Source organism: Scardinius erythrophthalmus (assembly GCF_964197995.2).
Source record: "Scardinius erythrophthalmus genome assembly, chromosome: 17".
Taxonomy (NCBI): domain Eukaryota; kingdom Metazoa; phylum Chordata; class Actinopteri; order Cypriniformes; family Leuciscidae; genus Scardinius; species Scardinius erythrophthalmus.
The window spans coordinates 16,903,925-16,975,755 of NC_138237.1; the positions used below are offsets into that span (position 1 = coordinate 16,903,925).

Below are 71,831 nucleotides of genomic sequence, written 5' to 3' on the forward strand. Positions count from 1 at the left end.
CTTCCTAAAGCGACCTTGGGTTTGAGAAAGGAGCTATATAAAATAAACTTATATATATATATATATATATATAGCATATACATATATATATATATATATATATATAGCATATATATATATATATATATATATATATATATATATATATATATATATATATATATATATATATATATATGTATATATATATATATATATATATATATAGGCCTATATGATCCGAAGTAACTAGTTACTCACTACTTGAGTAGTTTTTTCATTGGATACTTTTTTACTCTTACTCAAGTAACTATTAAGATTATTACTTTTACTTTTACTTTGAGTAAATATTTCTATAAGTACTTGTACTTTTACTTGAGTACAGTTTTTGGGTACTCTACCCACCTCTGTATAATAACACAATGTATTATTACACTGTCATAAAGGTATAATACCACAATGTATTATTACACTGTAATAAAGGTATGATTTCACAATGTATTATGGCCCTGTAAAAAGGTAGAATCACACAATGTATTATGGGACTCTAATAAATGTATAATAAGAATGTATTATTACATTGTAATAAATGTATAATAACACAATGTATTATTACATTGTAATAAATGTATAATAACACAATGTATTATTACACTGTAATAATGGTGTAATTACACAATGTATACTGTATACTGTGATAAATGTATAATTTCACAATGTATTATTACATTGTAATAAATGTATAATAGCACAATGTATTATTACACTGTAATAAATTTATAATTACACACTGTATTATTACATTGTAATAAATGTATAATACAATGTATTATTACGCTGTAATAAAGGTATTATAAGACAATGTACTATTACACTGTAATAAAGGTATAATACCACAATGTGTTATTACACTGTAATAAAGGTATAATTACACAATGTATTATTACACTGTGATAAATGTATAATAGCAAAATGTATTTCATTGTCATAAAGGTATAATAGCACAATGTATTCTTATATTGTAATAAATGTATAATTTCACAATGTATTATTATACTGTAACAAAGGTATTATAAGGCAATGTATTATTACACTGTAATAAAGGTATTATAAGACAATGTATTATTACACTGTAATAAAGGTATAATAACACAGTGTATTATTACACTGTAATAAAGGTATAATAAGACAATGTATCATTACACTGTAATAATGGTATAATACCACAATGTGTTATTACACTGTAGTAAAGGTATAATAGCACAGTGTATTATTACACTGTAATAAAGGTATAATTTCTCAATGTATTATTACACTGTAATAAAGGTATAATAACACAATGTATTATTATACTGTAATAAAGGTATAATTACACAATGTATTATACTGTAATAAAGGTATAATAACACAATGTATTATTACACTGTAATAAAGGTATTATAAGACAATGTATTATTACACTGTCATAAAGGTATAATACCACAATGTGTTATTACACTGTAATAAAGGTATAATAGCACAGTCTATTATTACATTGTAATAAATGTATAATAACACAAGGTAATATTACGTTGTAATAAATGTATAATAACACAATGTATTATTACACTGTCATAAAGGTATAATACCACAATGTATTATTACACTGTAATAAAGGTATAATACCACAATGTGTTATTACACTGTAATAAAGGTATAATTACACAATGTATTATTACACTGTGATAAATGTATAATAGCACAATGTATTTCATTGTCATAAAGGTATAATAGCACAATGTATTATTACATTGTAACAAATGTATAATAACACAATGTATTATTACACTGTAATAAAGGTATTATAAGACAATGTATTATTACACTGTAATAAAGGTATAATAACACAGTGTATTATTACACTGTAATAAAGGTATAATAAGACAATGTATCATTACACTGTAATAATGGTATAATACCACAATGTGTTATTACACTGTAATAAAGGTGTAATTTCACAATGTATTATTACACTGTAATAAAGGTATGATAAGACAATGTATCATTACACTGTAATAATGGTATAATACCACAATGTGTTATTACACTGTAATAAAGGTATAATTTCTCAATGTATTATGGCACTGTAAAAAGGTAGAATTACACAATGTATTATGGGACTGTAATAAATGTATAATAAGAATGTATTATTACACTGTAATAAAGGTATAATAACACAATGTATTATTACATTGTAATAAATGTATAATAACAATGTATTATTACACTGTAATAAATGTATAATAACAATGTATTATTACACTGTAATAAAGCTATAATTACACAATGTATTATTATACTGTAATAAAGGTATAATTACACAATGTATTATACTGTAATAAAGGTATAATAACACAATGTATTATTACATTGTAATAAATGTATAATAACACAATGTATTATTACACTGTAATAAAGGTGTAATTTCACAATGTATTATGGCACTGCAAAAAGGTAGAATTACACAATGTATTATGGGACTGTGATAAATGTATAATAAGAATGTATTATTACACTGTAATAAAGGTATAATAACACAATGTATTATTACACTGTGATAAATGTATAATTTCACAATGTATAACATTGACATAAAGGTATAATAGCACAATGTATTATTACATTGTCATAAAGGTATAATATCACAAAGTATTATTACATTGTAAAAAGGTATAATAGCACAATGTATTATTATACTGTAATAAAGGTATAATAGCACAATGTATTATTATACTGTAATAAAGGTAAAATAACACAATGTATTATTACACTGTAATAAAGGTATAATAAGACAATGTATCATTACACTGTAATAAAGGTATAATACCACAATGTGTTATTACACTGTAATAAAGGTATAATTACACAATGTATTATGGCACTGTAATGAAGGTATAATTACACAATGTATTATTACACTGTGATAAATGTATAATAGCACAATGTATTTCATTTTCATAAAGGTATAATACCACAATGTATTATTACATTGTAATAAAGGTATAATTTCACAATGTATTATTACATTGTAATAAATGTATAATAAGACAATGTATTATTACACTGTAATAAAGGTATAATACCACAATGTATTATTACACTGTAATAAAGGTATTATAAGACAATGTATCATTACACTGTAATAAAGGTATAATAACACAATGTATTATTACATTGTAATAAATGTATAATAACACAATGTATTATTACACTGTAATAAAGGTATAATACCACAATGTATTATTACACTGTAATAAAGGTATAATAAGCCCAACAGGAAGTCGGCTATTATGGGTTGTTTGGAAAACGCTTGCTGTGGAATGTGATTTACTCCTCCTTGAGAATTCATTCAATCACCTCCAAACTCAGTCAGCATGAAGTCAAGACATTGAGGATGCTAAATTGCGGACGGATTTTTGATATTTCGAACGGTTTGGCCGTGGCGAGGAAACAAATATGGCGAAAAAAGAGAGGAGACGAAGTGTAATAACTTCTGCATACATTAACTGATCTTGATGAAACTTTAGCAGTGTGTTCGTGGTAAGAGGCCGATCAGATGGATGTAACTATTGTGAGTCAAAGTTATAGCGCCACCAACTGGCAGCAGGAAGTGTGTCACTTTCAACATGCGTTTGACAAAAGTGGGGGGGTTAGTTTTACCAACAGTTACAAAAATCAGTATATATATTGGTCTCACCGAGCCGGACAACTTTCTAATTTACAGTTATTAGCTCAGAGCAAAAGGAAGTCAGATATTTTGGTTTGAATGTGGATTTTTTGGATATTTCAGACTCTGAGTTTTTAGCTACTATTCCTAACTGGTTTATTTTATTCACACCAAACTTTTTCAAAATGATAAAGATACATTAAAGATGCTAAATTGTGAACGGATATTAAACATCTCAAACGGTTTTGCTATAGTGAGGGACTAAAGTAAAGTAACAATTAAAGCCTCATCTTCTAAAAATGTAATTAAACACCATTTATTTCTATATAAAAGTATAAAAATATCACAACTAAACCCATTTTATTCTTTTTTTTTTCAATTTAATAAATATTTTTAAGTTTAAAAATAGTAATTGTACTATTTAGTCCCATAAAAGTCAAGTCATACACAGGGCTATACTGCCCTCTTGTGTTCAAAATCAGGTAGGCCTATTGTATCTACATAAAAATATACTAGGTATGTGACGGTGAGAATATTTTACCACCGGATAATCGACGTGTGACACCGCTGGGGGCTTTTGAATCGCCAACTTAAAAACGAAAGTAAAATATGTTCGTCCGCACTGACATTGATAGTGGTTGAGCGAGCGTATCAAATGAATTCCTATTGAAGTAGGAATTAACTGAAAAACGTTCACTCTGTTCTGCTCGTTCCTTGCCGTGGATGCGCACCGTTATGAATGCCCGTGCAGCCATGAGCATTTTAGTTTAATTTTAGAATTAGCGCCTTTCGGGGGTGGATTGCTTGAAATTATTTTACAAAAGCACAATGTTGTGTTTTATTGCGACTGTACACAAATATAAGTTAACACTTTGCAGTTTGAATGTCGTCCTGTATAATGACGGAGTATGTTTTTATGTGTCCACTGTTCAATCGCGCCCACGCCACACACACACACCCACCCACACACACACGGTTTACTATCTTTGTGGGGACTCTCCATAGATTTAATGATTTTTATACTGTACAAACTGTATATTTTATCTCCTTACACTAACCCTACCCCTAAACCTACCCATCACAGAAAACTTTCTGCATTTTTACATTTCCAAAAAAACTCATTCTGTATGAAGCTTGTTTACCCATGGGGACCTCTATTTAGGTCCCCACTGTGATACGAGTCCCCATGAGTCTGTGTGCATTCAGGTTAAAGTCCCCACCGGGTCAGAAAAACATGAACAAACACACACACACACACACACACACACACACACACACACACACACACACACACACACACACACACACACACACACACACACACACACACACACACACACACACACACACACACACACACACACACACACTCCAGCATTGCAATCTTGACATTGCAGCCTGTTCATTATAGACTTAATAAAATATAATAATAAAATGGTCAACCTAACATAAAGATTACACTGCTCTAAATAGTCAGTAGTACAATTCGTACATTCACAGTAAGCACCGCTCCACTGTGAATTTTCCAAGCACATTTTTTGCGCATGTGAAGAGGATAATTTTTCCCTTCGATATTGGAACGTGAGTGAAGTACAAAGCATATAATAAACAATAGTTTAGCATCCAAAAAAAGGTAATTATATATATTTTTTTTGGGGAAAATGATATATATATATATATTTTTTTTTTAAGTGACAAGACAAAGAATATTACTTGTCTGATATATATATATATATATATATATATATATATATATATATATATATATATATATATAGCTTTTTTAAAAAGTAAACAAAAAATATAGCTGCGAGCAGCGATGGATGGCCCAAGCCGGTGACACCGCCACCCCGGTGTCACCAGGGTGGCGGTGCCACCGGCTTGGGCCCGCAATCGTTGCTCACAGCTATATTTTTAATTTTTTTTAATTTCATATAATGTTTATTTTTTAAATATGTGTCAATGTAATTGCTGCATGATGATCCATGTTATAACCAAAAGAGTATTGAATTTCTGTGTTGAAATGTATCTGCATTTCTGCATTTATCTGCAGATTCTGCAGTATCTGCATTTCTGTGTTGAAATGTAAATATTGAGATTTAATTTAATTACGACTCCGATTTCCAGTCTAGAGTCTGGACTTTTCTACATTTACATTTATTCATTTAGCAGACGCTTTTATCCAAAGCGACTTACAAATGAGAACAATAGAAGCAGCTAAACTAACAGTAGATCAACAATATGCAAGTGCTGTGACCCCTCTCAGTTTAATCTAACGCAGTACGTGTTCATATTTTTTATTTTTTTTCAATAGAATATAATAGAAGAGAAAGTGTTAATATTACTGGATCAAGTGCTGTCGAAAAAGAAGCGTCTTCAATCGTTTCTTGAAAGTGGCTATGGACTCAGCAGCTCTTTAGGCAGATCATTCCACCAGCAGGGAACAGTCATGGTAAAGGACTGAGAAAGAGATTTTGTGCCTCTTTGAGATGGCACCTCAAGATGTTGTTCGCTTGCAGAGCGCAAGTTTCTGGATGGCACATAAGTCTGAAGTAATGAGTTTAAGTAAAAGGGAGCAGAGCCAGTGGTTGTTCTGTAGGCAAACGTCAGTGACTTGAATTTGATGCGAGCGGCAACTGGCAACCAGTGCAATTGACGTGCAGAGGAGTGACGTGCTTTTTTCTGCTCGTTAAAGACCACTCTAGCTGCGGCATTCTGGATCAGTTGCAGAGGTTTGACCATGCAAGCTGGAAGACCAGCCAGGAGAGCGTTACAATAGTCCAGTCTGGATAGAACTAGCGCTTGGACAAGGAGTTGTGTAGCATGCTCTGATAGAAAGGGCCTGATCCTCCTAATGTTGTACAAGGCAAATCTACATGACTGGGCAGTTTTAGCAATGTGGTCTGTGAAGTTCAATTGATCATCAATTACCACTCCAAGGTTCCTGGCTGACCTTGATGGAGTTATGGATGACGAGCCTAGCTGAATGGTGAAGTTCGTGATGAAGGGGTTTACCGGGACCACAAGTAGCTCTGTCTTCGCAAGGTTTAGTTGAAGGTGGTGGTCCTTCATCCAGCCAGAAATGTCTGTCAGGCAGGCTGAGATACGATCAGCTTTTCTACATCTACCTATCTACATCACCAGGCCTTAAAAGCCACTTATGTCATTAACCCTGACTTTCCCTAGCAGAGACTTGGCTCAGTACAGACAATCTGTTCTGTCTCCAAGACACCAGCTGGCATTTAAATACTTAGCGGCAGACAGTCATTATAAGAACAGTTTTCAGAGGGCATTAACCTATTGTTGATAAATTGACAATACCTCGGATAATCCAACATGTAATAATGCTTAATAAGTTCATACAGTTCTTACTTAGGCAATCTTTTTTTTCTTTTAATCTTTTAAAGTTGTTGCATTGACTATACCTGTGTATTAACTGTGTTACTGCTCAGCAAAACACATACCTGAAATTAACATCTTCTGATAGACCTTATTGAATTCATATCACAATGAAAAACACATCTACATAAAATGTTGTAAATAGGCTACTGTTAGGAATGCAAATATCTTTGCAAAATATTTTTTTTGCTGCAAATATACTTGTAATAGTATAATAGAAAATAGAATGGTATGTATTATATGGTATGTAATGATATGGTAAGTAATTATGTAAATGTAATTTCTTAACATTTTTCCATTCTCTAAGAATGAATCTAATTTTTATATGCATTTAATTTGTTTGGAACCAACCGTTGTATAATGTCAGTTTACAGGAAGACGGCACTAAAGCTTTGTACACTTTTAAAAAACGATTGTTTAGTTTAACTTAAAAAAGCTTAAATTTTGAGTTAATACAATGAGGGAAGATTGGTTTAATAAATAGAAACTCAATATATGATGTTTTCTGAACTACACAAAAGTTGATTTGACACTAGATAAAAAGTTGTGATAACAAATCATGAAAATAATTTTTTACTGTGTAAAGTGGATAACTTTTCTTTTGGCTACACAACACTTGTCCAGTTTTACCCAATTAGATCTCATGAACTTCTGCAGACGTTTTCCCTTTTTAAAACAGGTCAGTATGCTTATTTATATTTGATGGCATTCTGCCAGCTTGTTAATGTTCATGGATGGTTTGGCATTACAGAAACTATGGTTATTGCTTTAATCACAATATTCTAAACATGTTTATGTGTAAGTTTTCCATAATCTCTATTATGTTTCCCAAACAGAAATATTTCTTGTCCTTTGTTTTTTTTTTTTTGTATATGTTGATTCTGTTTTTCTTGGCATTGGTTATCAGTGCAAATGTGCTGGAATATAATGTCTCTTTCAATTTGAATGGGGCATTCAAACTGCTGTATATCCATTTTAATATATTTTAAATTTAGAGTAATCTGTAAAAAAATATCCTTGACCAGACTGACTTCACGCCATCATGGCCAGTGATACTAAAGATGTCAGTGATATGCAAAGCAATACATAATCACCCACCCCTGTAAATTCTATAAAAAAATGACTAAAATAAGTTTTGTTTAAAAAAGATTTATTGTCACAGACACTTAAAACACAATACTTGACTCCCTTGAGATAAGAAGCTCACTGATTTGATGTCTCCCTGGCACATATGCATCTCTACGGCACTGAAATGGAATGACAGTGGATGCCTCTTCTTTTGCCAGCATGCTAAAGGAATCCATCTTTGTTTCCTCTAACAGCTTAGCAAGCCCCTGTAAAATGAGAGATGAGAGAAATCAGACAGAGAAATCCGAACTCTATCTTTATCTGCATATTTAACTTTTGTTGTCTTGCAGCTAAATTGAGAGCCTGACTTCTGTCCATGAACTTACCGGACTGCAGCACGGGCTGGAACTGGCCGGCCATGCAGATCTCCTCCTGTTTCTGGCGGACGATGCGCTGAATTGCAGGAGGTAGGCCACGGGGGTTGCGTGAGAAGATCAGGGCATAGCCGTCATCGCATGTGCCATCATCCTTCAGAGTGCGGCAAGCGTAGGTGATAGCATAGTTGTCGTAGTCGGTGTCAATGATCCAGTAGTTGTCACCTTTATCAAGAATAAACAATAAAAAATGAGTCAATTGATTCATGTGACAGTAATGGGTAAACATGTGATAATATACTTGTCTTCTGACCTCCACTAGACAGATAGCTAGCCAAGCCCTGATAGTTCATGAACATCTTGCCAGGAGTGGTAGGGTCAGGTACACTGTATTGGGCAGCCATGTCAGCACACACAACCCAGAATCTGTAAAGAGTAAGCAGGATTGGCATTAACATGTGACTTCACCACTAACATTTTTTTAACTTGATTTCTGAATCAAACCAAAATAGCAGAATTAGCATTTTGTGATGCCATTGCTGTCATATATTTAAACTTGATATCTGAATCTACCCAGAATCCGTAAGCAGCAGGATTAGCTTTAGCATGTGACGTTATTGGTGCCATATGTATTAAACTTGGTCATTGAATTGAATGCTTCATTACACCCATACTTTCAGATTTTCAACTAACCCGAAAAGAGTTACGCGGCCCTTTGAAGAGGCAGTCATGGTGCCGTCGTCATCAATGGTGTATTCTGCAGAGATGTTGTCCTGGAGGAAGAGTCCCTCTGGGTCTTTCTTCTGCTGAGCGTACCATTTGCCTGCATACTACAAGGTACAGTACAGCAGGTCAGGTCATCCTGTCTGTTTTGCATCAACATTATTAATGAGCAAATGTTTATCTCCACCGAGATCATCAAATAGCATACTACATACTCTCTTGGGGTCAAAGTCGTCCTTGACTGTAAAACTGTCCACAACGCAGGAGACAGACCAGCAGCGCTCAATGTAGGACAGGAAAACCACCAGCAGGGCAAACTTATAGTATTCCATTCTGAGTAGCGGAGAAGGAAAGCACAGGTGAAGCAGTCTGGTGCAAAGCTAATCAGCTCAGTAGCTATTTCTAACAGTCTTTTTCATAACAGTTTGAACTGCAGGTTACTTAACACCGAGGGCCTACATAAAAACTCTAGATCTTACCTCTTTGTTTTGTTGTTGTTGTTTGGAGTGAACGAAAGGAAGGATTCTGTGGTGTAGGACCTCTCTGTGGTTCTCCACAAGGCTGTGTTGTCTACACTGAGCAAGAGCCCTTTTATACCAACTCTACAGACAGGCTTATTGATTATTTTCACTTCTTGTGACTAAATAAGGTTCTTAAATCTATGGTTAATCCGGTTGTAGAAATCCTCACTGTAATCTGGCTTCTCGCTTGAACCCTCCCATGCTTGCCATAAAAACAAAAAAAGCTTTATGCAACTAATTGGAATATAGTGCGACTTTTTTAAAATAAATAAATCAAAAACATCTGGGAATAGGGTTCGATGAAGCTAAAAGAAGCTTTATTTGTGAAATTGTGTTAAACAACTACTGTAGTATGTAATGTTATTAGGTTCCTGGTAATTTCCAATGAACAATCTTTAGCTAATGTAAGATGTACTAAATGTCCAATAACCAGAAAACAAGACTAGACAAATTGTTGTGGTGGAATGATTGTGATTGTTGATTTACAATGTTGTCTTGATGACAATAAGCTTCTAGTGGCTTTGTGCCAATTTGATGAGATGGACTTGACTATGGAAGCAGCTTTATTCATTATGAGAATCCATTATGTAATGTACTTGGCTCTTTGTGGTAGATTTGTGTGGTGTGATCTTCACTTCACATCAGGTTCACTTCACATTCACTTCACATTGATCAGGTTTTAAAAGGAGCGTTTATTTTTAATAGTGCAGTATTGGCATGCTACAAAAAGCAGGTATAGTAATTATGCAAACAAAATCTAGATTATATAATATTTCTTTACACTAGTATGTCTATGATGTCTTTGAATAAAAGTAAAATTATATCCATTACCTATTTTGTTCCATATTTATTCATTAAGATGCTGTACCTCTCCCTCAACATTCAACTCTATTATAAAATTGTCTAAAGATTTGAACTGTACATACATTTTTATAGTAATCAATTAGCAAGTTTGATGAAAAGATTGATTTATTTAAAAAGTAAATGCATATATAGTACAATTTACTAGCTAGACCATCAGAAATTGATAAGTAGGCTTAAATAAAAAGAGCATTGAATTATTTGCTGTTATTGTGGCCACTTAACAAGCATCACAAAAAACACACCAGTTTTATTGGTAGCTCTGTTATTCCGAGATTCATATCACAGTTTTGTTTGGAAATGTATTTCAGGAATCACTGTTAACAGTAGAGGGGCCAGATTTACTAACAGCTTGCGCCATCGCAAACCATCTTTTGGTGTTAAAAAAAATACTGTCAGGATTTACTAAAGACACGCAGTGAAACATTAGCGCTAAAAAAAACTTATTGCATATGCATTTGTAAGAGTTTCCCTTTCAGATGCAAAATTTATGGAAGGAGAGTAGTTAAATATATCATGCAAGGTGATTTACCTAGGTTTGGGCTTGTCAATTTACTGGTGTCTGCGCCATTTACCACCAAAATAAAGTACGTCTTAAACCAGACACTAACAGGTAGATTGGATTTGTCATTATGGAAATGATCCGTCTGTTCTTTAATTTGCGCGTCGTCAGTAGATCATGCGGAGAACTTTCCACTCCCATCTGCGCTATTTTGGAATTGCGCTCATGCTAATTTTCCCTGTTTAGTAAATCTGGCCCTAGGTCTGTATTTTTAAGATACTTAGCCAGACGTTTGATTTTGAAGAATATATTTATTGTAAAATATGATCGCTGAACATTTGTCAATTTGAAAAGTGATTAGATTGTCCCCAGAAGTCTTTTCTGAACTGTTCTTTGGACTACTTCCCATGCATATCTGCATAATCTGTGGCTAACATCTGCTGAATTAGCAGTATTAGGATTGGTTGGTCACGGGCCACACTACAGCACTGAGATCTCTTGGCTCAGATGCTACTGTGACCTCAAAAAACTTTGCTCCCAGGTGGTGAACGTGATTTCACCAAGTGCAACATGTTCCTGGATCAACATTTTAGGGATAACTTATGAGTAGGGTTAGGTAGGTTTAGGGGTAGGGATAAGGACTGTATTTTCAGACAGGAATGTTGTTTCCGGATCAACAAAATATGTTGATATAGGATCATGTCTTGCTTGGCAAAATTATAGTGACCGCTCTCAGGTGGGGTGATAGACAACATACTGTAATATGTATCCATACGGTTAGTATGCTTGTCGGGTTCCTTTACATAATGCATAATTAGATCCTGTCTTAAGTAACTCAACAGTGGCAGTGTTGCCATAATTTGAATCCTAATCCATTTATTTATGCTAAAGATGAGAGATGGCTAACCTCTCCTGGCACACCTGACTGTGATCAATGGTGTCTATTTGTAGGTGTGCTCCACAGAGATTAGTGCACTTCTTTTTAAAGACTTTCATTTCTTTTTTTTGGCCACAGCTTCTCAAGCCGCCTGCTATATATACTATGTAAACAGATGGCAAAGAAGACTTGTTTGTCCCTGGTTGTTGTTGTTCTTGTGCAGTGGAGCACATTTACCTTTAAACAGGTGTAAGAACTATGGGGGAAAACGTTTAAAAGGATACTCCACCCAAAAATGAAAATTCTGCTGTCATTTACTCATTTTCAAAACTGTATGATTTATTTTCTTCTGTGGGATGGAAAAGAAGATATTTTTGAGATATATTTGCCATATTGAAGTCAGTGGGCTCTGATGTTGTTTGGTTATATTCTTCCCTTAAAATATCTTCCTTTGTGTCCTGCAGAAGAAAGAAAGTCAAACAGGTTTGGAATGACGTGAGGATGATGTAAGTAATAGCAACATTTTAATTGGTTTGGGATTGAGTATCTCTTTAAGAAGTTTAACAGGTCAGAAAGTGTAAAATATTGTTTGCACTTTAACAATTTCTGTTTAACAATTACCTCTAACTAAACTATATCTTTTACATTACATTATTTCTCAGTGGATATCCTCAATTCCTGCTTACTGTTTCCTTCAGCTTTAGTACACACAGAAATGGATCTGTAGCCCTTTTGTTTTGTTTGTTGTCCAAGTGAACCTCAACCCATAAGCCCTGATCCTAATCCCACACATCCCCCATGCTCTCATGGTTTGCGCCTAGCCAATCTATGAAACTATTCAAACAAAGGCACTCCTTAGTGTGAGTTCATACACAAGTGCTGAGCATGCACATGTTCCAATTGGCTGAAGCACTAGATAAGACTAGTTTTCTGGAATCACATCCGTTGTTTCATGCTCCAGTTTAGAGAACAAGGGTTTTTAAAAGGTCTGTGTTCGCTATAGGTTAACAAATACATGTGTGGCTAGCTAGCACTTTCTGACTGTGTCATATTTATAATTTTTCAGGGGTTTTCAAGTTTTAGTGACCCAGGCAGCCCACCCCCTCCCATCCAGTCTCTGTCAATCCAAGGACTGCATTTGAGAAAAAGATCAGTTGAGTTCAGTCAAACTATACACAAATGCAACATCTTCCGCATGTAAGAAAAATAAGTTCATATGAGTTCGGTGAACTGAGTCAAACTATGGTCTACTGCACCCTTGTGGGCATTTTAGGCAGTGACAAAAGCTGCATTCAGACTACAAAAAAACACTTTATGTTGTCGTCTGATTCTTTAAAACCTTGAATCTTGAGGTCTTTTATTTACAAGGGCTTGAGAATTTTATTTTCAATTATTTAGTTGTTTTGTTTTCGTTCCTGTATGGCATTATTATTATCAGCAAAAACATTACTGATGCTTAACACTAGGTGGTACAGTAACAAAAGAACTGGATTCAGGTTCTGATTACTGCCCTTATGTTGGTCAGGACGGTAGAAACTTACTAATAAAACATGTTGCTTGTCATGTCAAAGGATACAAATGTCTTGCATATAATTTTCATGGCCAAACAAACATTAACACAATAAAGAAATTTGTACATAGGAATAAGTTACCCTTATCAATATGTTGGCTGATGAAATCCTAATGGTAATGGGTTTGATGTGCTAATGTAGAGATCGTAGGTTCACACCCTTGTAGACTGTACTGAGAGTTGACTCCATGTCCCTCCTGAATCTCCAAGTTTCTCCAAAGAGACAGCATTTTGTTTAACAGGTTGATTTAGTTTAAATGCCTGTGTACTCGCTCGGGCAACTAACTGACAGCTGGATGCATTTGACTAATAATCATGTACAGTTTCTAAACTGCTGAGTTCACCCACACAATAGAAATGTACCAGTATTCACCTTCCTTCAGCAGCCAAAGCTGTGACTTGTGTTCAGTGGCGGATTTAGCAAATCGGGGGCCCAAGGCGAAGGTAGGCTATGGGCCCCTACCCATCCAATCTTTAAAAGAGAATGAAAAAAATATGTACCGACTGAATGGTGGATAGGCAGGTAAAGCTAATCTATGGGGAAGTAAAGGTTAGAGAGGAGAAAAAAACGTCCCCTTTAAACCCTGCATAGGCTAGGCCTACACTTCTTTACTCCTAAACAGAAACATGTTACAATGTTTACATGGTACAATTTCTGGTAAGCTATGTTTTTTTTTGCTTGGCAAATTTCACCATTTCCAGTGTTTCCCCTACCATTATATAAGGGGGGCGCCCCGCCCTCCTAACGGCTCCCCCCGCCCCCCCTTGGAGGTCAAGTAAATTTGATTTGATTTTCTTTATAGCGCCAGATTACAATTTGTTATTTTATAAAAAAAAAAACTACATGGCCCTTAAGTAATATGTTATTTATCTTATTTCCACGATGGCATGTCTTTTCTGTCTGTGTTTGCGCGTTTACAATTATCCCAATGAGTGCGCACGTGCGCACACTCACACACAAACAAACACTTGCGTCACATACAGTTGAGCACTAGCGGACAGAGAGCGCGCGGCGGGAAATATGTCGCTGAACTGAAGATGGCAACACTCGCTCTACTGCGAGTAGCAGCCGGAGTAGCTCTCCTGCTCCAAGTCTAACGCCCGTTTCACATATATTTCGTTTGCGGTGAGTATTTTTTCCCGTACACTGCACGAGGATGCAGTCCGTCGATGATCGATCCGTTCCAGTTGCGGTGCGTATACAGCAGTGCAGAGATCGTTTCTGCATCGAGTCTATTTCTGCTGTGCTGCAAACGCTGAATTAAAGTGACAGCGCATGTTTCGTGATCAAAATGAACACCGATTGACCTGAAAATGTAGTAATTTCACCATAAGTGCGATTAATTAAATAAAATGTAGTAATCTCACCATACATGTATTTAATTAATTACTACTTTTTTCACTTTAAGACTGAGTTAAAGCAAGGAAAACTACAATTTACCTCAACAAGGCGACATAATGAACAACACTCGTCTCATTCGTGGAGGTGGAAAAACAAGTTCTTTGTGACATGCAAGATTTATTGTATTAAAATTTAAATACAAAAGATTTTAATATAAGTACATGGTTAAATATTTTACCACTTGCTTGAGCAATTTAATATATAATTATATAGAAGTAATGCATTGAATAATACATTGTTTAAATTGTGTTTACGTGAACGCGCGTTCACAGCAGTGGTGCGTCTGACAGGATTATTCTCTCCAATAAATGCATCATAGAAATAAAAACTTCTCATAAAAAAGCCCTTTTAAAATTTGTTTGTCATATATATGTATTAACTAACATTAACGAACAATGAATGACCAATATATTTGTTAGTATTTATAAATCTTTTTTTAGTTGGTAGTTAAAAAATAAAACTATTTAAGCTCTGGTCCATTAATATTAACAAATACTTCTATAAATTTAACAAAGGTTTTTGCAAAAGTCAATTTTAAAAAGATTTAAATATGTTTATTTATTTTTTTAAAGAGATATCTTATGTTAACATTTTTTAACTTTTACAAACCATTACCCTCCCAGACAATTTATGTGACAGATAGATAGATAGATAGATAGATAGATAGTGTCTGTGTCAATTTTCCCCAAACAAACCAACCAACCCCCCCCCCCCCCCCAACCTGTAAACCTAGGGGAAACACTGATTTCGATTCAATTCTTGTGATTTGATTCAATATTGACTCATTTGGCTAAATATTAGGTAACGTTTCACAAGACAGGCGTTACTTTTTCTCAAAAAAAAAAAAAAAAGCCCTCTCAGCTGGTATAATTTAAGGTTAAAATAAGTAATATAGTACACATATTTAGCCAAATACTCTCTATAGCTCTTTTTTTCTAGCCAATTAAATGGCTTTCCTGAGGTAAATGTTATGTGACGATTGTTCTCCAGCTGTTTTACCTCTTTCCGCGGTTGAAAAACACTTATTGATCGATATTATGAATGAGGAATATACATTTCGGTAAGTTATACTGTATCTTTCAACATTGTTAATTCGTGTTTATTTATTATTTGCTAGAGATGACCAGTTCACGTGCCGCTATAGGAATCTGTTACGTCACATTAAAACGGCAAAACGGTATTTATTGTTTGAATTTCATAATAGAATTGACAGAATCTGAGAGCTGAGATTTTTTTAAATATCAAGATTCATTAACTGCTCAATTGTCTGTCGATCTCCGTGTCCTCTTTGCTTCACGATTTTTCTGTGCGTTGGACGTTGTTGTTCCTGATCTGTATCCCCAACAGTAGCCTAGCCGTAAAAAAGTTTGTCATCTTTGGCAGCGTTCCCAAATACTTATCAGCGTCTTTTCACTTGTTTTCTTTTATTTGAGCCGCTTGGGTAACTTCGAAACTTTACATTTTCGCGTTTAGACTCGTCTTGCTCTGGGGATCAATTGCTCTATTTCCCAGTCCTCCTGTTACTGCGTGTTGTTTATCTTTCGCGCCGCGCACTTTTTGCACAGCCTTGTCACTTTCGCAGATGCGCAGTAAAAAAAAAAAGTGAGATAATGGAATAGTCCAATGTAGTGAGGCGGGGGGGCCCCCTCCTGTCTACGACACTAATGATTGATGCCATTTTTCGCAAATGGAGTTTTAGAAATATATAATAAAAAAAATAATAAAAAAATAAAAACTTAAGCATAAGTTAATAGGGCATTTTGGGGGCCCCTAGGTAGCTCGGGGCCCAAGGCAATTGCCGACCTTTGCCTAATGGTAAAGTCCGCCCCTGCTTGTGTTGTGCACGTACTGTATGGAGCTATTAATATGCTGATTATCCCCATGACCTTTTGCTTAAGATGGATACGGGGCCTTTATATAGATATGTACTTTACCTGAACAAAAGATTATAGGTATTTTATGATAAGACTCTGTGTCGTTATTCCATTTAGACTCACATCTTTCAGTAATTAATTACTAACATAATTTGTCAGTTATTTTATATATATATATGTGTGTGTGTGTTCAATATTGGAGCACACACACACACACACACATATATACACACAAGCTTATCACGTTACTGCCATACAAAGTGAGGCGTTGATAGAACTTTTTTTTCTCTTTTAATGGTAATTTAGTCAAGTTACGTATTCAGATTACTAAGTAACTAGTAAAGTTACACATTCATTTTAAACTTAAAATAAAATATGTTACTTTTTCAAATAAGTAATGCAAGTTACTTTGTATTCCCATTATTGACTGACAGCTCTCTTTTTGAAGTGAAATTGAGAGCAAGGAGCAGAGGCGTTGTGTGCACTGTCTAAACACGATGGTTATAGTTGTAGACTAAATGTGAGCATGCATTTACTTATCTTGCACAAAACCATATTCAGTATTCCTCAAAATGTATAACTCAGAATATTCTGCAAAACTGCAATAATTAAATGTTAAATTACATAAATATATTTCATCTATCTCACTTTATTAAGCAATGTCTTTGCTGCTGACCTTCTTTGATCCAATTCAATTATGCTAAAAAGCAAAAACTTTAGAAAAACAGTTTGTTTGCTTCTACTGTGTAGGCGTGACTTTGCTTAATTTCCTTCAGCCAGAGGCTTATTTATTTAACTAGTGGTGTGAAAGGGCCTATACCTTTGCTAAAATGTTACCAAAAAGCAAACAAGCAAGCCCAGCCCAGATGAGAAAAAGTAACGCAAAAGTAATGTAACACATTACAATCCATAAAAAGTTACCAAGTTACTCAGTTAGTTACTTTTTGGGGGAGTAACGCAATATTATAATGCATTACTTTTAAAAGTCACTTTCCCTAATACTGGTAATGAAGAATCTTCAGATATACTGTACATTTGTTCTTTTCCATTTTTTAGGAAATCGCTTTCACTGCTCCCATTGTATCAGTCACACTGAGCAAGAAGACAACTGGGTGCTGAGATTATCAGCTAGTGGCCTGGTTAAATAGGGCTTAGTAATAAGGAGTGTGTTTTTAATAAGAACTTAAAGAGCTTGTAGCATAAAGGCCAGGCTTTTGGGAGAAGACACAAAGAGGAACAAAGCATATGATTGTGCATTACCACTCATACTTTATGATTGTTGCTTTTCCTCTAAAACTGTTGTTAAGAGCACCTCTTCTTTTTCCCAGGACACAGAGAGCAGAGGAGAGTTCAGAGGAGGACGTTGGTCAGTTTCAGCTGTGGGCTCAGGCTTTGATGCAGGTCACCTGATCAGTTTTACTAGAGCAGATCCTGATTCACCTTCAACACTATTAGGAAAACACCTTGCTGATGACAGTTAGATTGGACACGGGTTGCCCCTGCTGTGGCAGGCGTCTCATCTCACGATTTCTTTTCCTCAACCATTTGAGGAATATAGGCTGTAAATATTCATTTGTTTTGTCCTGAAAACTCATTTGAACTCTCATTACTTGGCCATTACCTGCCAGTACTGGGACTGGGCCAGAAGATCCCACGATGAGTGTCAAAAAGGAAGACGTGGAGAAGTTCCTGGATGGAAATCCAGATTTTGCCAGGAGCTATTTTGACAAAAAGCTCAAACCTGGTGCCGTGGCCTCGATCATGCAAATACCGGAGTCGAAAGTGGATGTGGACAGTTTTAAGGCCATAAGCTCGATAGAAGAAGGAGCGATGTTCTACGATCTCATTACAGACATGCAGGAGAACGTCAATATGGAGAAGGTGATTTTTAAGATTCTGCAGAGGATCAGCGCTATGATCCATGCCGACCGATGTAGCCTCTTCATGTATCGACAACGGAACGGCATCGCCGAGCTGGCTACGCGTCTCTTCAACGTTAACAAAGATTCTGAGTTCGATGACTGTGTGGTGGCTCCAGACTCTGAGATCGTCTTCCCTCTGGACATCGGTATAGTAGGACATGTGGCTCAAACCAAGAAGACTGTCAATGTGAAGGATGTTACACAGGTACGAACCACTCTGAAACATCTGTACACAGATCAGACGCACTTTGTAAAACTTGATTGAAAGAGACTAATTACATTATTATATGTTATTAGACTGCAGCTATGGTCATATTTTGAGGCTCGGCAAATCCTCTTGACATAATCCCATTTATTTCAATATGACATGACCTATGTTTAGCATGAAGGATTATTTCACCTGTGGCATTTATGTAATGACCAAATCTCCTCAGTGAAAAGATTTTTCATTTAATAATTTTTACTGTATGTTGTTTGTGTTATGGCATCTACACAATTATTTTGATTTGTTAAACAAGGGCGAAAACGCTTTTTATGTGCTTTCTAATATCCATAAGAAATGAATCCATTTGCAATAATTAATTGTCAGATAAATGTGAAGTTAGTGCCACAATTAAAAGTCAGTTATCAGTATATCAGTAAAACGAGTCTTTTAAAGATGTCATTTTCTAAAATACGTCTTTCATCTGTGATGAGATATTGTGGTTAATTAACATCATGAGAAAACAAATTTGAATCCAAAGTTTGTTTGCAGTCTGACCCTACGTCAATTTGCATAGAGTGATAAATACAAGTATAAATGTGTGGGGATAGTGTGCAATGTGTGTGACATAACTGACTTTGCTTTCACTGTAGGATAGTCACTTCAGCACATTCGTTGACGAACTTACTGAATACACCACGCGCAACATCTTGGCCACGCCCATTATGAACGGCAAGGACATAGTAGCCGTCATCATGGCAGTCAACAAGACTAATGGACCCTATTTCACAGATGAAGATGAGGATGTAAGTGTCTGTCTGACTTTTCTTTCCACCACCTATTATTAATACAGTGGCCTCAAAACAAACAAAAAAATGTTTGAATGTCACTGCATTAGATTAGACAAATTAGTATAACTAATAAATGCCATTTAGCATATACAGAGTACACATAGCACAAGCACAACTTTCAATAAACTTTTTTGCATAACAAGTTAGATAAATGAGAAAACATCAAAGTATTTAACACTTAATTTGAACATTTTTAACTGGTAATAATGCCTGGTAATACGTGTTTGCTTTTGCATTAAGTCTATCTGACTTAAAGGGGAACTATTATGCAAAATTCACTTTTATGAGATGTTTGAACACCTATGTGTGTCCGCAGTGTGTAAGGGCAACCAGCATTTAATGGTAAAAATCGACTCACTCATTTTTTATAAATCCCATAAATTAAAAGCAGTCTATTTGAGCTCGCTGATTCAGATTCCCTCCTACAATGATGTCATTATAGGGATAAGCCCCGCCCACAGCCGGTGATGATCTGCCCTATTAGCATAGACACAGCCCTGAGTGAGAAGCACAAAGTCCGCCATTTTTGTATCCTCGCTGTAGCTGCTGGAGTTGTACAATGTCTGTGCCAAAGTGGCATATTACTATTGTTGTGTTTTGGGATGTACCAATGCACATAAAAGCCTCCATAGACACCCGCCATCTGAGTCACTGAGGACATTGTGGTTAAATTTAATTTTCGAAGGAAATGTCCCAAAGAAAATCGCTAAATTCTTATACGTTTGTGCCAATCATTTTTGTGCTGGACTGTTTCACAAACAAGGGTCTTTTTAACGCTGGATTTTCAAAAAGGTTGATTCTGAAAGATGGGTTAATACCAACGCTTCGTGCGCAAACTTTAAGAGTTCATATATATATATATATATATATATATATATATATATATATATATATATATATATATATACAGTAGTCAATATTTGAAATGAGACACTAAAGACATACTGAGACATTTAAGCATACTTGGCATCATGTTATTTACTTAAATGTGCCTCTTTTTCTCAAAGCTTTTTTTAAAGTATATGAAAGTTGCCTCTCTGAACCTGAAGATTTTTCATCTGAGCTACCTTCATAACTGTGAAACACGTAAAGGACAGGTCAGTCTGCATAAGTTTGCAAACACTAGCTATTGTTAAAAATGAATTGAAAAAGATATGGTTCTTAATGCATTTTTTATGTTTTTCATGCATAGCTGCTGTTGTGGTCAGCTAACAAGGTGTTTGAAGAGCTCACAGACATTGAACGACAGTTTCACAAAGCTTTGTACACAGTGCGAGCCTACCTCAACTGTGACAGGTACTCTGTGGGCCTGCTGGACATGACCAAGGAAAAGGTACGTCAATCGCTATAATTGCTGAAAGGAACAAAGGCTTCATGATAAATTTAGAGGCTTCAGTCTGTCCTGTTTCTCTCTAAGCCTGACCTGGTGGTTTTATTCCCTTGCAGGAGTTCTTTGATATTTGGCCAGTGTTGATGGGAGAGCAGCCACCTTATTCGGGCCCTGTAACTCCAGACGGAAGAGTAGGCTGCATTTTTCATATTTCAAATTAAAGGGATAGTTCAGCCAAAAATCCCAATGCAAACGCATATTACTTTTTTTTTGTATGGAAGAATCTAGCAGAATGTCCAAGCTGCTTTTTTTCCAAACAGTGACACCTATGGTCACCATTCATTTTCGTTATATGGAAGAGAGCAGCTTGGACGTTTTTGAGAAAATCATACTTGGTTTGAATGACATGAGTAAATGATGACAGAATTCTGCCTCTAAAATGCTAATAAAATCAAATTTTCATCTTTCGTTTCACTTAGGAAGTAATTTTCTACAAAGTTATTGATTATATTTTGCACGGAAAAGAGGACATCAAGGTCATACCGTAAGGTTTCTTTTTTCTTATAGTAGCCTTTTTTTCTGATGTGTTATATCCAAAGTGTGCATTTTAAGAGATGGCATTATAAAAAAAAAACATTTTCCCTCTCTTTTTTCCCCCCCACAGAAATCCAACTCCAGATCATTGGGCTTTGTCTAGTGGATTACCCACATATGTAGCAGAAAATGGATTGGTAAGTTACTCCTTTATTATTTTGGGAACAAAGTATGGTTGATTGTTTTTTTGTAAATATGTATTTATTGACTTTTATTGTGTGCTCAAGATTTGCAACATCATGAATGCAGCATCAGAGGAAATGTTCAACTTTCAGGTAGATATGTTTTGCTGTCTAAAACAAGTTTAATCGTTGAAGTTGCCTTGAATTGCAGTAATAACACTTTGTGATTCTGAAGACGGAAGCTCTGGATAGCAGTGGATGGACCATAAAGAATGTGCTGTGTCTGCCAATTGTCAACAAAAAAGAAGAAATTGTTGGTGTTGCAACTTTCTACAACAGGAAGGATGGCAAACCATTTGATGACCATGATGAACAACTCATGGAGGTAAAATTGATCAATTGATTGGTAGAATGATAGAGATGGGTCACCACTGACTTGTTGAGTCACGGAACAATGCGTTGTTGTCTTGACAGGCTTTGACACAGTTTCTGGGCTGGTCGGCCCTCAACACGGACACCTACGACAAAATGAATAGGCTGGAGAACAGGAAGGACATTGCTCAGGACATGGTGCTTTACCATGTCAAATGTCGAGATGATGAGATTCAAAATATCCTTGTAAGTTCCAAGTGACTTAATTTATTGTATTGTACTGTAATTGATTGTATTTTATTTCTGTTAATTTTTGTTCTGTTTGGTTTTACTATTCTAGAAAACAAGAAAATATTTTGACAAAGAGCCAGTTGACTGTGAGGAGGACGAGCTTTTGGAGATTCTGGTACTTTGACCTGTTTACTGTTCCTTTTATCTTATTAATTCAAGAGTTTTGAAATCAGGGCACAGGCTGATCCCAACCTTCTCAGGTAGATAAGACAAAGAAAGTCACCTTTAATAGGAAACCATTAGCAATAACATTACAGATTATTTTAAATATGTCTATTGTGACTCTCTTAATATGCTAATGATGTTCAAGTTACGCTTTTTCAGCTGATATTGCATTCTTCAAATTATTAAAAATACTTGGTTTTGTGTTCTCAGAAAATTATCCACTGTCTGACTTTTTTGTTTGTTGTTTTTCATGCAGAAAAAAGAGCTGCCTGGCCCAAAAAAGTTTGAGATCTACGCCTTCCATTTTTCAGACTTTGACTGCACTGAACTGGAGCTTGTAATGTGTGGGATCCAGATGTACTATGAAGTTGGGGTGGTTAGAAAGTTTCAGATCCCTCAGGAGGTACATTTTCATGTTTATGATGACAGAAACATTTTATTTGTGTGTATCATGAAATTTCATAAAAACAATATGTTATATGGCTGCTATCTGCTTTAATTAGGTTTTAGTGAGATTCATGTACTCAGTCAGCAAAGGCTACAGGAAAATCACCTACCACAACTGGCGCCATGGCTTCAATGTTGGGCAAACCATGTTCACTTTACTCACGGTATGACCTGCTCAGCTTACATTTACATTTATGTAATTGGAAGCCACTATCATCTGATGTTTTCAGTTCATTTTAAACCATGATGTTAGTGTTGCTAGCGTCATACTGTACTGTTTGAGCTATAGAAGCACTTGTTTAGGTTCCAAGCAAAATGTATTTTTAATTTAAGTAAATAATCAAAACACATTTGCAAATAGTGATTGTTTTCGAACAAGTTTCAAACACTCCTTCATCTTCCATTGGTTAGACAAATTGGGCATGAGTTTAGCCACTCCCAAACTCATGCCCAGTTAGGTTGCTCAGACAAATATATTTTAGCATTTTGACTTTGTTGTTCATGACACATTTTTGATACACATACTCAAAATAATAAAATCTTAATGAGAATATTTTTTGTATTTATGGAGCCAGACAGGGAAACTGAAGAGGTATTACTCAGATTTGGAGGTGATGGCCATGATCACTGCCGGCTTCCTGCATGATATCGACCACAGAGGCACAAATAATCTCTACCAAGTGAAGTCAGTAAACTACTAATACTTCTACTAGTACTTGTACTACTATTGCTTCTAATAATAATAATAATAATAATCATTACTTTTGTATTTTTTTGTGGTTAGGTCCGGAAATCCTCTAGCCAAGCTGCATGGATCCTCCATTCTAGAGAGGCATCACTTGGATTTTGGCAAATTCTTGCTAGGCGATGAGGTATGAGCAAACTGTCCAGAATGTAAGCTTCCATGTTAATTTGATTTGATACTTACATATTTGTTTTTCCTTAGTCATTAAACATCTTCCAAAACCTCAACAGAAGACAAACAGAGCATGTCTTCCACCTCATTGATATTGCCATTATCGCAACTGATCTTGCCTTGTACTTCAAGTAAGTTACAATATGTAACAATGGAATGTTTTAAATGCCACTATTCAATTATTTACTCATCATTATGTTGTTTCAAACTCATGCTGTCATGCAGCTTTTTATACAATGACAGTTCATAGTGACCATGGCTGTTCATTTAAAGAATTAAAAACTAAATTTAAAACAAAAATGTACTCATCTCAACTTTTTCTCTACCTAAAAGAAAGAGGACAATGTTCCAGAAAATTGTGGATCTCTCTGAGACATATGAAGAGGAGAAAAAATGGGTGGACTTCATGTCCCTTGAAACAACAAGGAAGGAAATTGTAATGTAAGTGTTTCCATTTATAGCTACATTAGGCATTTTGGCAAAAAAAATATTTTACAAAGAATCATTTTGTGCTTTTAATTTTTTCATATTTGTATTAATCGACCAGGGCGATGATGATGACAGCCTGTGACCTCTCAGCTATCACGAAGCCATGGGAGGTGCAGAGCAAGGTAGGAGATGTCAACTGAAGAATAACTTCTCTTTTGCTTCTCTGGAATATACAAAGCGTGATTTGTCCCATCCTAGGTTGCCCTCTCTGTAGCAGCTGAATTCTGGGAGCAGGGTGATCTTGAGAGGACTGTGCTTGAGCAACAGCCCATCGTGAGTACCTGTTTGTTTTCACACAAACCTTGCCATTCTAATATTGGTGGTAAAAGAAAAAATGGTAAAATTATAAAAAATCTTATGTGGTGTCTTTTTCACCTAATCTAGCCCATGATGGACAGGAACAAAGCTGCAGAGCTGCCAAAGCTTCAGTGTGGTTTTATCGACTTTGTCTGTACTTTTGTCTACAAGGTACCTTTATGAATGTTGGAGACTGATTTCTGTTTCATGAAATTAATGCCAAAAACAAAACGAAAAAGTTTTGGTCAGTAAGATTAATTAGCAACCCTTTTCTCTTATTATTCCACAGGAGTTCTCTCGTTTCCACAAGGACATCCAGCCAATGTATGATGGCATTCTGAACAACCGGATGAATTGGAAAGCGAGGCAGGAGGAATACGAGTCGAAACTAAAGGAATTGGAGGAGGCAGCTAAAGCCAAACAGGAAGCAGCTGCCAATAACGGTTTGAATTTTAGATAGTCTTTTGCTTAAAGGTGCATTGCGCAAGTCTCTGAGTTTTTGCAGAACTATGCCCCCTCTGGCGACAAGCAAAACTGCAATATAGGCAATTTAATTGGCCCAGTCTCAAATTTCAACCCGAATCCCTCTTATTTATTTTACTGTACAGGATTAGAGGCAATCGCAGTGATCAGAGAAGGGCTCATTCAGCCCATCAGGCAATTGTTCAAGCATGTATGGGTTAGAAAAACGGGTATTTTTAACATGAAATGTTGCGCAATGCACCTTTAAGCTTTTATTTAGTTTAGTTTACTGTATTTGTACTAAATTTGATGAAATCTTCAGGTTGACATTTGACATATGTTCACTATTGCTCAAAAGTTTAGGGTTGTTAAGTTTTTTTAAATGTTTTTGAGAGTCTTTTATGCTCACTAAGGCTGCATTTATTTGACCAAACATCCAGTAAAAACTGTAATATTGTGAAATATTATTACACTTTTTAGTTTTCTATTTGAATACATTGAAAATTTAATTTATTCTTATGATGCTAAATTGTGATGAAATTTCAGCATCATTACTCCAGTCTTCAGTGTCACATGATCCTTCAGAAATCACTCTAATATGCTGATTTGTTGCTCATGAAACATTTCTTATTGTTTTCAATGTTAAAAACAGTTGCTGCTTAATAGTTTTGTGGAAACCATGATACATTTTTCTTTGGGATTCTTTGTTGAATAGAAAGTTCAAAAGAACAACATTTATTTGAAATTTAATTTTACTATTAATTACAACATGTCTTTACTGCCACTTTTGTTCAATATAATGCATCCTACATAAAACCTACTGACACCAAACTTTTGAACAGTAGTGTACACTGACAATGCTAAATGTCCAAAAGTATGTGGACACCCAAACACAAATATGTGCTTGTTGAACATTTAATTGAAAATAATTATGCAGATTAAAAGGAAAATGGTCATCACTTTGCTGCTCCCAGATCTGAAACAGAATAGCCAATCCTGTTAATTACAAGAAAGTGTCCACATCCTGTCAGCCATATATTGTATGATCTAACACATTTCTATAATTTGGATTCTGTGTTTGTATTTGTTTCTCTACAGCTGCAAAGTCCAACAGCACCAGTGGATCAGGGTCCAAGACCTGCTCCATCTGCTAGAGAAAAGACAACCGTACAGAGGGCAGGGCAGTTCAAGATGCAACTTAGCCTCTGTTACGTCAAATGGGGGGGATGCAACCTGAACCCCAGGATCCCCAAGGATCTAACCAAGAGTGAGTGGGAAAACACTATCAATGCATTATATGCTATCAGCAAGCCACAAGACCACCTGCTAACCAAAACACACGTTGGATCTTGCCTACAGTTAGTATTACTGTTCCATTGTGTTTCCTTTGGGTCATAGTGTTTGGTTTAAGCATTTTCATTGGATGGTAATCAGTTTCAATTAATCGCAATGCATTCTTACAGGAAAATTCAGAGGTGAACATTGCAAATTTGGTTCTGATTTATCCCCCAACCAATCAAAAATATTAGCATAATCTATAAATTACTTTCAGTTCCTTACAGTTGCTGTTTAATATCAAGCAGTTCCACAACAAGTTCACGCATATCTGTAATTAAAATCAAGGAATCAAATAATTACGTACAGCAAGTTATTGTACTTTAAAGATAACTTTTTCTCCATTTTAAATTTATGTTTCATTTAGTGTCACCTGCTACTTTCCCTGAACGTAAAGGCCGTTATATGAGTGATGTGTAGTTTTTATGTCATTCATTCCCTCTAAAAGTGATCACATCGTACAGTTTGGTCACATCCAAAGTTAACTTTCAGGTCGCTAAATGTGATTTTATGACTTTGGTAGGTGACAGACTTTAATTTGCAATAAAATACAGCTTCTGGTAAGCAAGATATGAATACAGTGGTGGTCAGTTATAGTTTAGTTAAGTCATAGCTGTTTTTATAGATGGATTTTTATTTCTGACAGGAAATGCGCAATTGTCCTTCAGAATTATTTACGTCAAGTGCTGTCATGGGTGTGTTTTACTGAGCAATGTCCCGTTACTCCGTTTCTCCCCTGTTGGGACATGCGTTCACAGAGAAAACTAATTCCAGTGGCCTTGATACCATTCATCTGTTGAGTTCTCAGCTGACATGTCATCACACTGTACCTTGACAAGTCTGTGATTAAATTCACAAAGGTATCCAGATTCAGGCATAATGTTTTTCCTCTTATGTCTGACTTCTATAGGAATCAAGTTTCTCTTTCACTGGTTGTCTATAAAACATCTTGAAAACATCAGTTGTGAATCTAATTGTGTCAATATACGTAAGTTCTTTATAAATTTTATGAGGTACGACTTTACAAAGTTTTAAAATAAATACTATGAAGGTGTGTTTTAGCGCACTTAAGGAATTGTACATGCTTATTATGCAAAGCTGCTGCTTCTGATTCACATATAATAAAGGTTTAATTTAAGTTGCGAAGTTTCAGGCAGTAGATAAGAAAATTGATGTTTTAATCGATGTGTCAGATCTGACAGTTGGGGCCCGGTTATAAGACTTGTTTGACACAAATGTGATTTACTTGCAGAGCAAGTTTCATCAAGTTTTTTGACAAGAATTCGATTATTTTGATTCATCATCAAATAAGATGCTCTCCAACCATCCAAAATACATCATCAAATATGGGTGATTTCAATTAAATTGGTAAAAATGTTAAGCTTCACTTTGTTTGCTCATTACCATGGCAATTAAAGCATATATTTTTATGAACTTGTGTTTTTGCTTTTTACATAGTACTTAGATTACCATTTCAAAGAAATGCTGTTCTTTTGAACTTTCTATTCATCAAAGAATCCTGAAAAATGCATTATGTTTTTCAGGAAAATATTACGTTTTTTTTTTTTTTATGTTTCTTGAGCACCAAATCAGCATATTAGAATGATTTCTGAAATATCATGTGACACTGAAGATTGGAGTCATGATGCTGAAAATTCAGCTTTAGAATTCAACACAGGAATTACATTTAAATTACTGTATATTTATACAAAAAAACAGCTATTTTAAACTAACAGTATTGCAGTTTTTACTCTTTTTGATTGAATAAATGCAGATTTGGTGAGACGTCTTTCAAAAACATGAAAAAAATCTTACCAATCTCAAACTTGTGAATGATAGTGTATGAAAGCAATAATAGCAATCTGAGACTCTTTCAAACTACAAAGGATTTGATTCTCTTCACACATCTGCTCGGTGACTCACTCGATAAGAAAGCCTCTTATCCTATGAGAACTATCAGCAGTTTCCACCCTTCCCTTCCTAGATGTAATCTGCAAAGGTTATCTGAACAGCTACACATCCCTACATATTCCATTTCACAATAAATCCTCTGACAATATTCTTATAAGACTTTTAATGTTTTTGTCTCTGTTAAGGCCCGTTCACACCAAGAGAGAAAACTATAACGATAAATAAATAATTCTAAAAATCGTTCTAAATATAAAAGGATAGCAGATTCCACACCACAACTATTATGATAACGGCACTGAGGAACGATTTTGTTGTGTGGTATTTTTTCCAGCCGATGAATGATAAAAACATTGACAGCCAATTAGATTTAAAGTGGCAGACAACAAAACACAGTGTGTTATTGGTGTGAACAGGCCTTTAAACTCATAGCATTTCTGGGTTTCAGATAAACACAAGAAATGTTGAAAGCAGAGATTTGAGACATCTAAACAAATATATATCTTGCTTATTTGAATAGTTAATGAAGTGTAGCACTGCAGCTAAGTAGCTGTGAAGCATTTGTGCAAAATCAGCACTTGTACTGTATTGGCTTGACCTAAATCCTGGGATTTATGCTAAACCATGGTCGCGTTATACAATTGTCCTCCCTCTTTAAATGTCACTACGGCAATGCAGAAAAGACAAAACAGTCTACAACAGGTGATCTTGTTTTGTTAGATGCACATACAGTAGTGCATACAAATATAAAAATATGAAAATATATTCTAGCTGAATTAGTAAGCAGAAATCCCTATGATGCATATAATCAGAATTACCATAATGTGGAAATAAATAAGGAAAAAAGAAACTACAAAAACATTTTAACTTCTGTCTTTATTGAAAAATAGAATTAGGCTCATTGTGATTCATCTCATTTGGTGCTGGAATGGATACGTCATGGAGACTTACTTCAGAATGGTGTCAGAGTTTGCTGTAGAAATAAAAAAAAAAGAGAGAATTTAGGATTTCTGCCGGTTTTATGAAGGTAAATTTAAGACGGTTTCCAAGAAAAATCAATAATTCCAAGAAAATTTAAGTTGAATTAAATACAATATGTCAGTAAATGTCTAGCAAGACATATAATGAGTTGCATTAGCAACATTTCAGATTTTGAAAATTAAACATCAGACAGATATCCATTACTTTAAAAAAAAAAAATTTAAGTAGCTTGAATACCTCACAACCACTAAAATATGGACATTACTTTTACTGTATCTTCTTTTCCAGTGCAATTGTCTAAAGATTATTAAATCAAGATACATTTACTGGAGATACAAAATGACATAGAATATGAAGTCTTGTTTTCTGATCAAAATGATCAGAAAAATCTACTTCATTCAAAGGGAAGTTTTCAAAGCTCACTGACGGATATTTGTTCTTGTTTTAAGCATAAACTCACTTCACTTAGTTAAATTATAAAAAAGACTGGGAAACAAGACAGAAATAAGTTAACACAAGTTAACACCCTGTATTACTACTAAATATGTCATTAAGTTACCACATACCACACACACATACACAGAACTTTGATAACTTTCTCTAAATCATCAACCAAGTTGAAATACATCCCCTGAAATTCTTTTCCATGAATAACATTTCTTTGCATTTGTTTCATTGAATATTTTGGTAAAAAATTCTAAAGAATCTAAAGCAACCTTCGGTCCCAAAGTTAAATATCAAATGATGTGCTGCATCATGAGATGCTGTTAATGTATTGTGAAATAAAAAAAGGGAACAGTTTTTTTTTTTCATCAAACACCATTTCAACATACTGTATCATCCCTCTACATGGGTTTGGTTAATGTAAAATGTCCACATTAAAACTCCAAGGTCCGAAATTAACAGACTGGGCAGGGTTCAAATACGACCCAAAAAATTACTATTATTACATATATTTTGTCATATTTTATTCTTGTTATATTGTAGAATATTTAATATTATATATATATATATATATATATATATATATAGATATATAGATAGATAGATAGATAGATAGATAGATAGATAGATAGATATACACACACAACTATTTATAGCTGGTTACAGACCTTCAGAAAGCTGTTTGTAAATGCGCTCTCGCTCTTCCCTGAGTTTCTTCTCTTCCTCCTCAATCCTTCTTTCTTCAGCAGCAATGGGCTTCAGGTAATCTGGTGAGCAGATTGATTGAAAAACACTATAGAAAAACTATTTAATGAGGAAGAAAACAACTCTGAATATTTAAATACAAAACAAAAAACAATACAAAAAAAATAAATAAAGTAAACAAATGTTTAAAACAGATTAAAGTGCAAAAGAACTATAAAGAACAATAGGTAACACTTTACAATAAGGTCTCATTACGTTAATGCATTACCTAACATTATCTAACAATGAGCAATAGCTACATACACACTGCTCAATTCCATATTATTTATCTGTTAATAAATAATATCAACAGATACGACTTTGATTTTAATAATAATATTTTAGTAAATGTTTAAATTAACATTAACTAAGATTAATAAATGCTTTAGAAGTATTGTTCATTGTTAGTTCAAGTTAACAAATGAATCAACTAATGTTAACTAATAGAACCTTTTTTATATTTTTTATTTGCAGATTTATATTTCAATAAAAAAATACAAACACTTAAATAATCTTATTGTAAAGTGTTATTGATCAATAATAAAGAATTAAATCATTTTCAATATCTATGCATTTTTACCGGTTGATGGAAAAGTATTCTTAAAATGCACTCAAACAATCGAAACAATTAGTAATAAGAAATTATTCATGGTATTTTGAAGTGCCCAAGATTACAATATCGTGCATTTTCATTATAATGATATATCGTCCTGTACATCGGCACATATAAAAACTTACCATATCTCTGCTTCCCATAAAGTAATCCAATTAGCAAGGCTGACCATCTTGCTGTCTGAAATCAGAAAGAAGACTGCTGGTTTGTTCACTGGTAAGCTTGTCAAGGACTTTAAAGGCCACTGTGATATTTTATAAATCTATTCTTTACTGATTACTACGAATATTTAACATACAGTATGAGGAAATACAGTTTTAATGCATTCAAACCACAGTCTATTTATGGGTACAAAAACATTCAGCAATGTCCTCTGGTGTGACATGCTATAATCAATATAGTCAACTATTTTAAACAAAATGTTTTCAAATATAAAATACTGTTTTTTATATAAGAAGTATGCATTATGACTAACCTCATCAGTGACTAACTTACTACAGGGGATGGATGTTTATATTTTTGTAAATTCACCTCACCACAGGGGCATGTACAACTTTCAATTCCCATTATTTATTCTATTTAAACATTTGACAAGTTCATTCGCCGGTATATTTGCAACGTCGTGGTAATCTTCAACTTAAGTTAACATGCCTGACCTTGCAGTGCTGAGGATAGGCAGCTAGGCTAACACGATTAGCTCATTCACCGGCTACAGTTGCTATGGGTTTGACCAATACACTTTATGCTAAGCTAACAAATAGCAATTTATGGCAAGCTAATTCGCTGATGAATGAAGGTCGCTGATAAATAAATAAAAACGAATAAAAATGAAACATGTTAATGAATATAAAGGAGGGTTTGAGGGTCATAGTCTGAATAGAGCCTGTACCTTGATAAGCGGGGAGACCTGTACGGGAGGAACCATGTTTGAATGGGTCTCTTCAGCCGCAGGAGAGGAAGTCAGTGGCAGTGTGTGTCACTGTGTGTGCTCGGCTCTGCTCTGGATGATTTATGATTCTCCCTACTGTCAGTAGGCTACACTGTACACATGTCCATTAACTTTTGTGTCTTTTCTTTCCTCCAGAATTTGAATAACCTTTTTAGCAGTTCACTTAAATATTCATGTAGTAAGTAACTGTTAGCCTATGACAATTGAGTTTGTAAATTATAAATATTGTCATACAGGTTCTCAATTAACAAATTATTGTTAATTATTATTAATTATTATTATTATTCAATATATTTGATAACGATTTTATCAGTTCACTTAAATGGCCCTACATTGTTACGAATACGTTTTTTGAAGTACATATAATCCATATAGTCTCTCATTGGGTATTATTTATTTATTTATTTTTTATTCATTTTATCATTTGTTTAGTAGGCTATTGTGTATTATTATTATTATTATTATTCATTTTAACATCCTTTTTTAGCAAGTTAAATTAGATAAATAGGCCTTAATTATTATTATTATTTAAGTATAGCCTAAATATTCCATAAATCCATGCAATTGTCATTGTCAAATGCCCATTGTCATTCAAATACAAATTGTACAATCTGTATATGTATAAATCCTGTAAGAAAAAAAAAATCAACCTTGATATGAATTCCTTCCTAAGGCTGTCCGTCTCCAAGTGATGATACGTTTGTTTGTTTAGATTCAACTTGTTCCTTCCTTTTAAAACTATTTCAGGTGGTGACGTCGTCCGGGGCGCTGCCAACGCGTGGTGTCAGTTTCAGAATCCGGCAGGATTAGAAAGCTTGTTAGAATCCTCGTAAGTTCAATTTAAACACTACTGACATAATATGAAGTAAGTTATGACTCAAACAGAAAACATTGAACTATTTATTAGAAGTAACCATGATTAGCCAGAATCATTAATATAATATAAAAGGAAAACCTTATATCATCCTCTTGCATTGACCTCTTCCCTTAATAGAAAGATATGCAGACCCATTGGAGTGCCATGAGTAGTCACTGTAAATAGAACAACGATGCACTTCTCTGGTATTTAACAGATGGATCACAAAAATACAGCCGACTTGTTTTGGAACATGACTGCAAGTGCTCAGTCATAGCAGCTCTTCGACAGGCTGACACATTGCAGTGCTAATATCAGAGCGTTACTGGAATGTTCTGAGGCAGCATATAAAAGCATCGAGTCTTGTTCATTGGGACAGAAGCACAGACGAAGTCGACCAGCTCAACACAGCACCGAAAATCCACCAAAGATGCTTTGCCCAAGCACATTTCAGCCTCATCTCAGCCCATTCATGGACTTCCACTGGCCAGTGCGCAGCCTGTGGCCGGAGACGAGACCTCTGTTCTTTCAGATCGAGAAAGAAATGATGAGACACATGCAGGAGATGAGGCACAACCTGGAGTTCATGGAACGCCTGCACCAAAGGATTTTTGACGAGATTGACCATGTCCCCCCCATGACCACTTTCAGACCCATCTCATTCCAGATCGGAAAGGAAGGAAGCCACTATGCACTGACACTAGATACAAAGGATTTCTCCCCGGAGGAGCTGTCCGTCAAACAAGTGGGCAGGAAGTTGCGGGTGAGCGGAAAGACGGAGAAGAAGCAAGATGACGGGAAAGGATCGTACTCGTTCAGAAGCCAAGAATTTAGGCAGGAGTTTGACCTTCCAGAAGGTGTGAGTCCTGAAATGGTGACCTGTTCTTTAAATAATGGCCAGCTGCAGATACAAGCACCCAAAGAGCCTAATGCTGTGAGCAACGAGAGAGTGATTCCCATTACGTACACTCCTGCTGTGAAGAGTCCTGCTCCTCAGAGCCCTCAGCCTGAGAACCCGGCAGTTGAGGCAGAGTCTACAGAGAACTGAGCTCAGCTAGCCTCCACAACACAACCAATGACTCAATGGGACACCCATATAAAGCTCGAACTTAAACAAGCTGTAAAAGATCTTTATTGATGCTATACATTTTGTAGAAGTGTATTAACATTTTGTTCGTTGCATTAAGATTTACTGGAACACTTCAATTCAGTATATATTTGTTTTTGTTATATTGCAAAGAGATGTTTTTGTCAAAAAGATTATTAAGTGTACGTCCAATAAACTAAAAACTAATCTGGTCCTGGGGCACCACCATGTTTATGTAACTTGAAAGATTTGACACAAAGAATTATTAAATTAGTAAATGTATTAAGTTGTATTTATTTATTTCATACATTTTGCTTCCATCTGAGTTATTACAATCTTCATACTCCTTTCTTCTCCTCACAAATTCACAAAAACGTTTTTCTAGGGGTGAAATATTAGCAATGATCAGTATTTAGCTCTTTAATTTGGATCTCATCCACTTAAAGCTTTTACCAAACATTCTTAAAATATACAAATAAAATATTAATATAAAATATACATAATTCATATAGGCCTAGGCCTACATATAGTCCTACTTTGCTTTGCTCAACTGTTTCTTCACTGTCATGATACTGTAAGATATGACATATATGTCATAGATATATGTATATATGTTTTTACAGATATATAGATATATGTTTTTACATTGGTTTAGCTCATCACATTAACTTTCTTTTTTTAATTTATATAAGACTCAACACATTTTTTTAATGTCAGTTGAAAATGACTTAAACATCCAAGTTCATTGTACTTTGTACTTTTTTTTTTTACAGTGTACTTTGCATCGTCGGTCATCCACAAATCAGATATTTTTGAAAACTAAAAAAAAAAAAGGTTTGTGTTAAAAAAAATCTATGGTTTTAATTTTTGAGTCACAACAATCATGCATAAAATAATAAGAATTTCTTAAGAATTGTTCCATGCATCTCACAAATTCAGAAAAAACAACAACAGAGTTTTCTAGGGTTGAAAAAACATAAGCAAATATCAACATTTAGTTCTCTTATACAGTATGAATCTCACAAATTTAGAGACTTTATGCTTCCCAGTGGGGGCGTTGCTAGACATAAAGCTCTACTGGGGCACAGCAGATTTATACTGGGGAACGTGCCCCAGTAAAAGGGGTCTAGCGACGCCCCTGCTTCCCAGTACAGACGGAATAAAAACATTTGACTTCCCCCACTTGAAGTAAAGCGTACTAATAACTCCAACCCTCTAGGTGGCAGTACTGCTATTACAAAACATACTCCAGTCGAGATTTTAGTTTGAGAGACGAATTTCCTTCCGTTTGTTCACCCGCCACAAACAAGCAAATTAATCGGGCTAGCTAGGATACTTTTTAAACCTGCATTATTGTATGTAATGAGGTAGTACGCATATTTTGGGGAGTAAAGTGCCGAGAATCTTCCTTGAGCATGACGGCAGTAATTCACGAGTTACTGTCCTCCGTTATGGGGGTGTTAGTTGAAAGTGTCGTGTCGGAGTTGAGCAAACATCTCTCTGACTTCACGGCTGTCTTATCTGAAGAGTGGAAGCGCAACAAGGGGACTGCAGTGAACAAAAACAGACTTAAACAGGCGAATCAAGCCAAAACTGTAAGTTCTGGAGTAGAAAAGCGCATTAAGTGTCCATTCCTGTTCACAACACGCTTCTAAAGGTTGCCTGGCTGTTGTTTACATTGTAATTGCAACTGGCATATGAAGAGTGCACAGAGTAAACGAATATATTAAGTCCATATTGAATGTAATTATTTTATAAACATAATAAACCTGTTAAACTTGCAACCTCCATCTGTTTCCCAGTAAGGTGTAGTTGATTAAATGGCGTGTTTTTGTGACATGCTGTCTTATATTCCTGCTTGTTTTAAGAGACAATTAATACTGATTCTTACAGAAGAATGTCCCACATTGGAAATTAACCAGAGATGATTACGTTAGACACAATTTTAAATTGTTTTTGACTTATGACAGTCAAATATACTGTGATGTGTAAATATACTGTGGTATAATTTTTAAAATATACACTTAAACAGCTGTACCTACTTAATGTCAACATGACAGATATATTTGAAAAATGATATACTGAAAACTCCGTGACCTAGTCATATGTGCTCGACAAGGTTTTAATTTGTGTGTCAAAAATCATGACAGTCATCACACAAGTTGTAAAGAAATTGTTTGGTGTTTTTACATGATTTTCCTCCTGATCATAGGCAGCTAGCAACAACAGAAAAACACAATCAATAATGCATTAATAGATAATAGAAAATGGTTTGTCACCAGCGCAAGGCGACGTGATGACAAATTGACAATTTAATAGATAGTGTAGAAAACATCATTCATGTCTCATTCATTCAACTGAATGCTAGAGTTGGTGATTTATATAATATGCAACATTGCTTTTTGTGTCTGTCGGTTTTCACTCATATTGAGTGATTGGAAATTCATGTCTTTTGGGGACAATGGAGCAGGATATTTACACTCAAACAGGTGAATACATCCGAACATGTTTGTCCTTTGGGCATCTTATTCTAGTCAGAATGCATTGAAAACAAAAGAAAACATTGCAGTTCTCTAGGGATCCAAAAAAAGAGAGAAAAACCAAGAGTCAAATATTTTGTGCATGGAAAGTATAACATAGTAATTACAGTATAACAAAAATCATTTATTTTAATCAAACCCTGCTTTTTGACATGCAGCAAATTGTAAAAGGTGCTTGCAAATGAGTAAATCTCAAATTATCTCTTTGTCTTTCTTTTTCTTTATTCATAAAGCACTTTCAACACAACTCCAGGTTGACACAAAGTGCTGTACAATACAACTAAAAATCTGATATCTTTGTATTTCAGAAGGAGTTTGCTGCATTCATGGAGCTGTTGAGTAAAGCCACAATAGAGACAATGGTGAAACTGATTCATGATCGCATCTCAGCTCAAGTATTGGAAGCTACAGCAAAGTCTCAGCTGTCAAAACAAGACAGACTAAATGGTATGTCTTTATTCTTAAAGTCACAATGAAATCAATACCGACGTTTCTTATTTTTTATGGAATATTGCAGTGTTTATTATAAATGATTTATCTGTGTACATCATCATTTTTTTACTTCATGTGCCCTCGTAATCTTTAATCAAAATAACTTCCCCTCCTTATTGCATAGACATCTTTTCTCTTTACTGATGACATTTTTACTAGCATGAGGGCAGGACAACCTGTCACTCACATGAGATCACAGCAATAGCGAACCACAATGATCCAATCAAGATGGACAATACCATGTCCCGCCCTACAGTTTTTCTTGCTTGTTTAACTCGCATACATTACAATAGGAAATGTATTCTTATTGTATTCTCACAGAGGGTCAAGCAGCCACACCTGAGCCTGAAAATAATGTGCTTCTTGGGCCTGAAAAGAACAAGGATTATGAATTGGAATCAGAACATCAGGAAAACTCTGGACTAGCAGCAAATAATCAGTACCAACAGCTGCCATCTGCACCCACCGACATTCTGGCAGGCAATGTGGGTTTGAGTGAAAGCCAACCTTCCACAAGCACAAATATAGCTGCAGAGGTGAGACGGGAGCGTTTCATTTGCGAGTCCTGTGGAGTATCTTTCAAAGACTTGGCCCTGTTGAACATTCACAATGCTTTACACAAAGAAAGACCTTTCAATTGTTTGACATGTGGGAATACTTTCAAAATGATGAAATGCTTGATGAAACACCAGCGATTTCACACGACTCCAGAAGTGAGCATTGAGTTCGAAGCCACTCTGCACGAAGAAGAATTCATTGTGCAGCTCGAAACCTGTGATGCTGTAAATACATCCCTAGAAACACTAGAGGTCACCACTCAAGGTAAGACATGATTTCAAATGCTGTGCTTAAAGGGTTAGTTCACCCAAAAATGAAAATTCTGTCAGTAATTACTCACCCTCATGTTGTTCCAACCCGTTAAGTCTTTCGTTCATCTTCGGAACACAAATTAAGATATTTTTGATGAAAACTGAGTTTTCTCACTCCTTCATGGGCTGCTACTGTATGTAATTTCATTTGCCGGCCCAGAAAGTTAGTAAAGACATGGTTAAAATAGTCCAAGTGACTACAGTGGCTCAACCTTAAGTGACGAGAATACTTTTCGTGCGCAAAAATAAGGACTTTATTTAACAATCTCTTCTCTTCCATGTCATTCTCCTACGCTGTTGACGTTCTACGTCAGAACGTAGGCTCACTATTGGCCAGGATCACACGCATGACCAGCGTCGGCCAATAATGAGCCTACGTTCTGACGTAGAACCCAGAAGCGCTGCGCTGTTACACTTCGTCAACAGCGTAGGAGAATAAATAATAATTTTGGGGTCAGTACGTTTTTGAAAGAAGTCTCTTATGCTCACCAAGGCTGCTTTTATTCGATCAAAAGTACAGTTAAAACAGTAATATTGTGAAATATTATGATTTAATATTGTTTTTATATACATTTTAAATTGTAATCTATTCCTGTAATGACAAAGCTGAATTTTCTGCTGCAATTACTCCAGTCTTCAGTGTCACACGATCCTTAAAAAAATCATTATGTTCTGATTTTGTGTTTACCAAACATTTCTTATTATTAATATTGAAAATAATTGTGCTGCTTAGTCAGGATTTTTTGATAAATAGCAAGTTTAAAAGAACAACATTTATTTGAATAAAATATATTAATTAAAAAAAAAAAGTAGTGTGTGAATGCCGATTGGCTCTCTGCCTTTTATAAAGCGGCACTGAATGCCAATTCTTCTGAAACTTTCTTCTTCAGACCGTTGACTGCACACTGTCTGAACATTGAAGATCTTCCTTGCCATAGAAAAGCATCTCTTCAGTGGACGGCTTCACAAGCTGCTATTGTTAACCCACCACTCCCCTTCAACAGCAATACAAACACCGTGTTTACACCGGACACAAGTGTTATCGCCTCGCAACAGCTAAAAGCTGTCTACACTGTACGCGACAAAGAAACCATTGTGAATCCATTTGTCCTTCATTTCAGAAGTTGCATGAGCGCTTGGAGTACGTCATAAATAGAATAGCGTGTCAGTTTACTGTCAGGGATTTGTTGTGGCATCGCACTGCGTCCAGTGTAAACACAATCACTGATTATAATGAGTTCTTTAGTCATGTCAGGTATAGACGGTGAAAATGAAGCAATTGCAGGTTTTCAATTTCAATTAAAATGAAAATTTTCCACATTTTTTGTGGTGTGGGGGTGCCAGATTTTTTTCCAAGGTTTAAAGGGGTGTGACTAAAGTTTAAAAACAACAGCTTTAATGAGTTAAAATTTACTGAACGCACCCTAATGACCAATATTTCCATATAAAAGAAAATGTAGAAAAATGTAGATCTTTTCAAGTTTGCTTCTTTTAAACATACTCTGTGTTCTTCTCCTTACAGAAATTCTACAAAATAACTTGGACAACGAAGACTTATCTTGTGCTGTCTTGGAAAGCAGTCAGTATGCAACCGAATCGCTTGTGCAAGGTTTGAATATTACCATCGAAAATGCAGACGTTCAGCCCAACGCCACACCTAACACAGCACTGATAAAGCAATCAAATGATGGTTTGTTCCGTTGCAAAACTTGCGGGAAGTGTTTTGAACTGAGGTGGAAGTTCATTAACCACGTTCGGGCTCACGTGAAACATTACAAATGTTCGCATTGCGATAAGCGCTTTACTATGAGAAGCTGCCTCATCAGACACGCAGCGATGCACACTGGAGCTCAGCTATTCAAATGTGATATATGTTCCAAGTCTTTTGTATTTCAGGCTTCCCTGGAAAAGCACAAGCGCCTTCACACGGCAGAAAAGACGGTTACTTGCCCACACTGCCAGAAAGTTTTTCCTGGCAAGCGTTCGTTCGGCAGACACAGATGCAGAGCAGTCGAAACGCTCTACAGCTGTCCCGTATGTGACAAGCAGTTCAAAATTAAACAAAACTTGCTCGATCATCAAACACTGCACACCGGCGAGAAGCCCTACTGCTGCGAGATATGTGGCGCGTTTTATAGCTGTGAGCGATATCTGAAAAATCACCAGAAGAGCCACATCGAGAAAACCTACGAGTATCCGTGCGAACTCTGCGACAAGCGGTTCAGTGCTCGCAAACACTTGCAGGCGCATATGCTCGTGCACACGAGGGAAAAGCGATACGCATGCGACGTATGCGACAAGAAGTTCGCCACCTCTGGAAACCTCAACAGACACAAAGCTGGTCACACGGGAGTGAAGCTGTACGGTTGTCCGATATGTTTGAAAAGGTACACCACAGCGTACGCCCTGAAGATGCACATGCACAAACACACTTCAAGCAAACCGTTCCTTTGCGACGTTTGCGGTAAGGGATTTACCAGTTCGGACTACATGAAAAGGCACAAGCGAATCATTCACGCGGGAAGGAGAGATTGTGTGTGTTCGATCTGTAATAAGGCCTTCATATTCCCCAGTTCTCTTAATCAGCACATGCTCGTACACACAGGAGAGAAGCATCATGAGCGACTGGTCAGTCCTCTGCTGAAGAAGTTCAGTTGCGAACATTGTCAAAAGAAGTTCTACTCACAAGCCGCCCTTACGGTACACCAAAGGGTTCACACGAAGGAAAAGCCGTATAGTTGTGAGGTTTGTGGAAAGAGGTTTGGGTATTCGAGCAGTATTCAGATGCACATGAGAATCCATACAGGAGAGAGACCTTTCGGCTGTGATGTTTGTGGTAAGACGTTCAATCAGGCTGTGCATCTGAGGACCCATCAGCGAGTGCACACCGGTCTAAAGTCATTCAGTTGTGAGAGCTGTGGGAAAAAGTTTGTGGATCATAGAAATCTTAAGCAACATAAATGTAAATATACCATGTAAATTCTTCAATTTTTGCTAGACCAAAAGTTACACTGAATTAAACATTGCATCTCATTTTCAGGGCTGTTTGAAATAGTTTATGTAATGCATATCATTATTATGTTCATAGCTAATGATCTGTAGGGTCTTGATTGGCAAGCTGAATTAAACTAAATTGTGTAAGCCTCTGTATTTTTTAATTGTGTGAACAATTATATTTTCAAAACAGGAATGGTAATCATTACTTGTGTGTGATGGCAATAAAAACATCATGAAGAACCATCTCTGTCTTCTTATTATGAAATAATTTTAGTTGATTAAATATAAGAGTTGATTATTAAATGTCATGTCTGAATACAGTGTTTGCTAATCTATTCCTCTAAAATACCTTACCCTGGTCGATTTTTAGATCTAAGATATCCCACAATCCGGTGCGTTGCATAGATGGAGTGGTTAATGTAAGTACATTTAACTGTACATTTTATTTATCTTTTTTAAACATTTTATTTATACTGGGAACTTATTTTATCAGCAATCATTCCCTTAATTATCTCAAAAGTTCGCTTGATCTAATTTATTGCACAACTTTTTGTTATTGTTGTAACTTTGTGTATGGGACAGTCATATTATGAAATGTACAGCTATGAGGAAATGCACAAATAGAAATTGTACCAATTTTATATTGGATGGCAATATATTTGTTTTTATTCTAAAAGTTATAATTTCACATTTCAAGTCACAAAGAAACTGGTATTTTATACAATATAGCAAATAATAATTTTAATGCGTAGTCAATATTAATGAGGGCGTTCTGAAAACTAAGTGGACTTCCGGGGCGGAGACTAATTGTTTTTATATTAACCTGATTTCAATTTCATGAACGTCACCTCTGACGGTTAAATTGGTTGGTGTTCACTGACTAGAACTCAATCAATGGGCTCTGTTTAAAGTCTCAATTTTCTCTTTGAGAGATAAACCAGAACTTTTTTGATCCTTCGATGATATCTGGTCGATTGTTTTCTTAATAATAATCGAAAAAGATGAAGGAGTTAACGTTAGTGGAGGAGATGCCTAATGAGGGGTATGGGTGCGCCGTTGCGAATCGTTTCGGCCAGCTGCTGGACGATGAATCCGACCCTTTCGACATCTTATTCGCGGCAGGAGTAGGGAAAAAGCAGAAGAAGAAGAAAGAGGAGCAAAAGAAAACTTCAACCACGACTAAAGCTGGAAAGAAGGAGTCTCAAAGGGACAGGACAATCGTTCTTCCAGCAGTTGGCGGTGGACAAGGTAACTTGGGTGAAGGACGGGCTAATTTTACTCGACGCAACATGTCTTTGTTTAATAGTCATTTAATCAACCACTAGAAGAATCTGAATGTGGTGTGCGCTAGTTGCTTGAGTTTTAGGCATTTCAAGTGTTCATATGTTTGTGGCATGTGTTTTGTCCAAATTTCTAGGCCAAGTCCGCCTTGCTCGTGGAGAGGTTGAGGAGCGAATAGAGAGACGCGTGACTTTTGAGCGCAAATTCAACGATGACGACACCCCCCTCAGTTTCTCTGTTGAGAGGTAACTTAAAGCTCTTATTTTGCTACTATTTCGGAATTATTTAGCGTGACACTCAATCTATCTTCGTCTGTGTGTAGGCCTGTGGATGTGCTGGACAGGCCTGTCAGAGGAAGAGGTACTGGACGTGGACGAGGAGCACGAGGCCCAGGATATCCAAGATCCAATGATGGATTTGACCAGAGAGGAAAGAGGGAGTTCGAACGACACAGTGGCAGTGACCGAACGTGAGCAGTGACTCTTTACGGTCTTTTAAATGTCCGTTTTCAAAAAAGTAATGTGGTGTTTGGCGTCTGGTTTTGATGTAGGACCTAGAATTTAAGGGATAGTTAACCCAAAAGGAAAATTCTGACATTTTCTCACCCTCAAGTTGTTCCAAACCTGTGTGAATTTCTTTGTGCTGCTAAACACAAAATAATGGTTAACCAAACAGTTGATGGACCCCACCTTTCGTGTTCATCTCTTGTGTTCAGAACGAAGAAATTCATACAGGTTTGGAACAACTTTAGGGTGAGGAAATTATGTCATTTAAAATTTTTGGGTGATCTATCCCTTTAATTCCATATCACTTAATTAACATTGAGAGATAAACTTGTCCTTTATCACTGAAACATTGTTTCATATTCCAATAAATTAGATACAAATATTATAATATGTAACAATATATATGTTTGACATTAATACATTTATATCAATCTCTTGGTTCTATTATGTGATGGGTGATGTGCAATTATATGGTTAATTGCATTGTCTACCTTTTTAACATTTAAGAACTTATCTGTGACCCTTTTTATTTTATTTTTTTTACTATTTGGAACCTGCTGGTTTAAAGAATTTGGGAACTAATGTCTGAAAGCTAAAAGGGTTCATATGATGCTTCATTATTTGGTTTAATGTTTAAATGCTTTAATGTTTAAAAAAGAATTTGTCACATACTGTACATTATTGTGGCTCCTCTATTCTGCATGAAACTGCTGAATTCTACAAAGCCCCTCCTTCCCTAAAGCTCTGAGTGCTCTGATTGGCTAAACACTTCAAGCTTGTCTGAAGTGTAACACCCTTTACCATAATTGTGAGCTTCAGCTTTAAGCAGTTGTAAACACCCATAATAATGTCGTTGGTTTTACTGTATCACTTTGAGCCAAAGTGTATTTTCTAAAAATGTGGATTATCAAGTTGAACGATTGGAAGCAACTTTGCGAGCACAACTTGAGCAGACAGTTTCACATTAGTAAGTGCTTTGTATTTAGACAGCATTGTGCTTTCCCAGGTTCAGGAAGATGTCCTTTGTAAAATGTGCTGTGCACAAGAAAACTTTTGGGTTGTACTGCTCAAAAACGGCTTTAAAAATAAATATATACATCAGATTCCTTATTTCATCTGTTTTTGAAAGGCCAAGCAAAGCATTTTTGTTTTCTCATCCAAGCACGAGATGTCTCCACGACGTAACACTGCAATTCACTGAAGCCTTGTCTTCTCTCTTCATAATGCTCATATTTCACATTGTGACCGACATTTGAGGAAGTAATATCTGGGCTTGGATCGAGGTGTTTAGAGCGGTGTTCTCTGTTAGAATAAATCCCTTTGCGGGAACTTTGTAACTTTGCAGATCTCATACACACAATAATGGATATATTACACTAAAGGAAAACATTAAAAAGCATCAAATGACCCCTTTTAAAACCTTTTGTGCGCAATGTCTTCTGGTAAATGAGACATTACTTGAAATTAGGAGTGTCCGTTCGGAAGAGAAGCGCAGTGGCAGTGGATCTCGCAACTGGGGCTCTATGAGAGACCAAATGAGGTGACTTCACATTTTATATAGTTTGTCCGATTGGAATACTTTTCTCAGTTTGCTGAGAAATTGGTTGTCATCTTCCTTCTGTCCTGTAGTGAAATTGAAGAGGGGTCACCTAGTGAGGAAGTTGTTGAAACCGAGGAGACCCAAGAGGTAGTTGGAACTGATGGAGAAAACAGGTCTGTTTCGCACAGCTGCAGGAAATATCTTGTAGTTGTAACACAATACTTGGTACTATTATGTGCTGGCTATATGAACGTATGCTTCCTTTAAGTCATAATGGATGGTAATGTATGATTGCTCATCTTGCAGACCATCTGAGACTGAGGAAGTTATTGAGGTTGCCATAGAGATGACACTGGATGAGTGGAAAGCCCTACAAGAGCAAAGCAGGCCCAAGGTAGAGCTGAATATTCGTAAGGCAGACACCCCTGTCCCGTCCAAGGCCGTGGTTATCCATAAGTCCAAACTCCTTCAGGTACGGAGTCTCATTCTTGGCTCAGAGTTTGTTGGGTGCAGTTCTGCTCTTGTAATTGCAGGTCTTTCTTTCTAGAAACTTGATAATGGCATTGATGAAGAGGATGTGGTTTTCCGTCGCCCGGCCAACGACATTACCTGTCAACTGGAGATCAACTTTGGCAGCCTGGCTCGGCCCTCTCGTGGTGGGAGAGGCGGACGAGGTGGAGGTGGTCGTGGCCGTGGGGCTCCCTCCATGCCATCCCAAAGATCTCCACAAAAACTTGAATTTGTAAGTTAGTTGTATTGGTTGCATCAGAATGTGCTCATGCCCCTGACATCATGGTCCTGTGAAATACAAGACTTGCAAGCCAGCTTGGTGTTCATGCTGTGTGAGTGTCATTGGTGGTTTTGGGCTAATTCATGTTTTGGCATTTCCTAAGGCTCCAAACCCAGATGATCCAGAAGATTTCCCTGCACTGGCCTAGTGCTGCTCCAGAGGAAGAGAGTGAAGAACAAACTGTTCTGCAACCCATGTTGGTAACACTGAAATGAGCAATGTGCACTTCAAATGATCAAAAATAAAGAATCCACAGAGTTGGTTATTTGCATTTACTGTAATTGTCATCTTGTTAATCATTCTTTAACTTTTGCAGTTGATTGGATTTAATATTGAGGCTGGAGAAGTGGTTTGTTCAAAAATAAAGCATGCTATTATAAAGGGATTCATCTGTGCTGAGTGAGCACTTTATTGCCCAAATGTTAAGCATTTAATCATAAATCATGATGTGGAAGAGTTAGTTCACCCAAAATTTAATACACTCACCCTCATGATGTTCCAAAACTAAGAATTTTGTTCTCCTGAACACTAAGTGTTTTTTTTTTTATGATATCGGAGCGATTTCTGTCCCTTTATTAATAGTTCATACAACTACCACTTTGATGCTTCAAAGTTCATAAAGAAATCGTAAAACTAATCCATATGAATTGAATGGTTTAGTCCAAATTTTCTGAAGATACACAATCTCTTATATGCTAAACTGATTTAATGTATGCTTTTATTCACATAAACATTCATCAAGGAATACATCTGATATGGAAAACAGAAACTCAAGCTTGCTTGAAGTGAGAACCAATGAGGTTAATTCTCGTGTTAAGCACGCTTGAGCTGCAAGAACCAGTGAGGTTTTTTCTCGCGTGCCAAGCAGGTTCGGTTAAGCTTCTGTTTGATCAATGTTTAAATGTGAATAAAAAAAAGGCTAAATTCAATCTGTTCATTGTATAAAGTGATCTTGTCTCTGAAAAATTTGGACTAAACTGCTCAATTCATATGGATATGGATCGTTTTACTATCTCTATGAACTTTTTGAAGCGTCAAAGTGGTGGTTGTGTAGACTGTCAATGGAGAGACAGAAATCGCTCTTTAAAACACATCTTCATTTGTGTTCCGAAGAACATTGTTTTGAACAATGTTGAACTGAAATGTAACTTTCTGTTTGAATTAGTAAAGCTTATACAGTACCATTCAGGAAGTTGAGCTTGAGCAACAATTAGTTATATTAGACTAAAGGTTTATGTAAAGACTGGAGTGATGGCAGCTGAAAATTCATAATTTTAAAGTTTTACCTTGTGCTATATTTTTCATCACATAAATTCAGCTTGCTGAGCATAAGACACTTTCAGGGAAAAAAAAAACAACTTCTGAACATTAGTGTGTAAACAATCATAGATATGAAGAGGAAGGTCAAGATCAATTTGAGTCTAAAGTGTTTATTTCGAGTTGATGGATATAGGAAATGGGTAGAGATATTTCACATCGGTAACTTTAACTGCAGTCCAAATAAACCGTTTGATTTCAACCTCTCTTCAGTACAGTTCTTTACTATACCACCAGGAGGCATAACACCCCAGAGAATAAGATAAATCTGACCCATGTGCTCCTGCGGCCAGTCGGGTGTCCATTGTACTTCTACGCTATTTCCCTTGTGCAGTGGTGAAAAACTGGGTCACTGATCTGATACTGTCACCCACTGCTTGAAAAATTATTAAAAAAAGTTCTGATGTCAGGAAATACTGCTTGCTGTGTGTGTGTAGACAAGTTTCCTCTAAGCTCACAGTGCTTTGGCTGGTGATGGAATGTCACACTGCTAGTCATATAGTGAAAGGAAATTAAATTTACAATGGGCTGTTTCCTCCAACTCACCGTGTATCACTATACATTTTGGCAGTTTGCTAGACATACTGCCAATCTTGCTGAAAAGAACCAGGGAGCTCTGTCCTGCAAGCCTGGCAGCAGTGAACTCTGGAATCAGATTCCTCGATGAGGAAATGGACAGTGAGAGAAACACTCATCTGCTGAATTCACTTTTTTTCAGCTCCGCTGTCGCTCTTGATTGCTCTGACACTCTTATCTTTGAGCTATAAGAGTCTTGTCTTAGTGTTGTCATATGATACACACTGTTTTAGTCTTTGAAGAGAGTCTGTTGTTTTTTTAGGGGGATTGAGCCAGATTCCCGTGGCTGCGTTAACAGATGATTGTAAATGTTAGGCTTAAATGTTCTTTCTGCATTCTCAGGGCTGTTTTTTCTGTGGATATGTGTTGAGCTGGTGAAATGCACACATGCATGAGCTCATTGTAGCTGACAGAGTGAATCCAGATGGATAAAGCAGTGATACTGGAAGGATGTGTGTACAATATTTTCTGCACCCAAGTCCAAAGTTTTCTTTGTCTTGGCATCTTGTGTTTTCCCATCAGCCCTTTTCCTTACTCTTTCCCTCTGTATTTAAGTGGCTATTGGGGAGATCATGAACTGTGTGACTATAATTAACTGTCAACTGTTTTGAATTAATATAGATCCACTGGGGCGTAGAAACAAATGGTGATTGATCGTTGGCCTCGGGACCCAAAGAGTGATTGATTCAGTGTGGTGTTGAATTTGGTGTAACCCCAAAAAAGCATTTGTACCTTTGTCGTTTATTTTTCCTGAACAAATGTTAGGCTAAATCTTAAACAATTGAGATCTTGTTTTCCTTGAATCACAGTCTTTTGCTTAGTGTTGCTACAGATGCAGTGAAGCGGTCGGTCCTATAAGCAACGTGAGATGATCTGAACTAAGCTGACATTAAAAGTCTTGGACCTGCTTGTATTTCATCCGTGTTGGATTTGGTCATGTTATCCTCCTGGGACCCCAACAAAAAAACAAAAAAAAACATTTGGAATTTTATTTTTTTCATGACATTTATAGTGTTTGGAGAAATAAATTCTCTGTAGAGAATTCAGGACTTGGGTACTAAGAAAATAAAGGTAAGAGACTAATATAAATTCTTAGGTTTTGTGCTCATTTCCTTCACAGTCCTCTGCACTGATTATATATAGCTGACATATGTTTATATTTTATATTTGTGTATGTACACTAGTGTACATATTAATTAGCAGTGTTTAATCTAAATGAGTAATTTTTTTTCCAGCACTTTGGCACAGAAATTCAAACTTCCACTAAACATTTGCACATAGTTTCTCAACCATGTTATGAAAGATATTACAGAATGATTTAATGTAACATTTACGTCCTGATTTCTTTACACAGTTTTAAAAACATGGATGAAAATAAGCGTTTCCAACCGTATATAGAGTACATTTCTATTGTTTCGCGTTTGCACTACAAAAAAAGTGTTGAAGTTTCATGGAAGTTTCTTATAGTTACTAGTTAAGTCATACTTGTAAAATCGTAAAAAACTATTTGAAAATCAATCAAATGCAAAATGATGTTCCTGTAGTTTGCATTTGATTAATTTTCAAATAGTTTTTTATAATAATCACATTGCAGGATCCTGGTAGGACATGAATTGTAATGAGCTAGAGAGATCGGTATGGCTGAAGGCAAATTATGGTGCGGGTTATATATATATATATATATATATATATATATATATATATATATATATATATATATATATATATATATATATTATTATTATTATTTATTTTTTTTTATTTATTTTTTTCTCTCCTGTGGTACCTTAAGGTCATGCTCCATGGTAAATAGGTGTAGAGCTCAAAGAGACAAACCCAACATATTGATTAGGGCTTTAAGGCTAGAGCCGTTTGAAACCTTGAATCCAGAAGAGCACGTACTTGCCGACTAAGAAAATGGAGTCTGATAAACCACATGCTACTTTAGGGACTCAATTACATTCATCTCACACAAAGAAATTCTACTTCACAGAACAATTGTTTACAACAAGACAAACTGCACAAGACTCTGTTTGCTCTGATTTAATTATGCATACTGCAATATGCACATATTTGAACTATTTTTATACACATTTGATGTTCGTGTTTTCAAACAGGCCGGACATATCAAAGTCTTAACCCATATCTATTAATAATAAGCAGCTAATCAATCAGGACTTTGGAGACACAGGCTGCTTTTACCCTGCAGGGAGAGAGGAGGCCAATCAGCAGTGCCCATGTTCATTATTAATTCAGTAGCTATGGGACCTCTTAGCTCTCTACCCCACTGAGTATAGAGAGCTCTGTGTCAGCACAAAGTGTATCCATCACAATTCAGCCTTCTTGGTATTGATTAGGTCTACTATGTTAAATGTATTCAAGCAACAAGTAATATTAGTCATCACTATGGATAATTAACATGCATGAGATGTTATATATAGAATTATACGCATTACAAATTCTGTTTAAGATGCAGTGCTGTCTTTTTTATGTATGTGGATAAGTATCAAGAGTTGAATGGTGAAATCACAGGCAGTCAAATCTAGTGGTTGAATCAGCTGTCATCTTCAAGCAAGCTTATTTATAAGAAGAGAAGTGACGTGAAGGCCAAGTATGGTAATTCATACTTGGAATTTGTCTTCTGCATTTAACCCATCCAAGTTAGTGCACAAACATTAGGAGCAGTGGGTAGTGAACATACAGACACACTGCAAACCACACACACCTGGAGCAGTGGGCTCCTAATCATCTCCTAATTATTTTCTAAAATATAAAAATCAAGATGTTTATGACAGCAAGGGTAAATTTTGAAAGCCTTCATCAGTGGTAGGGATTTTTCATAGACTTTTTCTGCCAGTTACATTGTTACAGAAGACAGTTTTTATGAGTGGGTCATTAAATCATTAATTCAAATGATTTGTTCAAAACATGGATTCGTTCAGAAATAAAACAAGTGTCTGTCTTTATGAGTGAGTCATTGAATAGTTCATTCAACCGATTTGTTCGAAACACCGATTCATACAGAAACAAAACACAGCTTACTGTGTGTTTCTCTCAGACGTTTTGTTTTAAACTAATACTGTGTTCACGGCATATGTTCACATCCTCAGACTGGGAATTATGCATTTCTATGGCAACACTCAATGCCCAAATGAATCTGCAATGGTCACATGGTACAATTAAGGGCTCTCAGAAAATTCCCAGTTTACAAGCTGTAATTACGAGTTCTACGATGACGCGAACACATTTTACAAGTTGAAATCTTGTAATTACGACATGGCATGAACGCATCTCTCTTCACCATTGGAGCAAAAACAAAAAAAATCACTAATATTGTGTCTAAAATATAAGTTACTCAATATTCACTTTGTTTATTGACCTGCTGTATTAAAGCAAAATTGCGCTGTTTTCTGAATATCAGCAAGGCTGTAAACAACAACACTGTTCTTCCTTGTGTGATATGACTTAAATATTAAAGTCTTTTGTAATATAATATTTTTTTGTAATAATGCAATTACTGCGAGGGCCAAATGAATAGCTTATATTTCACAGGAGTATTTGTTTTTACACCATATTCACCTGAAGTGTCTTCCCGAAAATCCTCAAAAAAGAAAACACAGGCAATGAAAACAAAATGCACATGAATTAACTCATATTCAATCATTTATAGTTAGGATAAGAACAATCTGTAAAAAATGAGGGTGTTTTTGACAGCAAGAATGAATTTTGAGGGACTCAATGAAGTTTTTCTAGTTTTAAGAGACAAATGTGACTAAAGTTCCTGCTCCGGTTTCCATGGTTGCATTTGAACGTTAAATATTTTAAAACGTTTTTTTCTTTATGATTCTTTATCATTTCAGTGTCATTGTGATGAAAATGACTAACCATGTTTGAAATGTCTTCAGAGATGACTAATCAAAATATTAATATTCCAGCACCAGAGTTGGACAGCCAGCTCAGGACTTTGCAATGTTTGAATTACTTATTCTTTTTCATTAAAACACAAGCAGGTCGCTGGAGATCTTCTGTATTCCATTCAGTTTCTGTCTTTTTAGGGCACAGACAGTGTGTGGTCTGACCTACCCTGACCCAACCATGTCATCTAGCCTATTGAATGTGGATAAATGCCCTCAGGTGATTCTCTTTTAGTCAACTGCTGATCTCCCTGTGGTGTGATACAACATGGCCCTGACAGGTTATGGAAGTGCAGTCCAAACACAGCACTGTAGAGCTGTTTAATTAGTTCACACTCTCCATGGTAGACACCCAGAAGGCCCTCCTGTACACTTACTTTATCTGAATGTGTTTAACGTTAGAAATAACCCAGGGCACATTTATCACCAGGGACCGACCTCCTTGGTTCCTTCGAGAGTCGAGGCCGCACAGGCGATGTTGTTCTTACTTGCACGGAATTGAAAGCTGCAAATCCAGTGGCACTTTTTGCAACTGTGTGCGTCTTTATTTTAACTATGCATGAGCAGTGTTGTGCAATAATAAGATATGTGTAGGCATGTGTTGGCTATGAATATATCATTTGAGATGTGATTTTGGCAACAAACAATCTGTGAGCTGTGGGTCAAGGACTATTTGTTTTGCATGCATATGAATGACCGCTTTGGCCTGAGGGATGTGAATATCTGCCTTTTATTATTATGTTATTATTAACATCCTGAGACTGTGCCAGAACTTCCCAAGACCATGTAAAGGTCATTGTAATGGCTCTAGTGGGTGGTGAGGTGGGCACCTGCCCTATAAACCTCTCCTGGGATCTTGTGGATGTAAGTTTCCTTAGTGGCCTATTATCAAACATTTAGGTTGCTTGTCTAGACTGTTTAAACTTGTAGCATTGTTAATGTGCAATGAAGCTACCTAATATTGATGTGAATTACCATAGGAATGTGAATAGGAAGGCTATGAGTCTTTTGTTCATTATTTACTAATTTTAACCCATACGCTGCCATTGTTTTTTTGTTTTTTTTCAGAGGAACACAAATAGCAGTTTTCTTTCCCAACTTTCACAGTGACAAGAGACTTTTTTCTTCAAAAAGATACACTTTTAACAAAGTCAATATTTTGCATCAAATCGAGTTTGTTCTCAGACATTAGAAATATGAAAATTCTGCTTTCATGTTTTAGGAAGAAGATGTCTTCCAAAGGGGATCATGATATTTGATGTGCAAGGAACAGACTGAAATTTAAGTTAGATGGCAAAGATCTGTGAAGATACTTCAGAAAATAGAAAAGTGTTTGCAGCGACACAAGGGTTAGTAATAACACCATTTTAATTTTCATGATGTAAAAATGTATGTATTTAAAGCTACACTATGAAACTTATTTTAATGAAAAATGTTAATAGAGTGCAAACAATTAATTGCGCAAACCGCGTCTTTACCCATATACACTTTGAAAACCCCATTATAATGTTATATATTAGAGCTGTCGGGACAGAAAAAAAGCTGAAGTTGAAGCTGAAAGTTTGTTACAATAAATACGAGAAATTAACATGGATCATTCGAAATGGCTAACCTCAAGGCAATCACCAGTTGTGAATTTTTCTTTGTCCATTTGCTCTAATAAGATACCCTGTATCCAAATGTACACAGAGACCTTGAACCACATTAATGCGAGAGGAGCTGAAGCGCAACCAAAACAATGTTCTCTCAAAAGACATGCAGTTTTTAAAATTATAGTTTAGCTTTAAGATACATGTCTGCTCATCAGCAACAAGCTTTTTACATCTCTAAAGGCCCCTTGAGAGGGTATATGTATCTCAGAAGATCACAGTTTTTTATGTTGCATTTTGACATGGTGACTGGCTAGTGGTGAGAACGATTTGTCCAGGTGGGAACATTTGATATGCGAAACTTGGGTGGTCACTCAGATCTCCATATCGCAGTGGGCCACAACAACTTTGGAGATTTGTATTTGGTGCTTCCCTAGAGTTTCAGAAATGAAACGTAACATGTTTTTTGCCTCGTGAAAAAAGTGGTGCCGCCCATTGACTTGCATGAGCCTTTTGACCTGAAAATGTGGCAGGAATGGTGAGGAATTCTTAAGCATGAGTAATAATCATTGGAGGTTAAATGTGCTTATATTAGTACATATTAGTAAATGAAATGTGTTGATAGATACGGTTATACGATAGTATAAGGTGTCTCTGAGTTTGTTTTTCAGCGTGTATTACACACACAGTGAGTCAGATAAACAAAGTAAATAGGAGTCCACAGGAGAGTGTGGCTCATGCTAATGATGACTGTTTAATTGAAATTAGTAGAGACAGCAGCTCATATTACAGCTCTCTGCCTCTCTATTCTTCCTCCTTCTCTCTGTTTCGTCTGGGATGTGGCTTGGGCTGCAATAGTAATTACCGTTTAGTCTGAGGGAAGAAAGTCGCACTGCTGCTTTCGACAACCACGTTTGACTCCTTGGGAAGTTTTCAAGTTAAACAAACCTATGCAAAATTGCAGCTGCTTAACACCATTACTATTTTCGTCAAATGAAGACACAGAGGCTCTTTGCACATCCATGCTTGGCATTACCACAAACATTTGAACAGGAAACTCTGAAAATTATATTCATTGATTTCTTTCGGTTGAGTCTTTGGTGTTTGAGTTACGGTTGAAGAAATTAGCCCACTTTTTAATGATATACATGAACAGACAGTTTTTTTCTCCAGCATTTATGTAGCATCATTATGTGACTATCTGCTGATATATTTGATCATTTAATCAGCTGTTTTTGAATGAATAAAGAGTTGTAGCATTAAATGTGAACAAAAAAAACATTCATTTATATAATGGAATCAAAAACATAGGAAGGAAACTGAGTCATTGTTCTATTCATATTTCACCTGAAATAAGCACCAAAGAAATGAATAGAATTAACTACTACTATATCCATCTTTTTTTTAGCATAATGATTCAGTTGTTCTTTAAACAGTCACTATATGAATACCAGATGGATTGTGTAGTTGTAAATTTTTAGAGCTAATGAGAGTAATTATGAGACTGCTAAATGGAGAATATGTGCAAAACAGATGAATTTTGGCATGAAACACATCTGCACAAATGATTCATTTGATGAAATGAGGAAAATCTCAGGACAGGTTCGACACAATGATGAGGAAGAGATGAACTTTCACATGAGTCGTTTCTTTGATGTCTGTGTATGAAGCTTCGCAGGTACATAATTGGTCTATTCTTTTAATTATTGATGCTTTTATGGTACTTTAGTCATTTATAGTATTTAGCAAAGCAGATGTTTTGCCTGATCCTTTAGTAATTCCAAGTCAAATTAAAATGTTCCTTTTGTTTGACATTATTGTACACAAACTATAAACTGTAGATTCATTAAAGTAGGCATGACTAATGATGTGTACATTTGGCTACGCACTACCTTGTTCACACAAGGTCATATATGATAAAATGTCTAAAAAAGTTTTTTTGTTTTTTTTTGCAATCTCATGATCACTTTATATGCCAGTATAAGCAGTCAGACTTTTCTTCAAATATAATGATGCATTGTTATTTTTGACCTTTTATTTTAATGCAAGTAAAAAAATTTTTGCTTAGTTTGTGGGTGGATTAAATGATTACAAAACATATGTGTGACAATTTAGTGTCTATATGCATTTTTTATAATATTGTAGGCCTAAATATTTTATTTGAAAGAGAATGGGTTATTTTCATATTGATGCTGTCTTCATAGTCAAGCCAGTGTAATTACTTGCCCTCTGATATTTTATCGCGTTATTTATCATGTTTTCGGGGAAATCTTCCCTCCAGGTAACCATGACATTGTTATTTGTTGAGGATAAATGCATTTAAAAATATCTCGCTGCTTGGAAACGGGAATTTATGTTTGTCGTTTCCAGGGTAAACAAACAGATTGATTCAGCTTTGCTCCCGTGTTTTCAAGAGCCTTTTAGTGGCATGCTTTGCTTACCGTGTAGGGCTTGGAGCAAATGGATGGCCGCTGAAAATGATGCTTTCATCCACTGCAAGGAACGTGCGGGAGTGCGTAAGATGAAATGGCCTGTCATTGTCAGCGGGAGCCAGCACCTGCAGCTATTGCTTGTTGAGCTGATTTCACCCGAAAAAAAAAAAGAGTTTTGCTATTCATCCAAAACAGAAATCCAAAGGAAAAGTCGACTGTAGAAATAACATCATAGCTCTTTCCTCTGACAGGATGGAAATCAAAATGAAAGCTCTGTGTTATATGGTGGGAATTCAGGCAGTTTTTGTGGGGGATGAATTTTGCTTTCCGCGTGCACTTACTCAATCTCTCAATATGAATAACACATTGTTGCAGTGAATTGTGCCAGCACAAACAAAACAGCGAGAGAAGGAGGGGACGTTCAGTTCCATTGTTTAAAACGCTCAAAAAGACGTTAAACAAACCAAAGATTGATTCTGCATTTGGTTTGATTTGAACAGATGACCCAATGATTACTGGAAGCGAAGGGCATTATGGGACATTAGACTCAGAAGCCGCAGCTCTTATAAACTCTTTCAACAGTGACACATGAGCGATGAAAGCTGGAGAAAAAGAAAGCCTCATAAAACATAACCCTGCTCTCCTCTCAGCGACCTTGTCTATCCGGTGACAGACTGAGGAAATCTCATTTCCTCTCCCCAGGTCTCCCCGCTGCCTATTTTCATAAAGTTATGAGTCACCGTTCGGACTGGGTTTCTCGCGCACTCGCCCCCTTGTGGGGACAGCGTTTGGTTGATCCCTTAGGATGGGATTAGAAGTATCATATGTCACAAGATACAATGTAACTCGACACAGTACTCAGAATAAGTGTATGTCACCAAGGGCTCAAGGTTTAGCTGGTTAGCAGGCCTTGTTTGCCCCTCCTGGTAGATTTTGGAACTACACCAGATGTTGGTTCCAAACAAGCATTTTTCTCCACTGGCAGAAATTAGCCTTGTATTCTGACTTATATTTGTAACATTTTACTAGTATAGTATTTTCTTTTTACTATAGTAGTGTTTTCTTTTTTCTGCAGAACACAAAGGAAAATACTTAAAAATTGGCTTACATTTTTTTTTCTATTTTCTAAATGTTTTTTTTTTTTACCTACATTGAAATAACATTCCAGTGAAACAACAGACTTCTATCTCTAATGATGTATGCAGGACTTCTCCAATCATTTAGCCCACTTAAACCCCGCCCCTTTGTTACAGCCAACTGCAAGCTCCCAATCAATCGATCTGCCTCCATCCAGTCAACAACTGATGGACAGAACCCTACATTAAAAAAAAATCTATTTCACTTGGACGCACGTCACAATATGGAAAAAAAAGATCTGTCGCTACTTCCATTTAATTGCGACTTTAATGAATGTCCTTTTCGGGGAATTTAATATAATGGTAGTACATATTTGCTTACTTTAACACTTAATGAAGCACCCAAGAATGTTTGCAAAGAATTAAATGTGGCTGTTCATTTTTTAAATGCTTTTTATACAACAACTCAGTATTTAAGCAACTGTAAAGCACTTCCCACCAAAGTATAGTTGGTTTAGAAATTGAGCTTTTAATTTGGTTTACCAAATGTCATTCGAACACCAGAAGAAGAAGAAGAAAAACAGCACATTTTGGCAAACTATGTACTTTGAAATGCTAGTAGGTGCACAGGAGAGCAATTGCAGTCTCCACAATTTTACTGTATTTTCTTTAAATATTGGGTTTTTCAGTAAAACCGATCTAGTTAAAACATGATTAGAGAGCCATAGGTATTTTTTGCTGACACCTCTTGGTGCTTTTTTAAGCATTCATCTAAGTGAATAGATTTAAATTTGCAAAGCAACTGCCACTGAGATGAATGCGAATACTAATGGATCGCTTTCTTGAACTCTTTGACTGTCACTATGGAGAAACAGCAGTTTATCGCATGTTGTAGAGCTGTTTGCTAGCTGATGCTGCACGTGTCATGTGGAGAACAGGACGCTAAAGGGTAAAAGACAGAAACAGCTGGATTGCTTAGGGAAGGAGATGGAGTCTGTATGGAGATGAAGGAGCAGGGTAAAGGGAGGTGATTAGCTGGTGATTCATCAACTCTGCCTGTTGAGTGGCTGTACTGACGGTACTTTAATAAGCAAGCAGTGTGCAGGCCATGAGATGAGTACTGGCTCTAATGCAGTAATTTGCAGACTCTTGCTTTTCAGAGACGTGGGGCAATAAAGCATGCTGACGATAAAAATTATACAATTACCGGAGCTCTCCTGATGCTTAATTGCATCTGATCGCTTTTTATCCCCTGCTTGACAAACCCTGCTGAACTGCTCAGCATTAATGAAAGCTTATCACCAACTGGCTCGCCCCAGTATGGTCACTCTTTCTCTCTCCGGAAGGAAGCACCAGTGGCACCATGTGCTGTATAGTGTGATTGGATGATTCTGTGAATTCTGAAGAGTGTGTAAAAACCATTAGCTCTGATATCATCATTATATATAGCATTTCTCATCTTTTTAAACGTTTCAGGGCAAGTACCACATTTGATCAAATAAAAAAACTTCAACAGTGTCCAAACAGTGTAATTTATTCAGAATTGAGCATTTATCTATTTGACTGCAAGGATTGAAAAGGGCTGGGTCACACAGAACACACATTTTTGCTGCTAAAAAACGCAGGTCAGTGAAACGAAAAACTAGAGACGCGTTTTTAGAATGCCGTGTTATGTGCGAGACGCTGAAAAAGACGCGAGTGCATTGGTCATACACGTCCGTCTAGTGCGGGTTTACATAGAAAAACAATGGAAAAGTATAGCGTATTGGAATGGATAAACGCATTCTGTGGAACTAAGAGTGTCATAATGTCACATTTTGATTTGATTTATACAGTATTCCTGTAGTTTAGGTAAATCAGATAATGCTATTTTAATACACGAGAGTATATAGATGCTTAATTTAATTATATTTAACAAATATATTTCTACTGTAATATTTCAAAATATAATGGTGAGAAAATAGTATATAAATCAAAAATTTTAGATAAAATGGAAACATTTTAAATACCAATTTCATTTAATTTTTCCAGTTATTTTTTAATTTACCTGTTTAGTTTTAATAAAAAATCAATTGATAATAAAAAATGATTGTATGAAATTTTAGAACCAGTTTGCGAACAATCCTTTCTTACTGAGTCTGACATTTTGTTCTTGCTGGGGGAAAAAAGACAGCAGCCTATATTTCAGCTGATAAGCTAGCTGGTTTCCTAGTCTGAATAGCAAATAGAAATATTAATTTGATAATTAACACATACAATCATCTTTATCTGCCTGGCCTCATTTTGTAACAAGAATTACACAGTACTTTCTCTGGATGGACCATTAGATCTCACATAACCGCAATTGTTTGGTCATACAGCTGAACTCGACCGTGAGTTACAGCGGAGTTGCATCTCCACATTAAAAGCTCCCTCGATTTAGATGGAAGGCATCTTTTATTCTCATTATATTCTGGCTTTGGCTGTTAAGCACTTAATGAGCTACAAGGGAGCCGTTTAGCTCACCATTAGGCCTGAGCATGTTCTCAGAGGACATGTTTATGGCCTTTACATGTGGTACTTTTGTTCAATTAGATTGAATAGAAAAGCCCAGGAGAATGTGGACAAACAGAAGAAGACTGATAGCCAAAGTAATTAGGGTTTATCTTTTGACAGAGCCACACTTTGGGTCAGTTCGGCAAACAGATGATAACAATACACAGACTTGTTAGTTATGCCTGTGGGTCTGTAAGTGCTGTTGACTGTCTCTGGTCATTACGGATTTTCGTGCCAGCTAGCCCATTGTCATATCCAGCATTGGCGTGTGAGCGACGCAGAGGCCTTCAGAGAGAGAAAATAAGGAGACTTTGTGACATTTATTGTGGTTATCCATTTGCGGTTTGTTGGCGAGACTTAAACATTTCAAGCATTTAATGCCCAATTATTGAATTCTCCTCGTCCTCTGACTGTCCTTGAACATCTCAGTATTTCACTTTTGTCTGTGACCTTTTGATAAATGCCAGTCCAGTTGTAAAAATGGAACAATAAAACCATTATTTTAATATAACACTTCATCATGTCAGCTCTCTTATTTTGCTAATGAGGAGGCTCATTTCTCAGGCTGGTTGTGTCAAGTCCTTGTCTTATTATGCAGTGGCATTTAAAATGTCCATGTTCAACAGATTTATATCTTAATCACTTGTCTATACATTTCCCACACAGATAGGCAATATTTCATTAGAATTAGGCATGAATAAATAATCTTTAAGGCATATCCATTATATTCTTCCTGCTGTGCATCTTTATATCTTCACAATGCACATGTAGTGAGCACATTATGTTATGTCTGCTCGATACATTCATTTATATATATATATATATACAGTATATATAAAATTCGAAGACGTACAATTTTTTATCAAATGATGTCTTATTTTGACCTTCATTGAATACCATAAAGTTTTTTTTCTTGTTGTGCTTCCTAGTGCACTTGTATTATGGATTTAGACCTTTTTGTTAACTTTCTGAATATGTTAGTATCAAATACAGTTGGCATCCCCTTCTATTAAAATGGAAAATTAAATTAACAAAGTCTGATCATGTCACGAATTCAGCCTCTGTGGCTCCCTCCGCTCACCACCAGAGGTCAGCATCACCTGAGTACTGACTCTATGGACTTCATTTCCCATATGCCCCGTACCTGTGGCTGATTTCACACACAGGTGTTTCCCATTGACTCTCCTCTATTTAAACTGTTCTCTCAGCTTCCTCATTGCGAAGTCTTGTCTTGCCATGCAAACATTTCTGAGCGTTTATCCCTTGTGTGATTTCCCGTGTATGACCTGGACTGTTTACTGGACTCTGATACTTTGCCGCCTGCCTATTCTGATCCCATCTGCCTTGTCATTTGATTATTCTGTGTGTTTGCCGCCTGCCCTGATTTCCAGCCTGAACTCTGACTTTGATTCTGCCTTGTCTACATTGTGTTTGAAGCCCGTGATTGAACCCTGCCTGTTAAACTTGCATTCTGTTTTAATAAAGCTGCATATGGATCCTCACGACACTGCCTCCTCGTTACAGAAGACTTCGCCTGAACTCGATCCAGCAGCATTCTACCACTTCACCACCGAGGTCAAGGCTCAAGCATCAGTCCTGGCCACACACCAGGAGCAACTCAACCGATTAACCTCGCTTACTGAGGAACTGGTAAAGGCATTACAAACACTTAGTCTCCAAGCACCCAGCGATCCTGCTCCACCCCCCACTCCACCTCAGGCGCAGGCTACTCCCAATACCACCAGCCCTCGCCTCGCCTTCCCAGAAAAATTCGATGGATCTCCAGACAAATGTAAGGGATTTTTACTTCAATGTTCCATGTTTGTCAATCAACAACCCATGTTGTACCCTGCAGATGAGAATCGCATCGCTTTTGTGTGTTCGCTTCTCACGGGGAGAGCGTTGGATTGGGCTACTGCAGTATGGCGTGAGGATAGAACAACCTTCCCCTCATTTAGAGCTTTCATTCAACGCTTCAAGGAGGTGTTTGAGCATTCCGTGGGAGGAAAGGAAGCAGGTGAGCAATTGCTATCTCTCCGGCAAGGAAGGGGTTCGGCGGCGGATTATGCTCTATCATTTCGCACTCTCGCAGCGCAGACGGGGTGGCCAGATGATCCTCTCAAGTTACACTACCGTAAAGGCTTATCTATGGAGTTACAGTCTGAACTTGCCTGCCGCGACGAGGGAAAATCTCTGGAACAATTCATCGAGCTGTCCATCAAGATCGACAATCTCCTCCGATCTCGTCGCACCAACCGTCTGTCCACTTCTTCCATGACACATTCAACAATTAATTCAGATGTAGAACCCATGCAGATTGGCGTCACACGCATCAGCGAGGAGGAGAGAGAGAGACGCATTCGACAGAGCTTATGTTTGTACTGTGGATTACCGGGACATCTAAGAGCAACCTGTCCTACTCGTCCACCTCGCAATCCCACAGTGGTGAGTGCAATTCCCAAATCCACTTCCAGCTTAGAGATTGCAGTCACTCTGGAGATAAATGGGAGAATTATTGAAACAGTAGCTTTGATTGACTCGGGGGCCGCAGGAAATTTCATCGATATGTCTTTCGCCAATAATAATGATATTCCCCTTGTTCCCTATGACTCTCACTTGGCAGTCGCAGCGCTAGATGGCCGACCTCTGGGCTCCGGTTGTATCAAGTTCACCACCAAAGATCTGCAGTTGAGCACCGGAGTCCTTCACACTGAAACCATCCGTCTGTTTGTCTTTCAATCACCACAAAATCCCATCATCCTCGGTCTTCCTTGGCTGGAGCTGCACAACCCTTCTATCTCATGGACTGAGAAACAAATCACTCAATGGTCAGAGTTCTGCCTTCACAACTGTCTTCACAACATGCCGGTCAAGAAACGAAGCGAGACTTCTTTAACAGATTCACTGCCTAGTGTCTATCAGGATCTAACCGAAGCGTTCAGCAGGGAAAAAGCTTCACACTTACCTCCTCACCGAGCCAGTGATTGTGCCATAGACCTCCTCCCCGGATCTCAACCTCCCAAGGGCAGAGTCTTTCCACTGTCACAACCCGAAGCAGAAGCTATGAAATCCTACATTCAGGAGGAACTCGCCAAAGGTTTCATCCGTCCCTCCTCGTCACCCGCATCAGCAGGCTTCTTCTTTGTCAAGAAGAAGGATGGAGGTCTTCGTCCCTGTATCGACTATCGTTCTCTCAACGAAATCACAATCAAGTTCCGTTATCCTCTACCACTCGTCCCGGCTGCACTTGAACAACTCAGACAAGCAAGATATTTCACCAAACTGGACCTTCGATGTGCCTATAATCTCATTCGCATTCGTGAAGGGGACGAGTGGAAGACTGCATTCTCCACCACGACGGGGCACTACGAATATCTGGTTATGCCCTTCGGCCTGTCCAACAGTCCTTCCGTGTTTCAGGCTTTCATCAATGATGTTTTCAGAGACATGCTGAACCAAGGGGTAATTGTTTACATAGATGACATCCTGATTTACTCCGAAACTTACGAAGAGCATGTTAAACACGTCAGAGCAGTCCTGAAACGTCTCATTCAATATCAACTGTACGCCAAGGCAGAGAAGTGTGAGTTCCACCAAGAAACCATCTCCTTCCTCGGGTATGTGATCAGCTCTGGAGGGGTTGCCATGGACGAGAAGAAGGTACAGGCGGTAGTTCACTGGCCACAACCTACCACTCTCAAGGAACTACAACGCTTCTTAGGATTTGCCAATTTCTATCGGCGGTTCATCCGTAACTTCAGCAGTATCGCGGCCCCTATGACATCCATGATCAAAAAGGGCATTCAACGTCTAACCTGGTCTTCAGCAGCTATAGCAGCGTTCCATTCATTAAAGGAGAAATTCACAACCGCTCCCATCCTGCACCATCCCGACCCCGAACGTGAATTCGTAGTGGAAGTAGATGCTTCCAGCACAGGCATTGGGGCAGTACTTTCACAACGCCAGGGTGAACCTCCCAAACTTTTCCCCTGTGCATTCTTCTCCCGTAAACTGAACTCCACTGAACAGAATTATGACGTTGGCAACCGCGAACTTCTCGCAATGAAGGCAGCATTCGAGGAGTGGCGTCACTGGCTGGAGGGGGCTAAACATCCGTTCACTGTTCTCACTGATCACCGTAATCTTGAGTATCTGAAATCAGCCAAACGACTCAATCACCGACAAGCTAGATGGTCACTCTTTTTCACCAGGTTCGATTTCAAAGTTACTTATCGTCCAGGCTCTCAAAATACCAAGGCGGATGCTCTCTCTCGACTTCATGAGTCGGATCTCTTCTCGCCAGATCAAGAACCCATCATCCCATCCACTATCATTCTCGCACCTATTCAGTGGGACATACTAACCGAAATCGCAGAAGCCCAGGTCACCGAGCCACCACCGGCCGAGACCCCACCAAACCTCACGTACGTTCCACAGGCCCTAAGACAAAGAGTTATGCAAATGGTACACAATAACCCAAGTTCCGGTCATCCAGGTATAACGGCTACAATGCAACTCCTCAACAATAAGTTCTGGTGGTCTTCTATACGATCGGACACCATCACGTTCGTTCAGAATTGCACCGTCTGCAATACCTCCAAATCTCCGCGTCAATTACCGGCTGGCCTCCTTCATCCATTACCCATCCCACAAAGACCATGGTCACACATCGCCATTGACTTCGTGACTGATCTACCACTCTCTCAGGGCCACACTACCATCCTCACGGTAATTGATCGCTTCTCCAAAGCTTGCAGACTGATAGCTCTTTCCAAACTCCCCACTGCCCTAGAAACAGCTGAAGTTCTCTGCAATAATGTGTTCAGATTCTATGGTCTACCGGAGGATGTCGTCTCCGATCGGGGTCCGCAGTTCACCTCCCGAGTCTGGTCCGCTTTCTGTCAGCTACTGAACATTAATGTCAGCCTAACCTCCGGATACCATCCTGAAGCCAACGGTCAAGTGGAAAGATTAAACCAGGAACTCACCCGCTTCCTTCGCTCATACTGCCAGAAGAATCAGTCCGACTGGAGTCGCTATTTGCTATGGGCCGAATATGCTCAAAACTCACTCCGCAAGCCATCTACAGGTCTCACCCCCTTCCAATGCATTCTTGGTTACCAACCTCCATTGTTTCCGTGGTCTGGGGAACCTTCGGATTTACCTGCAATTAACATATGGTTTCAACGTAGTGAGGAAACGTGGAACAGTGCTCATGTCCACCTACAAAGAGCCATTCGTCGCACCAGAGAACAGGCCAATCGTCATCGGCGAACCAATCCCAACTACCAACCAGGGCAATGGGTTTGGTTGTCCACCCGTGACATACGGCTCCGGTTACCCTGCAAGAAGCTCAGTCCCAGGTACGTGGGTCCTTTCAAAATCATTAGACAAATCACTCCAGTTTCATTTAGATTAGCCTTACCGAACCATTACCGTATCTCACCCACTTTTCATGTCTCCTTGCTCAAGCCCGCTGGTGGTCCGAGTGGAGAGGAGGTCCTAGATGAGGCTGGTGACCAGAGAGCTCCTCCCATCATCATCGACGGCCAGGAGGCTTACCGGGTCCACGAAATCCTGGACTCTCGTCGTCGGGGCAGGTTCCTCCAGTACCTCGTGGACTGGGAGGGATATGGTCCGGAGGAGAGGTCCTGGATCAATGCTGCTGATGTTCTCGACCCTTCACTCACTACTGATTTCCATAGAGACCACCCGGACAAACCTGCCCCAAGACCTCGAGGAAGACCCCGGCGTCGTTTGCCTCCTCGCGTCAGGAGCCGCTCACAGGGGAGGGGCTCTGTCACGAATTCAGCCTCTGTGGCTCCCTCCGCTCACCACCAGAGGTCAGCATCACCTGAGTACTGACTCTATGGACTTCATTTCCCATATGCCCCGTACCTGTGGCTGATTTCACACACAGGTGTTTCCCATTGACTCTCCTCTATTTAAACTGTTCTCTCAGCTTCCTCATTGCGAAGTCTTGTCTTGCCATGCAAACATTTCTGAGCGTTTATCCCTTGTGTGATTTCCCGTGTATGACCTGGACTGTTTACTGGACTCTGATACTTTGCCGCCTGCCTATTCTGATCCCATCTGCCTTGTCATTTGATTATTCTGTGTGTTTGCCGCCTGCCCTGATTTCCAGCCTGAACTCTGACTTTGATTCTGCCTTGTCTACATTGTGTTTGAAGCCCGTGATTGAACCCTGCCTGTTAAACTTGCATTCTGTTTTAATAAAGCTGCATATGGATCCTCACGACACTGCCTCCTCGTTACAGATCACGTCAGGTATGATCCTTACTTTAATTAATACCTTATTTAATTATGTTAATAATGTCATAATTAAAGTCTTTGTTTATTTCCATAGAAATCCCAATTCTGTTCGAATCATGAAATCACAGACATCCTGTTAATAGTTATAACTCAAACATTATGTACAAAACTAATCCCGTTTGAAAGGTGCTACTGAGTGTGTATCACTCGGATTTAAATTTTATTATAGAGAACATAAAGATTACGTGTATTAGAAGTAATTTGCCTGCCGTGTAATGAACAGCTATATGGACACCCTCCGAAATGCCACTCAAATTATTTTGTGTTATCAGAACTGTTAGGCATTTCGTTCCAGTTGGAGCGGTTAACATCCTCTGGAGGGATGATTGCCACAGTTATGACTACCTCCTAATATACTATGAAAGGTTTACGAAGTGCAGTATGTAAGTGAATTCATGCACAAGTCTGCCGTCGTGGGTGCGAAGCTCAGGTGATTTGTTTGGAGAGGTAATCAGGCCCAGCTTTGGCTGCTTTCACATTAACTGAATGAGACGTGATTGAATCTCTCCATGTGGGCACTGTTATGACAGAGGCTGGGATACAGAAAACACATCCGTCTGCTTTCTGGCTAATCTTTATGGTATGGTAATATGATGTTTGGCCTGTTCGCTGGCTGACTCCTGCATCCCCGCTGTGTTGTCGGTCGAGGTTTGTTGACATTAGTGAACTTGGGCTCTGATACTTTGAGTGCAGAGACATCCTGTCTCACCAGGTTTGTGTGATATGAAAACACATCATAAAGCATGCATGCTCTGAAGTTATAATATGTTTCGACAGATCTTTTGTGCTGTTTTTTTAGGCTGTCAGAGTACTGCTCTTCTGTCTGCTAATTTGTGGTTTTCAATATAAACAGGAAATGCGCCAATCCTTCTGTAGTTTTTGATTGATAAAAATCTGATTGAACTCAAACATAATGTTTTACACTTGAAGAGTGTTTAGAGAGCGCCGAACGTTCACATCTTTATTAAATCAGCCTGATAAACGGGTGGTTTCACCCTGCAATAATCAATAGCAATCTTTGAAAATAATGTTGGAGATGTGGCTGGGTGCGGCGTGTGCACGTGTGTGTTGTGTCATTTCCTGAATCCCTCGCTCTATCGTTCGGCTATCTTTCCACTGTTAATAAAAGTGACAAAAAACACCCTGATCTCATTAATATTTATTGGTATCATATGTAAAACTTGCACATACATTTTCATATACTTTGAAATATACAATATTGAGGTATTGACAGCATCTAAAACATGAAAGTATATGCATTTTAACTTTAAAAAGGTAAAAAAGTGACAAAAAGTGACTTTGTTACAAACAAAGTTTTTCAAAGGTTTTTTTGTAACTGTTACAAAAGCATTTGGTAACACTTTAGAGTCAATTGTAACTAGCTGCTTATTAGCATGCATATTACTAGGATATTGGCTGTTTATTAGTACTTATGAAGCACATATTAATGCCTTATTCTGCATGACCATATTCTACATCCCTTAATCCTACCCAATAACTAAACTTAACAACTAACTTACAAACTAACAAGCAGTAATTAGGAGTTTATTGAGGCATAGGTCGTAGTTAATAGTTAGTTAATAGTGAGAATTGAAACCTAAACTAAATTGTGACCAAACATTCTATGTCAAATAAATGCTGTTCTTTTGATCTTTATATTCATCAAAGTGTCCTGAAAAAAATAGCACTGTTACCACAAAAATAATTTTTTTTAACACATTTCTGAACAAATGTAGCCTTGGTAAACATAATAGATTTATTTTAAGAAACATTAAAAAAATTCACTAACCCCAAACTAAAAACAGTATATATTGCTAAATTTCAGACGCTGTCAGTATGTTTCAGTTCTTGAAAATGTATGTGTAGAACCATTACTAATGCGATCAAGTTGGCAAGAAGCACTTTGGCTTCAGTTCAGCAAGAAATACACTTCTCTTATGACTGAGCTGATCCCTCTTGTCTAGCATTAATTAGTAATAATGTAATGTTTGACATTTTTAAATCACCAATGATTTCACTGAGAAGCTAACTGTATGTATGCTCAAATTATAGGTTCATTGGTCAACTTATTGATAAGGTCTTTTGTCCTATGTGATCTGCTCTGTTAATATCTGATGAGCAATTATCAGGACCGACTCCCAATAAATATAAGATTGTACAGCTAAACTTTGCATGATGCTGGTCTTTTGGGTCTTATAGCTTTAGAATTCGTTAAAACATTTACGTCGATGGAAATATCCCAATGTATGTTTTAGTCTCTTATTTCGGCAATGTTTAATGTGCCATAACTTATTGAAATGCCCTTCCCCCGTTTGCAAGTAGGTGGCAAATTATATTATGCATACTTGCTGTGGGGCTCTTTAATTCTGGTTTGGCTGTAACACTGGCAGTAATGAGTAGAAGGTCAGATTAATTAATGCAACGGTAAGAAAACAGCAGCAGTTTCTGCTCACAGCAGAGCAGCTCTATTAGTTTAATTTTGCTTATCGTCTCGCTTTTCCCCCTGTAGTCAGGTACAGACTCCGTCAGCCGTTGTGGAAACTCACCTCATCGTACAGCCGCTAGAGCTCAGGCATGATAACCTGAAGCGACTTCTATTAATTTTTCATTATTTCATTAAATTGCCAGTCCATTGTGCCTTTGGATTTGTGCTGAAGCATCTAGTCTCTTGGCTTGCTGCTGTCAGCTCTCTGTCAGGTTCCCCGTAGCTGGCTTTTTTTTCTTTCTCTCGTCTATTTAGCCCTGTTGCTTTCTTCTGCATATAACTGGAAATTATTTTACTTAAGGGTAGAAATTTCTAATGAGATTTATTTCTGAGTGACTGTGTGTTAGAGTTGGTTCTTTTTGTTTAGAGAAATTCATGTTATTATAGTGTGTTTTACCTTGTTACATCGCATTATAATAATTATTATTGATGTACATATATACAGTATTTGTACATTTAGTTTTTTACCTAACTTTTTTGCGGGAGAGGCAATGAAACATTTAGCTTAAGTATTGAAGTGAACTTAATATTGCAATATAATACTATAATAGTTTTTTTTTATTTTTTTTTATTGGAGATGAAAGAATAATAGGTGGACCCCCACTAAATATGTCAATCTTGCACTTTTTACGTTTTTTTTTTTTTTTTTTGTCTCTTGCAGTTGTTTTTTTTATGTCTCACAGCACCTGTTTACTGCTCTAAAGTAAGAGGTGTGTTAGAACAGCACGGGTGGTGTAAGACACAGAAAAACAACTGTGGCTTAAGGACTGAAGCCCTACTGCGTCACATGAAGTGTAATATAGAAAACAGCAAATAACTGACAGGCATATAAACCATAATGTGTAGAGGAGGAGACCCCCTGTTATTCGGCACTAATGCTGAGAAACAGAGCTAAGCCCTACATCAGAACTGATGTTCTGTCTAATACCACTGGTAATAAGGAGCTGGGTAATACGATTAGACCACATGTGGAGAGTTTTAAGAAGAAACAGAGAAGATAATGAGGACTTACAATCTCCTGCTCTCCTCAAGGAGAAAGAGGATTTCTGTGACCTCATTGAGAGTGGAAGTAATCAGATGCTTGTGATGGGAGTGCAGAAACTGGAAATAAGGTCTGTATATCAGTCTGAAGGTTCCTGGATTGTGTGCTTCCCTCTGTGCCAAACTTTTGGAGCTGAGTTCCATCTTGTCCTGTCAGTTTGGTAAAGAATGTGTATCTCAGTCTAGTCGCTTGGTGAATGGTTTTGTGACATGAAGACAGTTGGCCAGTATGACAAACCTTATGGAAGGAAGAAGGTGGCTTGAGTTTCTAGCTTGGTCAGGAATAGTTCACCAAAAAATGAAAATTCTGTAATTATTTTCTCAACATCATACAGCCACAGCCCTGTATGTATTATTTTTTCCCCATATAATTAAAGTAAATAGAACTTTGGCTACCAAACTTCAAAATAACAAAAAGCACCATAAAAGGATATTAAAAGGAAGTCCATATGACTTGAGCGCTATTCAGAGACTTCTGATTAAGTGTTCATTTTGACACATGAAATATCCAATATTTTGTCACCTTCCTTAATATGACTATTTTACTTTGACTAAAATGTCATCTATTTTTAGTCATCAAAAATATTTACATTTAAAAATGAAATATTAAAGCTGCAGTCTGTAGCTTTTTTGGGTTAAAAAAAAAATTATCCAAAATAATTTTTTGAGCAAGTACATAACCAGCCAGTGTTCAAAACTATCTGCTTGCCGTAGCTCAATTTAAACTGTAAGCGTGTAATAATGTTTTTAATTCCAGTGGCACTGGTGGATTTCCGCGGGAAATTCGAGCATGTCTTTGAAAGTCAGAAAGTTCAAATGACAATCACCAGTGACAAATGGAGATTCACCCATTGTAAAACGCGAAAGACTCTGGACTTCGGAGAAAAAAAGAGACTGCAACCGGCCCATGCGAAAACAAGGACATTAAATGTAGTCACGCAATGCTGATGTTGTTAACATTAACAATTTGAGAACGAAGTATAGTTAGCTAGGTTTGACGTGATATGATAAACGATCGTTAGTTTTAATCGGCGCGATTTACTGCAATGCTTTTTTTCCCCCTTAGTTGGTCAGAACCTTGTTCAGATGACATTTTCCGGTGAAAATTCTTATGTTGGTCATACTTCCAAAAAGTAGAATCTGTGATTGCGAATGACAGTATCCACACCAGCCACAGTATCCGCATGCCGAGGCACAACGCATGTAAAGTTGATAATTCCGCTAATAACTGCAATTGCAGATTTTGAACAGAGATGGCGACAAAGAGGAAAAACTGTGGACTGCAGCTTTAAATAATATTTTAATTTTTAATATTTTCAATTTTCATTTTTCTTTCATTTTTTACTCTCAGACTGAACTTAACTGAGTATATTTAATCATTCTTCTGCCTTGCATTGTACCTTGCCGTGTCAATTGGGAATCGATTTAATGTCGAAAGCTCCACGCTCTGATGAAAAATGGGCTTAATTCAGAGGGAGCTGTCGATCCTAAGACCTGGGGTTGCTCATAGCACTGATTCATAACTTTTTTCTTATTGTCACGGAGAGATATGTTCTCCACGGGAACTTCACACAACGCTCCCTATTCATATGTTAAACAAATGACTTTTCACCCAGAGTACTGAACTAAAGTGCTAATAATGGTCCTTAAATGAACTTCCTAGGATTTACTTATGTTTCTAAATCTTTTAGGAATATAGCTTTCTTTAATGGTTTTCTTCTTTAAATCTATTTGAAAACAGAGTTGAGTTTTTCATTGGTCCTTTGAGATACATTGAATACAGAGGTCATAGGTTGGAGCAGCATGAATAAAATGCAAAATGTACTAAACTATAGAAAGCTATTTATTAAAGCTCAGGAAACCTGAGAACATAACCCCTTTAATAGGTAGGAATTGTTAATATCCAGAAGGGGTTATTTAACTCTGGGAGCCGAGGCACAGCCGCTAAAAACCATAACCAACCACTGGCACTGTCTGCCCTGAGATGACATTGCAGCCTGGCAACTGGCTTCATATAAATGATTGCTTATGGATATGTTCCTGCATGAGCTCCAGACTGTTGTCACTGTCCATAAACACCTCATGAGTGCAGCACCGCACTCGAGAGCGCAGAGTCTAGAGGGGCTCTAAAGCAGCTCCACCCTGCTGTTGGCTGTCCACCTTGTCTGTGCTGCTTCCTTCTGCCGGCACCCACAGAGACACTGAGCTCATTCATACCCATTTCTTCTGTTTGTTGCTGAGAGTCTAGAGGCAAATAGCCAGAGGAAGTGACATAGTAAAAACTGGATGTATTTTGGATTGAGGAGAGCAGCAAAACAGGGCTATCAATCAACACGGTGACTGATGACAGTGTACCTGTATAATGTGAGGGTGTTGCTTCAACTTTTGGCCCTTATAAACATTTTCCAACTAGATGGTCATGAATTTTATTTCTTTTATATATTTTTTTTTACCACATCTCAAATTTTTAATAGCATGGCAGTGGTGGAAATAACATTTGAAATAATTCTGGAAAAAGATGTCATAGTTTTTGAAAAAGCCTTGTTTATACTTTCGACTGGCTCCTCAAACGGACGAGGTTTACACTTGACCCGCTCGCCGTTGTACTATTCTTTGAAACGACGGTGAGAAGAAGGTATCCACAACAATCTCTTAAATATTTTCTAATTTCATTAAACATTATAATTGAATCATTTTTATTAAACAGAGACCTTTTATTTGAATTAAAAATGGCTTAATTTGGCTATTGTATGCTCGTTTTGTAAATTTAAGCAATTAATTTAGACAAGTGCAAACTGGATGCCACAGACATACCTTTTCGGCTCTTCGGAAGCAGAGCTGCGCGCAAAAGTTACAAAAAAATTCCGTGCATATTGCCACGCACTCAGCTCGCACTACCAGCCACACCGTGATAACGTAATTTTTGTTGCACGCACCTTTGCGCTTGTGCAGAAGCGGTCTTCTTAAGGCTATTTTTTGTGGAGTTGAATAATTTTTGCATAATTTGACAATTACAACTTATTTGGAAATGATGCGCAGTAATACCATTTTCCCTTTGTTTGATCATACAATCTCATATTTCATCTTGATTTTATGACTTTCATATTTTCAGATTAAAAGTCTGGGTCTAGGACAAGGGTAAAGCAATACAATCGTGCATTTGAAAATTAGCAATAATAAATGAGTGCATGGTCAAAAGTTCCCAAGACTTTCAAATAATGTGATTTTCATATAGCCAAAAGATAGAAAGTTAAAATCTGTTCATTTTAATAAAAAACAACCCCT

General features: G+C 37.0%; 6 protein-coding genes across 8 annotated transcripts; 4 read left to right on the forward strand and 2 right to left on the reverse strand.

Moving 5' to 3' along the window:
* Positions 1-8,225: 8,225 nt before the first annotated feature.
* rbp4l (retinol binding protein 4, like) lies at positions 8,226-9,808 on the reverse strand. Its single transcript, XM_081390581.1, has 6 exons — positions 9,729-9,808; positions 9,465-9,582; positions 9,220-9,356; positions 8,840-8,952; positions 8,539-8,751; positions 8,226-8,418 (listed from the first exon to the last, which is right to left on the reverse strand). The coding sequence occupies exons 2-6, from the start codon at positions 9,579-9,581 to the stop codon at positions 8,408-8,410; spliced, it is 591 nt and encodes a 196-aa protein (XP_081246707.1). The 5' UTR covers position 9,582; positions 9,729-9,808; the 3' UTR covers positions 8,226-8,407.
* An 8,376-nt stretch (positions 9,809-18,184) lies between these two features.
* pde6b (phosphodiesterase 6B, cGMP-specific, rod, beta) lies at positions 18,185-26,470 on the forward strand (the record flags this gene model as incomplete). The annotated part of the gene is made up of 22 exons (XM_081391094.1): positions 18,185-18,983; positions 19,634-19,786; positions 20,839-20,928; positions 21,024-21,164; positions 21,278-21,352; positions 21,641-21,705; positions 21,826-21,892; positions 21,983-22,030; positions 22,113-22,262; positions 22,352-22,495; positions 22,590-22,655; positions 22,962-23,108; positions 23,209-23,316; positions 23,728-23,837; positions 23,937-24,024; positions 24,099-24,199; positions 24,402-24,509; positions 24,616-24,679; positions 24,756-24,830; positions 24,942-25,025; positions 25,144-25,297; positions 26,415-26,470. Exons 1-22 carry the CDS (start codon positions 18,513-18,515, stop codon positions 26,468-26,470), a joined length of 2,565 nt encoding a protein of 854 aa, XP_081247220.1. The 5' UTR covers positions 18,185-18,512.
* Positions 26,471-29,417: 2,947 nt separating this feature from the next.
* On the reverse strand, positions 29,418-32,370 carry atp5mea (ATP synthase membrane subunit ea). The gene is made up of 4 exons (XM_081391820.1): positions 32,231-32,370; positions 31,467-31,521; positions 30,653-30,751; positions 29,418-29,532 (listed from the first exon to the last, which is right to left on the reverse strand). The coding sequence occupies exons 1-4, from the start codon at positions 32,264-32,266 to the stop codon at positions 29,507-29,509; spliced, it is 216 nt and encodes a 71-aa protein (XP_081247946.1). The 5' UTR covers positions 32,267-32,370; the 3' UTR covers positions 29,418-29,506.
* Positions 32,265-34,515, forward strand: hspb9l (heat shock protein, alpha-crystallin-related, b9-like). The gene is made up of 3 exons (XM_081391819.1): positions 32,265-32,367; positions 33,038-33,119; positions 33,285-34,515. Exon 3 carries the CDS (start codon positions 33,577-33,579, stop codon positions 34,192-34,194), a length of 618 nt encoding a protein of 205 aa, XP_081247945.1. The 5' UTR covers positions 32,265-32,367; positions 33,038-33,119; positions 33,285-33,576; the 3' UTR covers positions 34,195-34,515.
* Positions 34,516-35,460: 945 nt separating this feature from the next.
* Positions 35,461-41,374, forward strand: LOC308705951 (uncharacterized protein). Of its 3 annotated transcripts, none has more exons than XM_081391270.1 (4): positions 35,461-35,828; positions 37,082-37,220; positions 37,587-38,087; positions 39,657-41,374. In XM_081391270.1, the coding sequence occupies exons 1-4, from the start codon at positions 35,649-35,651 to the stop codon at positions 41,111-41,113; spliced, it is 2,277 nt and encodes a 758-aa protein (XP_081247396.1). In that variant the 5' UTR covers positions 35,461-35,648; the 3' UTR covers positions 41,114-41,374. The 3 variants fall into 3 exon arrangements, with proteins under 3 accessions (XP_081247396.1, XP_081247397.1, XP_081247398.1); XM_081391271.1 differs by having other exon boundaries at positions 35,535-35,828; positions 37,085-37,220; XM_081391272.1 differs by lacking the exon at positions 35,461-35,828 and adding an exon at positions 36,644-36,722.
* A 136-nt stretch (positions 41,375-41,510) lies between these two features.
* LOC308705952 (intracellular hyaluronan-binding protein 4) lies at positions 41,511-45,794 on the forward strand. The gene is made up of 8 exons (XM_081391273.1): positions 41,511-42,379; positions 42,549-42,657; positions 42,735-42,881; positions 44,387-44,458; positions 44,548-44,631; positions 44,765-44,930; positions 45,006-45,200; positions 45,352-45,794. Exons 1-8 carry the CDS (start codon positions 42,133-42,135, stop codon positions 45,394-45,396), a joined length of 1,065 nt encoding a protein of 354 aa, XP_081247399.1. The 5' UTR covers positions 41,511-42,132; the 3' UTR covers positions 45,397-45,794.
* The last annotated feature ends 26,037 nt before the right edge of the window (positions 45,795-71,831 follow it).

What these genes read in the sequence shown, in the direction of transcription:
- rbp4l (XM_081390581.1), bottom strand. Translation starts at nt 9,581, where the DNA reads ATGGAATACTATAAGTTTGCCCTGCTGGTGGTTTTCCTGTCCTACATT. An exon ending in ACGACTTTGACCCCAAGAGA is followed by an intron (nt 9,357 to 9,464) that starts GTATGTAGTATG and finishes TGTACCTTGTAG; the next exon opens with TATGCAGGCAAATGGTACGC. An exon ending in GGCCGCGTAACTCTTTTCGG is followed by an intron (nt 8,953 to 9,219) that starts GTTAGTTGAAAA and finishes TACTCTTTACAG; the next exon opens with ATTCTGGGTTGTGTGTGCTG.
- atp5mea (XM_081391820.1), bottom strand. Translation starts at nt 32,266, where the DNA reads ATGGTTCCTCCCGTACAGGTCTCCCCGCTTATCAAG. An exon ending in AGGTCTCCCCGCTTATCAAG is followed by an intron (nt 31,522 to 32,230) that starts GTACAGGCTCTA and finishes TTCTGATTTCAG; the next exon opens with ACAGCAAGATGGTCAGCCTT. An exon ending in TTATGGGAAGCAGAGATATG is followed by an intron (nt 30,752 to 31,466) that starts GTAAGTTTTTAT and finishes TCTGCTCACCAG; the next exon opens with ATTACCTGAAGCCCATTGCT.
- hspb9l (XM_081391819.1), top strand. Translation starts at nt 33,577, where the DNA reads ATGCTTTGCCCAAGCACATTTCAGCCTCATCTCAGCCCATTCATGGAC.
- LOC308705951 (XM_081391270.1), top strand. Translation starts at nt 35,649, where the DNA reads ATGACGGCAGTAATTCACGAGTTACTGTCCTCCGTTATGGGGGTGTTA. An exon ending in AGGCGAATCAAGCCAAAACT is followed by an intron (nt 35,829 to 37,081) that starts GTAAGTTCTGGA and finishes TTTGTATTTCAG; the next exon opens with AAGGAGTTTGCTGCATTCAT. An exon ending in AAAACAAGACAGACTAAATG is followed by an intron (nt 37,221 to 37,586) that starts GTATGTCTTTAT and finishes GTATTCTCACAG; the next exon opens with AGGGTCAAGCAGCCACACCT.
- LOC308705952 (XM_081391273.1), top strand. Translation starts at nt 42,133, where the DNA reads ATGAAGGAGTTAACGTTAGTGGAGGAGATGCCTAATGAGGGGTATGGG. An exon ending in CTCAGTTTCTCTGTTGAGAG is followed by an intron (nt 42,658 to 42,734) that starts GTAACTTAAAGC and finishes GTCTGTGTGTAG; the next exon opens with GCCTGTGGATGTGCTGGACA. An exon ending in TCTATGAGAGACCAAATGAG is followed by an intron (nt 44,459 to 44,547) that starts GTGACTTCACAT and finishes TCTGTCCTGTAG; the next exon opens with TGAAATTGAAGAGGGGTCAC.